The sequence below is a fragment of the Chrysemys picta genome, chromosome 10 (assembly GCF_011386835.1).
Source record: "Chrysemys picta bellii isolate R12L10 chromosome 10, ASM1138683v2, whole genome shotgun sequence".
In the NCBI taxonomy this organism is placed as follows: Eukaryota; Metazoa; Chordata; order Testudines; family Emydidae; genus Chrysemys; species Chrysemys picta.
In genome coordinates, this window is record NC_088800.1 from 35,679,701 (window position 1) to 35,751,789 (window position 72,089).

Below are 72,089 nucleotides of genomic sequence, written 5' to 3' on the forward strand. Positions count from 1 at the left end.
GAATCCTCTGTCAGGACTCCAGTTCTGCTCCAGTCCCCGTGATAGACTGAGACTGATTTTTCACTTTTTTTTCTCTTGCTGTCCTCTCCCTGCTTTGTCCTTTCACACCCCCTCCAGTCCTACTGCTCCTCCATAACGCTCCCGGCAGGGCGTGTCCCACTCCTAGTGCTGGAGAATCAGCCCCTAGTCGGAGTGCTCAGCTCACCAGCAGCCTGGCAGGCAGGCTCCTTCCTTTCCCCATCTCCTCTGGCTGGGCCAGTGCCCCGGGAAAGCTCAAGACCCTCCATCCTGGGGCGCTGGCCAGGAGGAGCCAAGCCCTGCATGTGCCAAAGCCCACAGAGCACTGGCATGGGGAAGCCTCTTCGCCCCTCAGCTAAGCTCTGGAGTGGGGTGGGGAAAGCGATTTCCAGCTTGTTCGTGCCCTGACCCTGCAGGCTCCACAGCAGCCCCCCGGGCAGAGGCACAGCACCCTCTTCGCCCCGTCCCGCCCTGGGTCCTGTTCTCAGGGAGCGTGGGGCTGCTCTATCCTCTAGGCACCCTCCTCTGCTGAGCCACCTCTCTGGCTGGGTTTGCTGAAGCCCCTGCAGTGAGATTCCCTGGGCTCTGGTGCACAATGCATCCTTAGGGCTTAACTCCTTCCTGCCCACGCTGTAACTGGGGGACAAGAGGCAGCTGCGTTATGTCCGTGGCCAGCAGCAGCCTGGAGGTGTTAACTGCCTTTCGACATGGTGCGGACAGGATGGGACAAGCTGCTTAGAGCCATAGGGGAGGGTGGGGCGGGGGCAGGAAGAGATGAGCTCTGCAAAGACACAGGCCAGGTCATCCCTTCCTCCATCCACTGCGGCTGGAAGCAGCTCCCGTCTCTTCCCTCCTTCACAATGCCGAAAGGCTGCTGCTGGCCACATTCTGGTGTGAACCCTGATAGGAATCGGGGGGGGCGGGGGGGAGTCATGTGACCCTGCGTGACCCCTACATGTTGCCTCGGGAATATGCAGTGGCAGGTACCTGGAGCGGTGCGCCGGACGGGGAGGGTCGGGTCAGTCGGTCCCCCCTCCCACCCCGATGTGAGCGATGTGTACGGGAGTGTGTGTGTGTGTGTCACCTCTCCCCATGTGAACCCTAAATTCTTAAAGATAAGAAGGTAAATAAAAATAATACAACTACACAGTATTTCTTTTTAACAGGGGCTCAGTTAACATGATGTTAATTTGAATGTTTGTACTGCATAGTTCTGATTGATTGCCGTTGAACTCGCTTGAATATGAGAAATTTTACCATGTGTCCTGTGTTCAGCATAGGGAAATATGCTCACCCTAGATATGTACTACTCCATAGTGAACACTCTGGAATGATGCTGAGAGGGGGAAATATCAATAGGGCTGATGTACTGGTGATTTTACCTGAAGCATAAGAACATAAGAACATAAGAAAGGCCGTACCGGGTCAGACCAAAGGTCCATCTAGCCCAGTATCCTGTCTACTGACAGTGGTCAATGCCAGGTGCCCCAGAGGGAGTGAACCTAACAGGCAATGATCAAGTGATCTCTCTCCTGCCATCCATCTCCATCCTCTGACAGACAGAGGCTAGGGACACCATTCCTTACCTGTTCTGGCTAATAGCCATTAATGGACTTAACCACCATGAATTTATCCAGTTCTCTTTCAAACGCTGTTATAGTCCTAGCCTTCACAACCTTCTCAGGTAAGGAGTTCCACAAGTTGACTGTGTGCTGCGTGAAGAACTTCCTTTTATTTGTTTTAAACCTGCTGCCTATTAATTTCATTTGATGACCCCTAGTTCTTGTATTATGGGAATAAGTAAATAACTTTTCCTTATCCACTTTCTCCACATCACTCATGATTTTATATATCTCTATCATATCCTCCCTTAGTCTCCTCTTTTCCAAGCTGAAGAGTCCTAGTCTCTTTAATCTCTCCTCATATGGGACCCGTTCCAAACCCTTAATCATTTTAGTTGCCCTTTTCTGAACCTTTTCTAGTGCCAGTATATCTTTTTTGAGATGAGGAGACCACATCTGTACGCAGTATTCGAGATGAGGGCGTACCATTGATTTATATAAGAGCAATAATATATTCTCAGTCTTATTCTCTATCCCCTTTTTAATGATTCCTAACATCCTGTTTGCTTTTTTAACCGCCTCTGCACACTGCATGGACATTTTCAGAGAACTATCCATGATGACTCCAAGATCTTTTTCTTGACTTGTTGTAGCTAAATTAGCCCCCATCATATTGTATGTATAGTTGGGGTTATTTTTTCCAATGTGCATTACTTTACATTTATCCACATTAAATTTCATTTGCCATTTTGTTGTCCAATCACTTAGTTTTGTGAGATCTTTTTGAAGTTCTTCACAGGCTGCTTTGGACTTAACTATCTTTATCAGTTTAGTATCATCTGCAAACTTTGCCACCTCACTGTTTACCCCTTTCTCCAGATCATTTATGAATAAGTTGAATAGGATCGGTCCGAGGACTGACCCTTGGGGAACACCACTAGTTACCCCTCTCCATTCTGAGAATTTACCATTTATTCCTACCCTTTGTTCCCTCTCTTTTAACCAGTTTTCAGTCCATGAAAGGACCTTCCCTTTTATCCCATGGCAGCTTAATTTACATAAGAGCCTTTGGTGAGGGACCTTGTCAAAGGCTTTCTGGAAATCTAAGTACACTATGTCCACTGGATCCCCCTTGTCCACATGTTTGTTGACCCCTTCAAAGAATTCTAATAGATTAGTAAGACACGATTTCCCTTTACAGAAACCATGTTAACTATTGCTCAACGGTTTATGTTTTTCTATGTGTCGGACAATTTTATTCTTAACTATTGTTTCGACTAATTTGTCCGGTACAGACGTTAGACTTACCGGTAGCAGCCAGCAGTAGAGCTGGAATTTACTACATTTGCTTCAGACTTTTTTTTTCTTTTTTGTTTTGCAAAATCGCTTTATTCCCCCTCCCATCAGGACTAAACTGTATGAGACCTGTGCCTTGTGATAGTGTGACTAGTGGTGAAAGCAGGGCATGGTGAGTCAGGATCTCTTCCTGCTTCTGTCACTGGCGTGCTGTCAGCAAGTCACTTCACCTCTCTTTGTCTCAGTTTCCCCATCTATCAAGAGTGCTGTGAAGCTTAATAAAATATTTGCCTTGTGCTTAGAGATCCTCTGAAAGGTGTCATAGGAATGCGGTTTATTATTTATTAATATTAATAGTGTATGTTTGTTATAAACAAACTTTAAAACCAGTGAGCTCTACAAGCAGATCAGTTCAATACAGTGGGAATAAATTTACTGTGAGAGGCTCAGCACTATAGAACTCGTATCTAACAGCTTTCTTTATACTGAGGATATGGATGGCTTTTATGGATTCTCTCACCAGTCTGCAAATGAGGAACATAATGAAACTCCCTGTTTACTCATTACAAAGGCCTGAGTCTGTATGCAAAGTGGTCTTCCGTGTGTGGCTCTTTGCAGTGCTCTATGCATAAAGGGCACCACAGATTTCTGTGGGCTCACCCAGAAGTATAAAAGAGTGCAGCCAAGGAAGGACTGGGGTCCCTGCTTCATGCCCAGATTACATCCTGCTCAGATTTGTATGTAGGATTGATCTTGAAGCTGTATTAGTGACATCTTAGTCCCCTCCGTAGCTGTTAATGCCAATAGCAGTACAGCTGCTGTCAGAGAAAGGGGATCACCAGAGCCCTGCAAGGTGGCTACAAAGTGTGAACAGAGGGAGGTTCCCTTTACTTTATATCCACAAGATCCAGGCAGTTAGCAGGGGAGATCTCCTCCATAAGCCACAGCCCCCTAACTCCACCTGCCAGAGAAGATTGTACAGAAATTGTGGGAAGTTCTATCCCCCACATCTTATCACCAGTGTGGGAATCTGGTCCACAGAACTTCCAGGGAATAAGCATTTTCTCTTCTAGGCCATTCACAAGCACTATAACTATATTAATAAAAATACTATGTGCTTCTATACCCTCTTTCCTCCAAGGAACTCTAAGCACTTCACAAATATGCATTCACTAAGTCTCTGATCCACCCAGTAGGGTAATTATAATTATCCTTATTTTACATATGGGAACTGAGGCCTAGACTAGTTAAGAGTCATTGACAGGGCATAGAATAGAAACCAGGAATCCTGGCACCCAGCAACCTGCTTTAGTTGTTTGATCACACTTATTTATTGGGGTAATAAGATGCCTTTCTAAGTGCTGTGGCAAACTGAGAAAATTCTGATTTTTATGAAAGTCTGTGCATCATGGTTTCTCCTCTCACCTTGCATTGTTCTCCACTGTGGGGAAGGGGTTAACTTATTTCTTGAAGCAAGACAAGCAATGAAACGACTGAGGGGAAGTCACTCAACATTAATGAACTATCAGGAACTAATATCACTAGGAGTAATTACTGCATATCTTTAGACAGGTAAACAAATAGTCAGAAGTAGCACCCCCTGGGAGGAATTGCATATCCTTGTTTGGACCAGGTACAAGAGGCCTGGCAGACAGAGAACTGAGAATGGTATAAAGTGCACAGCATGTTATAGAGGAGAGGTGCAGATACCTTGGAATTGTGACAAGTGCATTTACAGAATTTAAGACCATCATTAGGCGGTAAAACACCAATTAAAAATGGAACCAGTGTCAGTTAAAGGACTCTTCCAGAAACCTAATACAAGGACTCATTAAAATCTCCAACCCCAAAATAGATATTAGCTAAGCACACCTCAACTTCATCTGATAGACCAGTAATGAAAAAACTAAGTGAGTGATTAGTAATATACTCAGACCTTATGCTAAAATAAAGTCTACCCATAAACAGTTAACTAGTTTCAATATCTATTCATTCAGTAATGAGACTTGACAGGGTGTGAATTAGAGTGTCATAATTCATGCCAAGTGTGGTGTTGGGCCTGAGGCTGAGGGTGTGATGTTGAAAGCACTAGGCATGAATCATTGCACCATCATTCATTCCTTGGAGTGTCTTACTGCAATTAAAAACCAGGAGTGTCTTTAAAAAAGACCTGAAAGTACAAAACAGTCTTTTGAAAACAATAACTAACTTATTAAGTGGAAGAATACGGGTGCAGAAGGTAATTCTCTCCTGAAGGAAACTGAAATGCAAGACTGAAAACATTTGGGGGATAATATGAGGGAATAAATATTGATTAATTGCAGTAGCCTCGAGAGGCCCCAATCAAGAATCAGACTCTATTATACTAGGCCTTTTACATGCACATATTAAAAAGTCAGTATTAATTGTCTTTCAATTATTGTTGAAGTTAAGCTTCCCTCTTCCTAGGAATGTCCAGTTTTTGACTATTACAGGGTCTTTTCCTCCCTTTGTTCATGTGCATAGCTCCCATTAAGTGCCACCACAGGGAAGGGAACAGCATAAAAACACACACACATTCATATCATTGGAGCTACTATTATGCTTTGAGATCTATTCATGAAAAGCACAGTATAAAAGGTAGATTTGTAAAGCACCAATGGCATGCTTTTTGCTGTACCAGACACTGAAGGATATGGTTCCTGCCTGTAGAGTTTAAAATCTAACAGCTCAGTCTGCCACCCTTATTCAAGTTGTACAGTCCTTTAGTGCACAAGTAATCCCATTGATCTTCAGTGGGATTGCTTCCAGAGTAAGGTACTACTACTCACTGTAAATAAGGCTAGCAAAATCTGGCCCTAAATAATCAGACAACACATTTCAGACACAAAATGCAGTGGGAGGCTAATACATTGCAGGAAAATGATGTCTCCTCAAGTAGTAGTTTTTTGTTTTGATTGATGTTTTTAATGCCTTGGCTTCAGTATATTAGCCCTGGTGGACTTCAAGGAAAAAGTGAACTTTATGGAGGTATTTGAATAAAGAGAAGGGGGGCCTGGTGCACTGGGACAAGGTGGAAGTTTGAGGCATAAGAGCAAACAGGGAAGAGGGCTCAAAGAGGAAGGTGGGAGAAGGGGATAAAGGAAGTGTCGAGGGGAGAATCTTTGGTACAGCAAAGGGGGTAGCAATAAGAAATATGAGCAATCACATAGGCAGGGGAAGAATTATGCCAGGATAGAAGGTAACACATCTGTATGGCGAATGGCCTAAACCTTTTACAACCTTTCAGTCTTCTGTAGAAGGCAGTGTTACTGCGGTGGCGGTGAAGAGAGAATGTTCTCAGGCCAGGTGCCTGGAGCATTTGAGAAAGTGTTTTGTTCCATGAGTGTCCATCCTCCTTCAAGAAAAGGAACTTTGTTACCATTGGAGAGAATATACTATTTTGTCCTCAGTCAAGAGCTCCAGAGAGATGTCACTTAGAATCTCATGATTAGTCACATATGCTGCTCCTCATCATGTGCCCCTGAATGAAACCCACTTCAGTAGCAGCTTTCTTGCATTGTTATTTGAAGACTGTTTCCCTCCCTTGGCTTAAGGGCATCTCTGACAGCATTGTGAATAATACATTGGGTCTGTTCATCTTCATCAGATAGTGGGAAGGCATTTTAGGGAAGCTTTGTAAACTTGCAGTTCCTTTTATCTTAGTCCTTCTAAATCATTCTTGGATTAGGGTTACCATACGTCCTCTTTTTCCCGGACATGTCCGGCTTTTCAGCAATCAAACCCCCGTCCGGGGGGAATTGCTGAAAAGCCACACATGTCCGGGAAAATGGCCGGCACTTCCTCTCCCCTTGTGGCTCTGCTCCACTCCTCCTCTCTCAGATTTACAGAGCCAAGCTGCCCGAGCAAGCGCTACTGGCTTCAGGCAGCACCCCCCCCGCCTCCGGACCCCGAGCCCCCAGCCAGGCACTTCTCCTACCCGGCTCCAGCTGAGCTGCTCCCACGGTGCAGGGTCCGGAGGCAGGGGGGGGGGGGCTGCCTGAAGCCGGTAACGCTGGCTCCTGCAGCTCTGCTCTGTAAGTCTGAGGGGGCGGAGCCGAGCAGCTCGGCTGGAGCTGGGGAAGGGACGTGTCCAGCCAGCTCTGGGTCCTGAGGTAGGGGAGGGCTGCCAGAAGCCAGCAGCTCGGCTCTTACAGTCTGAGCTGGCAGGAGCAGCTCAGCTGGAGCCCAGGTAGGAGAAGTGCCTGAAGCCGGTAGCACTAGGGCAGCTTGGCTCTTAAACAGAGCCAAAGAGTCAGGGAGCAGCAGCAGTCGCCAGAGCCTGCTCTAAGGTAAGCCAGGGATGCCAGCAAAGCTGGGAGTACCATGCGCCGCTGATTGCACAGGTGGGGGGCAGCGCTGGGGGAGCTGCTCCGGGGAGTCGCCAAAAAGCACTGACTGTGGTGGGGGAGGAGGGGAGGGCAGTGTGAAAAAGGCAGGAGTGTGCAGAGGGATCAGAGCTCTGGCTGCGATGGGCATCGGGCTGCCTTACCTGCAAGTGGATCAGAGCTCCTGGGGCTGGGGTGTGCTGTATGGCACTCAGCTCCCCATTTGTGATGAGACACAGCAGTGTGGTGGATCACTGCGAAATACCTGCCCAATCAGAGCTGCGGGGGCAGGGCTTGCAGGGGCTGGCTCCGACAGCTCCCATTGGAGCTTTTCCCAGCCAATGGGAGCCTCTGAGCTTGGCTTGTGGCGGGCCCAGCACGTGGAGACCCTGGCTGCCTCTGATCCTAGGAGCAAACACAATGCCAAAACGAAAATACAAAGTTCACTACATATAAAGAATTACGTTTTAGAATTAAAGAATTAAATAGCTCAAAATGTCCGGGATTTTACCGGGCAGGGAGGAGAACTGGGTGCTCCAAGGCATCTGGGGAGCTGGGAAACAGAACAGTGTGAGCTGCGTGTCCTGACCGCTCCCAAAAACTGAGCGCCGGGGCAGATCCTCCACTGAGCAGCTTCATTAAAGTCATGGGAGTCTATACTAGTGGAGTGCCTGACTTTAGAATTGGTGCAGCTGTTTCGTGTGGCTGGGAGGGAGGAGGGGGAATGTGGGGTGCTCAGGGGAGGGGGCGGAGACTTTGGGGAAGGGGTTGGAACGGAGTTGGGCGGGGCCGGGGGTGGGGAAAGGGGTGGGACCGGGGGAGGGGAAGGGGCGGAGTTGGGGCGGGGCCGGGGCCCCATGGAGTGTCCTCTTTTTTCAATGTTCAAATATGGTAACCCTATCTTGGATCAGCTGTGGCTATTCATTTTACTGTGTGAGTTTTTGTTAAAGCTGGGTATCTCATCCACCTGTATCTTTGAAGTTGCCGCAATGGAGCCCCTCATACACTGTCCTTTTAGGAAAGGACCTACTGGTCAGGACTGATTCTGACCACTGGTGAAACCCCACTGAAGTCAGTGTAAAACCAGGGAAAGCAAAGGACAGAATCAAGGCCTGAGACTGTTAGGGAATTTGATAGACTTTCCAAGACTCCTTGGGTGAGGTTTTCTCCTGATGTTATCTCCACTGAAGTTAATGCAATTATATCAGGAGAGAATTTTGTCCCTTGGTACTACCTATACCTAAATATCAAAGCACAGAGTCTGATCCTGCTACTGCCTCAGTTGCAGGACTCTTGTTGACTTCAATGGGAGTTCTGTGCACAGAGTTTCTACGGTGGCTTAGTTCCAGGTGTACCTTATACCTGGATTACCTATCCTTCCTTTCCTCTCCCGTTTAATGTGATCTGTATAAAAGCTTGAATTGAAGCTCTATACCTTTCCTGTGAGGACTGTGGCCTGTGACATTATGCCCCATATTCTTCATAGAAATATGATGATGATATGAATATGGCATAACTAATATATGTTTTATGCAAGATGAGTCATGTGAGGTATCATTGGAAATGTTATAATATACTGAATGGGATTATCCAATTTGTATGCATGTATCATTTCTGTATCTGAAATTAGGAATATTGATTATGTAACAATTAGAACTGTGTGTACACTTGGAACACCACCAGACAGTATGCAATCAGCCTGGATGGGCCATTAGGAAGGACAATAGGACTCTGAAGATACTATTCTCCCTCCTTCCTGAGAAAAGTTTCCTGGGATGCTTCTTTGACACTGCAGGCTCATGTGATCGTGTCACCTGGTACAGGATACCATCTTGAAATGCTGATACTTTTCCATGGGAAGGGGGCGGGAGAAACTGGGAAACAAAGGATTCCCACCATATGCAAATCCTATTTAAGGCTGGGGAGTGAGTTAATCTAGGCTCTTCTCCACTGCCTCCTCGCCCAAGAAGGAAGACTGCTGAAAACACCGGAAGAAACAAAGGAACTAAGCTGGGGGAGGCAGGGGCTGAGCCCAGGCGAGAAAGGTCAGCCTGTGAAGGGCATACCTGGAGATTTAAGCTGCAAGCAGTGCAGTTTACCTTCAGGAAACTGCAACCTTCATAAATTAACATTGGCAAATCCAACCTGAAAAAGAGGACTAATTAATAAAAGCAAAATTTAAAAAAATATTCTGAAAAGTTTGGGAAAACTGTACAAGGTAAAGTTCCTCCTAGGAATCATCGCTTGTGCAGTTGGCACTTCCCCAGCAGGTGACAAAATATCTTGCCATCTTGCATATTTTGGGCAGTGTATACAAGAGCGTCAGCAGTTTCACTGGCATAAGAAATAAGGCACAAAGATGCATTTTGTCAAACACTGACACATAGTTGTGGTGACAACGCAGGAAAGGAAACAGAACGCCAGGTCTGTGGTAGCCGAAAAGCCCCTCTACCTCCAGGAACTTTTCCTGGGGCTTTTATTCTTTACACTTCCCTGCTTACAACGCTTCTCATTGGTACAAATCTTGCGCATAGAAAAGCCAGGCAGTATACATGCACATAAGATAACGAACCCATCTCTTGAGCGCGTGAATGCCAGCTGCGAGGGAACAATCAAATCAGCCAAATAAGTTTCCCAAACATAGGCGCTAGAACAAGGTCACTCCTGCCTCATTGCCAAGGGAACAGTTTGCCGTTCTTCAAGGCTTGTGATTAGGGAGGAACACATTCCTACACATAGTATTATACTGCTTTTACACATTTTACCTCTTCAAACAAGCACATCTATTCTGTTGAATGCAAAGCAAACTCCCAAACTCCATTTCTGTTGAAGCCCAGTTTGTTCTCATCTTGTGGCTTTCTGGATCCACTGTGAAGTTTCCATTGGTAGAGAACAATATTGGCCACATTCTGCATTGACTTCCACCCAGTGATGTGTAGAAAAGACATGTAGTGCTCTCCTTGTCATCTTGCCCAGGAGAGCCAGGTGCAGAATACGCTGTAAATTGCACAGACAGCTTTAAAATATTTGCACAGAGATGGGAATCTTTGTGCCCATATTTAAAATCAAAGACCAAACATGCAATCATCCAAACACAGCTCAGAGCTAATATAGGGTGATTTTTTTGCCAGGTTTCATCTAGGTAACAAATAATCCTCTCACATATTCACCCCAAGGTGAGATCAAAGATACATGCAGATGAGAAGAAAAATCTAGCACTGAATTGAATTCTGCCCTCAGTTACCCTGGGATTGCACCTCAGTAGCAAAGGGAAATGTTTGGTCCATAGAGTCCCTATTGTGCCTATTTTTTTCAAGTGCCGTTGAAGCTATGTTGGTCCAGGATATTAGAGAGACCTAGTGGGTGAGGTAATATCTTTACCTCATCCACTTTGTCTCTGGTTTTTCAAAGTATTTGGTCACAGACAGCAATACAATAACATAACTATAGAGCTTTATAGTATCCTTCATACAAACTGCATTCCAATATGATTTACATAGTGAATAATACAGAACACTGGACAGTATATAGCATAAATTATGTGGGGGGAATTTCAAGTGCTAAATGTGGGCACTTTATACTATAACATCAAACTGTCTGCTCAACAGTGGCTAAAACAGAAACTATTAATTCAACACTAAGTATAATTCTTGTTGTGCAGTGACCTCTACAGCTAGAGGGATGATAGAAGCTACTTTTAACCTATCTGGTCGATGAGTGGTATCAGCAAATGCAACTCATATGTCAAAAGCAATCTGTGTAACTACTGCAGAAAGACCCCAGGGCTTTCAAACAAAGTAAAACTTGTAACAACCTGTCCCCATTTTCTTTCCAAATGAAAATTGTGATAGTTTATATGTGCTGCTGACATCAATCTTATATAAGTACCACAAACCGTTAAATCTAGGTATAAACCTGGAAGGAAGAAAGTTGTTAACAAGTTACTTTATAAGTTAATAAGGCAAACTTCTGCATTTGCCTATATGTGCTTTTTAAAATTCTGTAAGCAGCAGTACTTCCACAGGTTTATCAGTGGGTTTGTTTTGTTGGGTTTTTTTTGGTTTTTTTTTTTTTTTGCATACTATTTCGCTTCCTTTTTTGTGATTACTTTGTTTCCTGTACAGAACTTCTGATGGGAAAACAAGCTGACAATTGTTAATGCTGGCAGTAGTTTCTTTCATCAGACTGAAAACTAAATCTGTTTTTTATAACATCCAGGTGGGATGGCTTTAGTGGTTCTGTTATTTATTAGTATTATGGTAGTGTCTACCGACTCCAACCTAGATCAGGGCCCCATTGTGCTACGTGCTGTACACACACCATAAAATACAGTCCTGGCCGTAAAAAGCTTATCTTGTAAATATACAAAATGGACAAAGAAAATATTATCCCCATTGTACAGAAGTGGAATTGAGCGACAGATAGCTTAAATGACTTGCCCAGGGTCACACAGAAGGTCTATGGTAGACATAGGTTTTGAACCCAGATCTCCAGTCTAGTGCCTTAACCACAAGAATATCCTTCATCTCAAACATCAAGTTTGAAATGCTGGGATTCCCTGGAACTACAGGCTTGTATTTCCCTGACCCCATGGCAAATGGACACCATTTACAAGTAAAAGTAGGTTTTTAGGAGATTTTATTACTGAGAGGCTTAAATGACTCAGAGCAAGGTGTGATGCAGCTCACAAGTGCAGGGATTTTTGTGGCTTCAGAAGTTAGCTCCTGAGCAAGACACTTAGTCCACAGCTACAGTTGGAGATGGGGTAATTCCCAGATCAAGCAGACATACTTGTAGTAGCTGCTGTTGCACTAGTATGCTAAAAATAGCAGTGTAGCTGTGGTAGCACAGGCAGCAGTGAGCAGCAGCATGAACTAGCCTCCCTGAGTGTGTCTATACTGCAATTAGACACCTGCAGTTGGCCCGGGCCAGCTGACTTGGGCTCTCGGGGCTCGGACTGTGGGCTTATTTAATTGCAGTGTAGATGTTTGGGCTCAGGCTGCAGCCTGAGCTCTGGGACAACCCTCCCCCTAATCTCACAGGGCCTGGAGCCTGAACAGCTATTCTGCAGTTAAACATCCTCTTAGCTTGAGCTCCGCAAGCTTGAGTCAGGTGACACAGGCCAGCTGCGTGTGTCTAATTGAAGTGTAGACATACTCCCTGAGTACACACCTGCACAGACCTCATGGGTACATTCTTGGGATGGCTAACCTGTGCGTCTACTCACCACTGCCTGCACTGCTGTGGCTACACTACTATTTTTAGTGTGCTAACTCAGTGAGAGCTAGCACAAGAATGTCTACTCAAGCTGGAAATCACCGCCCCAGCTCCAAGTGTAGACGTAGCCTTACAAGCTTTAGGTGGACCAGTTTAACAAGTGCTAAAGGCACACTATGCTGCCTTGTTTACACTTAAAATCACTCAAGTGTTGATAGTTCTCCAATGCCTTCCCACAAGTCCCTCCCTGTGTGCCCAGGACAGACAAGTTTTTCCACAGTTCACAGAGCAGATCAGCTTTCTGCAGCACAAAGATCTATGGGATATACCCCCAAGAAATCCTAGCAGCACACAAACGGGAGTGCAGCACCAGTGAGGACACAGTAACTCAGGTAAGGCTTTGCAGTGTGGCTGCTCACACCCACACTAGGCTAACCCAGGTGCTGATCACCCATGTTAATTCTGCAGCAAAGACGTACCCTAAGCGGGTAGCAGGTGTTAGCTGACATCTTCCAAATCCCAGTCTAGACGAGCCTAGAGGAGTAGGCTCCCAAGTGTGCCTTAGAAAAAATCCCCACTATTTCATATTTCTTTTTTAATAGTAAAATTAAATCTTGATCTTCTGTTAGTTATTATAGACCCTAGCAAATATAAATCAATTTCCCCTACGGCTGAGAGAGGCAAATACAATGAAACAATCAAACTACATACTCAACAGGTAAAGAGGAGTCATCCCATCTTATAATGTAATGTAAATTATGTATATTATATGATCTATTGACCAAACAGGACATGATATGTTTTTTTAGGAAATGTTCCAGAATCTACCCTAGAGGCCTTTCCAAATGCAGACTTCAAATCTGCTGATACATGCAGCGAGTCTTGTTTTTGTCTTTACAAGACCAGGAACACTTGATGTGGCAGCCTTAACGTGCCATTAACATTAGCTGTTTTCCACTTACTGTATAACATGTTTTAAAAACACATTGTGGGAGATTTTAAGACTCATAGCAAACCAGTTGAAATCAAGGGCCCCACCTGACATGTGCCAAGCACATTCAACTTTTTGGTGAGGGTAATGTGAGAGGAGGCACTCTGCATCTCCATGATCGGGACCTTAAATTTTTCATTCCCCTCCTAATCACCAGGAAATATGTTTTTCATTAACCAAATAGAGCAAGTAAGCAAGAGGAGGGTCTGGTAAAGAAAATACTTGATGTAGTCAAGAGCTCAATTATCCATCAGTGGATTGAATTAGTAGAGCAGAGACCATCAGTCTTGGGCTAACTCAACCTCCAGCACAGAGCTCTGAAACATGCACTGACAGACTGAATTAAATAGAGTGCTAGCCAGATGTCATTTCCTCCAATAGGTAATTCAATTTAGTCTTACAGAAATTAGTCTCCTAAAGACTGATATTTACATTTCTCAATTGAAATGACTCAGAAACTATATATCAGAAATCACATGCATGCACGACTGATCAGCTCCTGGGGATGAACTCTCCCTTTGATGCAGAGAGACAGATCTCTTCATAGTTAATTAAGAGGCAAATATACACCTTTATGTGTTCTCCTTTGCAAAATATCAGCATGTAAGATAGCTATGACGATTGTATCAATGTGGTGTTATATAAACAAATGATTTATTTTGGAGTATAACAGTCTTGCATATGAAGAAAAATGTGCATGCGAATTCAGACCACTGAAAATGTTCTCGTTATACTTCTCTTATTTATAGGATCAAGATAACTAGATAAAACAAAGACCTCTTGGTAATAAATATATAGTCCCATCAAAATTAATTTTGTAAGGGAATGTCCATATACTCAGAAGTTACTAAGGAAGAAGGCATTTTCCAGCAATCTGTTGAGATCCTTAAATATAGGTCACGTAAAGAGAGAGAAGCAATATTGACAAGAAAAAAAAAAGAAAAAATCACTAAAGGAATCCTTTAACGGTGCCTTACTGATAAATATGGTTGCAACAAAACCATACTCTCACAAGTAGTTTAATGAATATCGATGGATTCACTCATATAAATAAATATGGAAGGGTATGCAGAATTTGGCCCTGCAGAAAATTTGCATTTGTAGCTGCAGTTGAAGTCAGTGGGGGTTTGCTTTTGCCTGAGTAAGGACTTTAGGATTTGTTCCCATGATTCCAAGATTATCCTTTGTGATAAGCTACAGAGTGCCTCAGTTTGCCTCTATGTACTGGCGACAATGCATGTGCTTTTATATTGAGATTATCATGGGAAGTCAGAAAAATAATGCTGGGGAGCCAGAACAGGGCAAACCATATTACTAATTGCTTTGCATGCAATTCAGAGCTCCCATCTGACTGCAGTCCACCTGATGTAAACCTGAGCCTGATTTGGTGGCTCATGTCTTTTTTCCATTGAAAACAACATGTATAAACAGAGTGGATTGTCCAGCCAAAACGAGGTGAGTTTACTTTAAATATCTGGGGGGCAGAGGGCTCTAGTTCAGCTACTCTGAGGTCGAGGGTTTGACAAAGACAGTTAATCACTGTCCCACGCTCTGGATGATGAAACTCCAGCCTCCTGCCAAAAGAATTGTTGTGGTTCTCTTGTCCCACAATAATCATATCGGGCCACGAAACACTAGAATTAATTTAGAGACTCTTACAAGGTCTCTTCTGAGGTTTGACCCAACGTGTTGAAGCTGAAGAGCATCACTTTGCCTTACAATGTCACATTCAAAAATGTGGGAACATGTTAAAGCCTGCTCCTGACACAATTTGCAGAGTGAATATAGCTCTTGCTCATCTCTATTGATTCTTATTCCGGCAGTGCACCCTGTCCGTGATTTCACGCTAGTGGATGTTATTCTCTGAGATGCTTTGATATTGATCAGAGGATCTTTTATCTTTTGACCATTTATTTTAGCTAACGTTTTTCTAGATAAAATGTCAATATCCTTGACCATTGTCATTCTTACCCGAGTTTCTGATCTTCCAACTTTGACCATGTCATCTGCTACCTCACTCCCATGTATACCAATGTGTGATGGAATCCATTGAAAAGTCACTTTATTGCCTTGCTTGCCGATCCTCCAAGCTTTCTTACGAATGCATTGTTGATGGCATTCTGGTTTCTTAGAAAAGAACCAAGGATCACCACCTGTAAGTTAACACACATCACAACATCTTCTTCTGTTTCTGCTCTGTTTATTTCTTGCAGTTCAGTGAGAATAGCTTTCATTTCTGTGATATTTCTTATACTCGCTCCATTAGGCCACTGTGTAAAGACACCACAACCACCATTTTTGAAAGATTTGTCAGATGAACCATAAGTAAGGTACATGTCTCTGCCTAGTGATACTGTTAGATGGTCTGTTCTGTAATTTTCCTTATGTAGCCAACTCCATGTTCCTTTGAGCAAGGTTACAAAAGGTAGCAATATTTAGTAAAGTAAATAGATTCATGTGTAGGAACTGATTGGCATACAAGCTTCTTCACGCACTTCTTACTTCATCAAATGCTTGCATTGCTGCAGTAGCTTTTACACACCTCTCAAAACAGGATGGTTGTTTCAGCCTTGATTTGATTTTTTCCAGTTCCTGAGCAGCGATGACATTTGGGTAGGGAATGAGGACTGTTTCCATACTGAATTAACTGTTGTTTTCTACAATTCTCAAGAGGTTGAACGTCAGACTCTTGTTCACAAATTGCTATTGGAGTGGATCTTGCAGCTCCAATTATTGTGTGAACTGTGGATGACTGCACAATGTCAATCATGCAAGGTTACTGGGAGCTCTATGTGACCAGACAGGTGAGGCATACTGAAGTATGTTAGGACACTATAAACAACATACCGTCAAAAGAGTGAACTCAATGTACATTTCTCTTTAGTGTGTTCCATTAGGAAAGCTGCTGTCAGTTCATACTAGCAGACACAGAGAGGTGAATAGATGCCAGATGAGCTGTGGTGAAGGACTGTGTGTTCTGTGGTCTTCAAACAGGCCACACGCACCCATGTTCAAATTACTCAGGAATCATTTGGCTCGTCTCCAAAAGACAGTGCCTCTTTCTCCCGCCCCTTTAAGATATCAGCTCCTTCCCGTGGCTGGTGAATACAGTAGGAAGTTCATTCAGATCAGACCTGACATTTCCATGCACTGAGTAATTTCCCTGGTCAATGCTCTGAGGGGAGGCCTGATTGCACCAAGTTGTAAAATGTATTTTGTGGATATTTTTCACTTCATTGTTGGCAGGGCCCCAAGCAGCCCTGGCTCACTCCACTGACTCTCTCACTTGCATTTCCAATGTTCTTTACAGGAAGGCTCAGTCTATCACAGGCAGCCTTTCAACTGGTCATTAATTTTCACCATCTAGCTGATTGACTGTACTCTAGCACTGCATCACTTCATGACTTAATAGGATAAGCAGAAATGCAAGTAGCTACTCAGATGGTGATTTAAAAAAATTATGTATGAAGGAGGTGAACACATGGTGAGTAAATTAACCTGCTCTGAGTTACATTAAATTGCATCTGACTGGTGCCAATCTTAATGGATCAAGTGTCACTTTGATTGACAGCGCTCCACTGAAATATAATGAAGCTGATGCAAATTAAATAAAGGTGCACTGACAAGGGTGATTTGTGGCTCAGTCATCAGGACAGTGTACAAAAGAGCTTTAAAAAGGGCAAGGAAAAGAGGCAGCGTCTTCTCCAGTTCTTCTTTTCTGTTTGTAGTTCTAATTTGCAGTTGAAGAATTGTTGGACAGTTTGCATTCAAATCTTTTTTTGATTTTACCTCTTATTTATTTATTTACTTTTCACCTTTTCAACCAAAATACAATTCCAGACAAGGCTAGAAAGAAATCATAGTTCACAGGCTGGGGTTAAGCACAGACCAAACCCAGCACTGGAATTTTCAAGGAAAAATCACAAAGGACAATGTGAAAAGGTGCCTGGGAATTGGAGGTGGGCCTGAATCGAGACAACAGATGTGAACGCTCTGAGTTTCTGGATACGCTGGGTCCTGATCTAAACTTTGCAGCTGATTCTAATGGGCCAAACCAAAATCCTGAATCCAAACATGCCTGAAGTGTGGATTGTGATCTGGATCAAGAGCTTGAGATAGAGCCTGCTCTCATTGAAGTCTGTGATAAAATCTTGCTTTGACTTCAGTGATGCAGGATCCAGGCCTAGCTAGGGAAAACAGGAACTGCCAGTCCTGATTAGACAAGCAGTTGCTCTAGTCAAGGAGTCTATCTTTCACTGGCTGGTGCCAGATGATTTCAGAAGAAGATGCAAGAAACCCTGTTAATGTCAATTATAAGTAGAAATGGGCCCAAGCCTCAAAATTTGGAACTGGATTTGAATTTAAATATGGACTTTCCCAAAGTTATGGGTTGTTAAATTTAGGGCCTGAATAGTGAAATTCGTGGGGGGGGGAGAGCGGAGAATCTTGGACTAGGGTTCTATCTTTAATTCTAACTAATATTTATATTTCCTGCTGCTCTCTATCTCCATTGTACCCCTGTCCTCCCTTCATCTGCCCCCCACCTCTTCCCTGCTCCAATTCTCTGAGGAAAAGGACTTGAGTACTTCAGACAAATACCTGGTGGTTGATTTTCACTTGTGTAGCATAAGTACAGGATTAAAGTTCTAAGGTGTGCTGTTTGGAAATACAGAATTAATATCTCCTGAAAGTGCTGAGATGTGTCATTTTCTTGTGCCACACTCCAGTCTTTTACTACCAGTGAGCTTGAGAAAAAGAGCTAAAATACGATTAGTTTGACTTAATAAAGAAGAATGCTCTGTCACTGGAAAATGCAGTTGAAAACGGGTGTCCACAAAATCACCCTGACAGAACAACAGAACTGTTTATGCACTAAAATCCCATTACTTGAATTAGAGCAGAATTGTTCTGATAGACTGCGGGTCAAAATCAGCGGATTATGTTCTTGGCAGTACCCCCCAAACATGTCTGCTTTTCCCACAACAATTTTAGTACAGAGAAGATGGTGTCAAATGATCTCAGTGTATGCACCAAAAGAAACAGAAATCTGGTAACATACAAATACTGCTGTGCTGGTAACATTCACTTTAATATAATCTTAGAGTAAGTTAAAGTTTGAGGGAAGCTCTTTGGGAAGAGAGTACAAAGTGGGTCAAAAATGAACATATTGTGAAATAAGCATCCTTGTGCTGTTTGGGGAAAAGCACATTACTCCCATGTGTGCTGGTATGTTTGTCTTGACTCCCACATATTTCTTAATCTTTCACATAATCAAAGTATGCAAACACTTATGGATTCCTTTTATTGCCATGAATGTATCCCACCAAGAGGTGGGATGCTGTTGAGTAGTAGAACACTTCAGAGATGCTTTCCTAAAGTCCTGGATTGGAATTACCTTTTTACTTGAATTATAAACCCACCTGTAAAATAAAATAAAACCTATTGAGGACTCAGTGCTGCCTATATGAAATGAGTTTGTATTTGGTCTCAGTCCAGTTATTGTGGACAAGTGGACCACATCATAAACTCCACCATCACAATCAGCACTAATGGCATCACCATTGTCGGTAGCCTCAGTATTAAGGCCAAGGTTTAGATAGGCATGGAGACTGAACTACCCTTTCAGCCTAGGGGTTATATCTCTGTACTGAGAGCCTTTAATGGAGCAGTTTGGGGTAAGAGGAGCAGCTTGCACTGTTGTTGCTGCTCTCAACTGGGAATAAACAGAAGACTTCTGTTTCCAGTGCTGTCAATCTGACAGCTTTCTCCTCCTTCTATTCACCTCATAGGAACAATCAAAAGACTGGAAAGCCTTATAATTCATTATAGTCACCCATTCATTTTTCCTTACCATAAAAAAGGAAGGAAATCTGTGGTGCTACTTTCTAAATCTTTGCATTCAAATCTGTGGTACTCTCAGGTTAAAAATGCTGTTCACATGCTTCCCTTTTTGTTTGAGGGTACATCAGCAGCAACCGCTATTGATCCAGCTCTGAAAAACAGCTTCACTGTGCAAAGTTGCTCTATTTATTTCCCTGCATTGATTTTTATGTAAATAATTCCCTTTTCTGATGCTGAGTTACCTGCTCTAATCGGAGCTTGATGGTAGAGATGAAATTTACCCTAGCTGTATGAAGGAAACTGCACCAGGCATCCTAGCATCTTGTCAGGTTGCAAGGTTTTACTTACATAATAGTAATGATGAATTAACTAATAATTCTTGTGTGACCATTCATTTCAGTCAATATGCTGCTCTCTCCCTTTTTATAGCACAGAGTGCCAATTCTGCAGCAGTCTACATGATAAAGTAGGCTGCCAATTCCCCAGTGGTATAAGTTAGTGAAAGTACATTTCTCTCTTCTATCAGTAGGCCCTTTCACCATGTGTAATAAAAACGGTATGAATGGCTCTGCCTCTGCCTCTATAAGTAGTGTACAGTACTTTTAAAATATCTATGTGTATGGTTCCAATGAATGTTAGTGCTGGTGAAAAGTGCTGATGAAAAGTCCTGGAGACTGAAGTGCTTTATGGAACACAAAACAGCAAGGACAGTGGCAGCGCAGGATTTCGCCCACTGACCTGTCAATTTGTCTCAGGTCTAGTCTACATACACTTTTTGTACCAATATAACTGTCAGGATTTTTTTCCTGTTATAGTAATATCAGTTCAACCCTTAAGTAGATGCATTTATACTGGTGTAAAGATACTTTATAACTGTATAGCTTGTTCCCCTTCCCATACTGAATAAGCTTTACTGGTATAAGCATATTTAGCACAGTATAAGTATGTCCACACTGGAGATGCACTTTAACTATTCCCGTACAGTTAGTGATTCAACTTTTGTTTGTAGATGAGGACTTAGTTCTAGAACTGGTCAGGAATGTTCAGGTTAAATGTTTTTCCATTGGAAAATGACGATTCTACAAAACTGAAACTGTTTGCAGGAAAGGATCAGTTTTCATGAAACTCCTGATTCAGAAAGCTTAGGGAAAAAAGGTTTCATGATAGTTGAAATATCTAGTTTTGATACTTTCAAAACAAAAAATTGGTTTCTCAATTTGAAATTACTTTTCATTTTGAAAGTTTAGTTAATTTGTACTAAACAGAGTTTTTAAAAGGTTGAAATGTTTCAAAATTATGTAAATGAAACACTTCAGTTCACCCAATCTGAAAAAAATGTTTCAGATTATTGGTTTGAAAATTTTTGAAATTTTGATTTTTAATCCCGATTTGGGACAGGGAGAAATTATTAAATCTTAAACTCTGGTAAACCAGGCCCTGGCTACCTCTATTCATTTCTGCTTTAGAGGGACTCCTTGCTCTCTTTGGGTATGTCTACGCTGCAATTAAAAGCCCACAGCTGGCCCATTGCAGCTGACTCGGTTCACAGGGCTTGGGTAGGGTTACCATACGTCCGGATTTCCCCGGACATGTCCGGCTTTTTGGTCCCCAAATCCCCGTCCGGGGGGAATTGCCAAAAAGCCGGACATGTCCGGGGAAATAGGGAGGCTAGGATCTCCGAATCTGTGTGTGTTGGTCGCCCGCTGTGACATCATCTCGGTGCGACACTCGCTCCTGCCCAGGGCATGCTGGGGGCTGTAGTCCGGCCGGGCCTCACGCTCCAGGGAGAGCCGGGAGAGGGGAGCGGCCGAGAACTACAACTCCCAGCGGCCCCTGCGACGCGACCAACCTGCCCCGTGAGGCAGCAAGCCGTCGGAGGAGGGGGGGCGCGAGCCCCTGTCCTTTGGGTCGGGGGTGTCTCTGGGCACCGCTTGGCAGCCATCGCAGGGCTGGGGGGCGCCCTCCGGGGGCTGTGGACGCCAGCGCATTGCGGGGAGCCGGCACTGTCCGGATTTGGATCCCCCTGGGGCTGGAGCTGCGCCCCCGGCCCCGGGCACCAGTCACGTAGGGTTACCGATACGTCCGTTTTTTCCGCAATCAAACCCCCGTCCGGGGGGAATTGCCAAAAAGCCGAACATGTCCGGGAAAAATACCGGACGGGCACTTCCTCTCCCTCTGCTCAGCTCCTCCCCTGACTCAGACTTCGGCTCTGTTTAAGAGCCAAGCGCCCGAGCCAGCGCTACTGGCTTCGGGCAGCACCCGTGTCTCCGGACCCCGAGCCGCAGGCCGGGCACTTCCCTTCCCGGGCTCCAGCTGCTCTGCTCCGGCGGCGCAGGGTCTGGAGGCAAGGGGGCTGCCCCAAGCCGGTAGCGCTGGCTCGGGCAGCTTGGCTCTTAAACAGAGCCAAAGAGTCAGGGGAGGAGCAGAGCAGCTGGAGCCCAGGAGGGAAAGTGCCCGGCCGGGGACGCAGGGTCCGGAGGCAAGGGGGCTGCCCGAAGCCCGTAGCGCTGGCTCGGGCAGCTTGGCTCTTAAACAGAGACAAAGAGTCAGGGGAGGAGCAGAGCAGCTGGAGCCCAGGAGGGAAAGTGCCCGGCCGGGGACGCAGGGTCCGGAGGCATAGGGGCTGCCCAAAGCCCGAGCGCTACCGGCTTCACGGGTTTGCCGGGCAGCCTCCAGACCCTGCGCCCCCGGCTGGGCTCTTCCCCTCCCGGGCTCCAGCTTTGCTGGGGAAGCGCTGGCCGGGGGCGCAGGGTCTGGCGGCTGCCCGGCAAACCGTGAAGCTGGTAGTGCTTGGGCAGCCTTTTTCGTGTGGCTGGGAGGGAGGAGGGGGAGTTAGGGCGGGGACTTTGGGGGAATGGGCGGAGTAGGGGTGGACTTGGGGCGGGGCCAGGGCCCGTGGAGTGTCCTCTTTTTTTTATTTTTTTAAATATGGTAACCCTAGGAGAAAGGAACCATGGAACAGCAACGTAACGTCACAGTCCCATTCCCCACCTGTCCTGTGGGGTCTTCTGGCCTTTAGAGCTACTGGTCAGGGCCTCCCCCAGTCTGCAGGGGGCCACCGGGTCTGCTGGCCTCCTCGCAGCCTCTGCTGAGGCTACAGGAGAGAGGCCTCTTCAGTTTGCAGAAAGAAAGAAATCTCTGAGGTGAGCACACAGCAGATGTCTGTTTTCCCAGGGCCAGATGCTGCCACCTTGTCACTGGAAGGGCCCGTGTGACCTCTGACCACAGATGAGGGAGGACGCCCAGCTTGGCTAGACAGATTCCTTCGTGCCATGGCTGGGGACAGAAGCCTGCAGCCAAAGCTCACACTGCAGGAAACAACCCGCAGAGGCCTTTCATCTCCCCAGGGTCAGACGTCACCACTAGGAGAATGTGAGCGCCGGAGCACTGGGGGAGCTGGCCTGAGATGGCATCCCAGGGCACAACCACCTGTGTCAAGTCCATTCTGATTCCACGCTCAGCAAAGATGCAGGGAGCTGTGCGGTCAGGAGAGGCGCTGGTCAGAATTTGCCAGTGGAACCGTTTTTCCATCAGAAATTGCCAGCTTGTCAAAATCCAAACGTTTCGTGGGAACACGTCGATTTGGACAAACCTTCAGACAGAAAGCAGGCAGGTTTAGCACGGAAAGCTGCTTAGCTCCCTGCCAGCTCGCCCGCCTGCCCACCTGCTTGACAGGCTGATGGGGGGCCTGGGCTTCCAGGCTGCTGAGAGAAGCCCTGGCTCCCAAGATCCCAGGGTCCCCGAAACCCTCTCCTCGCGGGGGTAATGTTCTGGTTACTGCACAGCTCTAGGAGGAGGGGAGGTATCCGATGCCCCACAAGCCACCAATCCTCCCTGCCAAGGTCCCAGTAACTACGACAGCCTGTGAGAACATCCTAACCTTTAGGGCACTTTCCCTGCCAGGTGAAAGGGTGCGAGCTGGACACCTCCCTGCCACCAGAGTCCAGCACTGCCGAGAAAGCCAAGTGTGGACTAAACTAAGCCCCTGGTTAACCCTTTCCCAGAGGAATCCAGAAGCCACTGATAATTGCAGGCTACATGGTGACCTCTCTCTCAGGTCACTCCCCCATCCTGGAATAGGGGTCGGTGAGTCCTGGACGAACGCCGTTCAGCTGGGAACATGCTCCCCCTTCTCGTGCCGAGGACTGCGTGAGATGGGTGTAGTGGGCACTCCCGATAAAGGGGACAGTGTGACAGCTGCCTTTCAAATAGGCCCCAGGCATGGGGGGGCCACAGCACCCAATTCCTCTGTCCCCCCAACTTTCTTCACTGCTTTAACGTACAATCACAACCTGCTCCGCTGACACCTCTGACTCCTGAAAGTCCTAACGCTCCAGGGGAGCAGGCCATGCCCTGCCCTGCCCTGGCTGCCCTGGGTGTTACCTCGGAGGGAATCGTTCCAGATTCCAATGGGTGGCAGGTCCAGGGAAGAGCCTTATCTGGGGGGAGGCTGTACCAGACCCGCCCGACCCAGGCAGGCTCCCAGGTACTCTCTGACCGGGGCTGATAAGGCTCCTTAGCAGTTTCTTTCCAAACAAATTCCAGTTCAAGACACCTCAGAGCTCCACAGCAGGGCAACATCCCCAGAGCGCAGCAGGGCGGGGGTTATGGGGAGCAGTCGGTAGCAGCCCCTCGTACGGCAGGAGCGAGAAGTGCCAGCCTCTCTGCACAGAGCAGCAGCGTTCAGCCTGGGCCAGACGTGCTGGGGTGATGGGTAAGAGCGGGCTCGGAGAGCCAGAGGGTCTGTGGGGCAGCGCTGGGCCCTTCTGCTCCGCACTAGGGCCGGGTGGGCGTGTTCAGCTGGGATTGGAACCCACCAGCACTTGTGGGTGCGAATGTGGGGCTGGAACGCAACGTGGGGCACTCCCACCTCGCCCGGGGGCGACTAGGGGGAAGGGCAGAGAGACACCTGGGCTGAGACCCCAGCTCCAGGGAGACAGTCACTCCTGCCCAGCTGGGTTAAATTGCCCAGCTGTGTGACAGCCCCCCCATCCCCGAGGGGTTCCCCCCCCAACCCGGGTATGTCACAGCAGGATAATGTGCGTATTGAACGGCAGGGGTTGCCAGAGACTGGCTGGGAGAGGCCTTTGGGGATGGAGGAAGCAGCACTAAGGTACATGCCAACCTCCCTACAGAGGAGGGGCCGTGCCCCGCAGGTGTGGGGCAAGGAACTGGGACACTGCGCGGTGGGTCATTGTCTGGCCCAGGCCCTTCCTAGCCGGAGGCCGAGGCCGAGGCATTTCCTTCAGGTCACCTTCCGCTGCAGCTTGGCCACGGGCCCCCATAGCCACTAGCCCAGCCAGGGATCCCAAGTGGGGATTGTCACGGCTGGCTCCTCCCTGCCGCCAGCAGCTCTTCACTGCCAGGGAATTCCTGAAATCCTGTGTGCCCTCCCCCACCCACCTCCTGGGGCTGTGAGTGCCCCCCCGGACAGCCCCCCCCCCCGAGCTCTGAGTGCCCCTGGCCAGTCCCTCCCCTCAGCCCCCCCCCCCACTTCATGGGGCTCTGAGTGCCCTCAGCCTGTCCCCCTCCCAGACCCCGGGGCTGAGTGACCTTGGCCAACCCCCGTCCCTTCAGGAGGAACTCCCAGTACCCACCCAGCCGCCACACCTCAGGGTTCCCCTCCCTGCGGCTCTGTGGCCATACCCCCACCAGGGCCGGCTTTAGGCCAATTCAACCAATTCCCCTGAATCGGGCCCCGGGCCCAAGCCCCAGTACGGTGTACCGGCAAGAGCCGGTGCGCTGTACCAGGGTGGCCCGGCTTCCCCAGGGGGCAATTTAAAGGACCTAGGGCTCCCAGCAGGGGCCGGAGCCCCAGGCTCTTTAAATTGCTACCAGACCCCCACTGCTGGAGCCCTGGGGTAGGGCTGCGGGGCTCTGGGGGCTATTTAAAAAGTCCGGGGCTCCCGCTGCCTCTACCGCCCTGGCCCTTTAAATAGCCACTGGAGCCCCGCTGCTTCCCCAGGGCTCCCGCGGCTATTTAAAGGGCCGGGTCGGTAGAAGCAGGGGAGCCCTGGGCCCTTTAAATAGCCCCCAGAGCCCTGGGATAGCGGGGGACTCAGGGGCTATTTAAAGCTGCCTCTGCTGCACCCCGTCCCCGCACCAGCCCTGCACCCCCTGCCCTGCCCACAGCCAGCCCCGTCTCCAGCCAGCCCTGCACCCCCTGCCCACAGCCAGCCTCTGCCGCACCCCCTGCCCTGTCTCCAGGCAACCCCTGCCGCAACCCCCCTGCGGCCCTGCCCAAAGCCAGCCAGCCCCACACACCCCTGTTTCCAGCCAGCCCCGCACCCCTTGCCCTGCCTGCAGCCAGACCCTACCTCCAGTGAGCCCCTGCCCTGCCTCCAGCCAGCCCCATGTCCACTGGTGCCCTGCAGTTCCCAGGGCAGTGACCCTGCACACCTGCTTCAATGAGGAGGGCAGGGAGCAGCTGGGACCCACACATGTGCACACCACTAGCGTGACCAGACAGCAAGTGTGAAAAATCGGGACAGGTGGTGGGGGATAATAGGATCCTATAAGAAAAAGACCCAAAAATCGGGACTGTCCCTATAAAATCAGGACATCTGGTCACCCTAGCACACCCCCAGGGAGTGGCGGGGACCCACACATGTGAAACGGAGCTCATTAATAACTGATCAACAGCATATATGATGCAATGTACTTAATGTATAATTTTATTATTTATACAGTTATGGAAAGTAAATAATACATGGAAGAAATGAAAGGCTTTTTTTTACATTATTTTTTTTGTCATCCCTGCCGGGGCCCCGCCAAAAATGTTTGAATTGGGCCCCGCCCTTCCTAAAGCCGGCCCTGCTGGAGAGAACAGGAGGATTCAGTCAGCAGGGGCTGCCGATCCGTCCCATTCACCAGGGCTGCCATCCTGCGGCTTCAGCATTAGTGGCTGGGGTGACTTGGGGAAGGTCTCAACCTCCCCACATCCCACTTCACTGCTGCCAGAATCCCTCCTTCCCCCCCCCCGCTACAGTCCCCTCCCTACCCAACCTGGGTGGGGCTGGAGAAGAGGGGTCTGAGAACTTGAGCTGTGGATTGGAGGTGGAACAGCTGTCAGGGGCACTGAGGGGGAGGTGGCAGGAGCTCCCCGTACAAGGAGGGGGGTTGCCAGTGGAGGTCACTAGGAAGGACAAGACTCCATCCTGGGGATCAGGAGGGGGAATCCATCCCTCAGAGGTGGGCAGGGGCTGGGTGGAAATGCTGCTGGTTCCAGGGGCCGTTAATCCCCCCTGATTCCTCCGAGGCGTCTGAGTCTCAGACAGGTTCTCGTTCCCTTGCAGCAGGAGGACGTCACGGCCAATGTGATGCGCCAGCTCCGTATCATGCGGCACTTGTGCCAGGTGCCCGAGGCACTGCAGGGCCTGTGCCTCTGCGGCCACCAGCAACTCCCGCTCCCTGCTGCAGGTACTGCTCTTGCTCTCTGTAAATGGGGAGCTAGTGGAAGGGGAAATGGAGCCCCCCGGCACTCACAGAAAGCTGATTATAGAATGAGCCCGAACTGAGAGGCACCATATCCGCCCCCGTAAAGAGCCAGACTTCAGTGGTGATACAGCCCAGCTGGGGTAGCAACAGGATTAAGAACGAGGTAGGAAGTTCAGAGCAGCAAGGAAAGCCTGGAGGGGAACTTGAGAAGAGAGGTTGGAAAAGTGCAGCAAAGAGAAAGGTGCAGACCTAGCTGTTGGGTCCAGGGCCCTGAGCTGCTATCAATGTCAGGGTGGGACTGGGTTCCCCTACCGGCCCCAGAGGAGGCGGCGTACACGCACCTGGAGAGGGTTCCCAAGCCCAGCAAGGGGGCTACAGGCAGAGCAAATGCCCCAGCGATGGCAGAAGGACTTCTGTCTGTGGAAAGACCTCTTTGGACTTTTAGTGTGAGGCAAGCTGGGCTCCAGAAGGGTGGACTAAAGGTGGTGACCTGGCCGGAGTTACCAGGCAGAGAAACTGCCGTGGTGCTGGAGCGACCATGGATGGCGGACGCTAGCCCAGCGAGAGGGCTGTGATGCCATGCCTGGCTGCCGGGGGGCACCTAACGATGAGTAGATTCATTTATGATTGGCATCGTTGGCAGGATTGAGTTCCCCCTGTGATCCGTGAGGGAAGTCTCTCCAGCGGAGCACACTCCCTCTCAAAGCAGGGGGACCGGACATGATTGGTTGTAATTGCCAGCTGTGGGAGGGAGTGTGCAGCAGTGGTTAGTTAAGGGGCCTGGAAATAAGGACTGCTGGGTCTATTGGAGAGTGTCACTAGGAGCAGTGCATAAGATGAGGTGTCCTATCATGTTTACTCAGATCAGATTGGGACATAATAGAATGGCTGAAATAGTTTATTTTATTTGTATTGTATTATTTTGCAATTGTTAAGATCAGCATCTACTTAGCTCAGACTGAAGCATCTTATCTAATTTTTGAGATCTAAGTGTCTCCTCTTTGAGTGCGACGAGACAATTTAACACATTGTGACAAAGAATTTTCATTGCCACTTGTTATGATTTCAAGAAACAAACTGGTTTAGTTTGAATAGGATTTTCGGTCAGAAACGGTTTCAATGAAATTTCCCCACCATCTCGATTCCTGGGCTCTATCTCTGCCTTTCGGGGGGGGGAGGGGGTTGCTGTCTGTTAGAACTGGAGTCTGATTTGGATAGGGATCGAGACCTCTTCAATGTTTTTAATGAAGTAAATACTAATGGGAATTGTGTGATCATGGGAGATTTTAACTTCCCAGATATAGACTGGAGGACAAGTGCTAGTAATATAATAGGGCTCAGATTTTCCTAGATGTGATAGCTGATGGATTCCTTCACCAAGTAGTTGCTGAACCAACAAGAGGGGATGCCATTTTAGATTTGGTTTTGGTGAGTAGTGAGGATCTCTTAGAAGAAATGGTTGTAGGGGACAGCCTTCATTTGAGCGATTGTGAGCTAATTCAGTTTAAACTAAATGGAAGGGTAAACAAAAATAGATCTGTGACTAGGGTTTTTTTTTTCAAAAGGGCTAACTTTAAAAAATTAAGGAAATTAGTTAGGGAAGTGGATTGGACTGAAGGACTTGTGGAACAGATGGATCAGACTGAACAAGTTCCAAACCTCTCGGAGGCTCTTACCTTCTAAACAGGGACGTCAGTTTTCTAGTAAAATAAGGAAAAAGAAAGGAGAAAACTCAAAAGAGGTTCCTCCTGGCGCTCACGTACGTGACCCCTAATACTCTCTCAGTCCTCAAAGAGAGACCTCGAGAAGGAGACTTGCTGAAGGAAAGCTACAGGGGACTCAGAGGTTTCCCTGGTCCTGAGCCCCTGTCCTGCCTGGCTGATGTCAGCATCTCTCTGTGAGGTCACCACCTTTGACCAATAGGCGGAGGTCCTGCAAAAGGCCTTTGTGATGTCACTGTCACACCCACCCATCCCCTGCAGTGCTAATGTCCTGCCACAGGCCAGACCCTTTGGAGGTTTGAGCTACTCTCTGTGGATCACCCCACTCAATGAGTGTTCATTCTAGGAAGCAAGCCGGCTAGACAGTAAAACAGCAGAGGCTGCTCCCAATGCTACACTCGGTTTCTCAGAAATGAGTAGAATTTATGGGCAGAAGAGACAGTTAGAGCACCTAATCTGATCCCCTACATATCACAGGCCTTTCTGCACCATATGGGGCAGGCAGAGCTCTGCCTGGGCGCAGGGGGAATGGGATGGGGGTAGATCAAGGAAAGAGGGGAGGGGAATGGGTGTGAGGGAAAGAGCTCCTGTCCCAGATGAAGGAATTTGGGGGCAGAGGAAAGGACCCTGCTCCACAGAGAGGGGAGAGGGTTTCTGTGAGTGCCAGGGGGCTCCATTTCCCCTTCCACTAGCTCCCCATTTACAGAGAGCCAGAGCAGTACCTGCAGCAGAGAGCGGGAGTTGCTGGTGTCCTGGGAGGCACAGGCCCTGCAGCTCCTCGGGCACCTGGCGCAAGTGCCGCATGATACGGAGCTGGCGCATCACATTGGCCGTGACGTCCTCCTGCTGCAAGGGAATGAGAACCTGTCTGAGACTCAGACGCCTCCGAGGAATCAGGGGGGATTAACGGCCCCTGGAACCAGCAGCATTTCCACCCAGCCTCTGCCCACCTCTGAGGGATGGATTTCCCCTCCTGACCCCCAGGATGGAGTCTTGTTGTCCTTCCTAGTGACCTCCAGTGGCAACCCCCTTCCTTGTACGGGGAGCTCCTGCCACTTCCCCCTCAGTGCCCCTGACAGCTGTTCCACCTCCAATCCACAGCTCAAGTTCTCAGACCCCTCTCCTCCAGCCCCATGCAGGTTGGGTAGGGAGGGGACTGTAGCGGGGGGGGGGGGGGGCAGGAGGGATTCTGGCAGCAGTGAAGTGGGATGTGGGGAGGTTGAGACCTTTCCCCAAGTCACCCCAGCCAGTAATGCTGAAGCCGCAGGATGGCAGCCCTGGTGAATGGGACGGATCGGCAGCCCCTGCTGACTAGGGTTACCATACGTCCGTTTTTTCCCGGACATGTCCTGCTTTTCGGCAATCAAACCCCCGTCCGGGGGGAATTGCCGAAAAGCCAAACATGTCCGGGAAAATGCTGGCCGGGTACTTCCTCTCCCGCGGCTGCTCTGCTCCGCTCCTCCCCTCTCAGACTTTAAGAGCCGAGCTGCCCGAGCCAGCGCTACTAGCTTCGGGCAGCACCCCCCCTTCCTCCAGACCCCGAGCCGCCGGCCAGGCACTTCCCTTCCCGGGCTCCAGCTGAGCTGCTCCGCTCCTCCCCTCTCAGACTTTAAGAGCCGAGCTGCACGAGCCAGCGCTACCGGGTGGGCGCTTCCCCTCCCGTGCTCCAGCTGCGCTGGGGAAGTGCCGGCCGGGGGCGCAGGGTCTGGGGGCTGCACGGCAAACCGTGAAGCCGGTAGCGCTGTGGCAGCCCTCTCCCCATGGCTGGGAGTGGGAGGGAGGAGGGGGCGGAGTTAGGGCGGGGAAGGAGCGGAGTTGGGACGGGGCTAGGGGTGGGAAATGGGCGGGGCCAGGGCCCGTGGAGGGTCCTCTTTTTTTATTTATTAGACATGGTAACCCTACTGCTGACTGAATCCTCCTGTTCTCTCCAGAACGGGTCCAGCCTTGCCAGCAGCAGGGCAAGCGTCCCCTGCCCATGTGCCTCAGCCCTGCCTGGTCAGACGCCATCACCCGTCAGTCCTTGGCCTCCCAGGCTGCCAGTGATGGGAGCAACTCTGGGTGGTGGCTCGGGTGACACAGACACCAGACCACTAGGAATTGGGTGCGGCCCTGTGGGACAGGAGAGTCTCGCAGAGGGCACTTGGGGGACTCTCCTGCCCTTCCCAAGAGCGATAGCACCCTGTCCTAAGAACATAAGTCTGGGATGAGGCAAAGCTTGTCATTAATTAGCCTGGCTAAAGAGCTGGCTGGAGCTGCTCCGGGGACAAGCTGGCTCGCTCCTGCTCATGGAGGTGAATTCATCTCCCTTCCCAGGAGCACCTGCTCTCCCTTTCATTCCCCACCAGGCTTCTTGTGCCAGGCCAGCGAATGGCCACAGGATGGGAATGAGGCCTGGGCCGCGCCCCAATCTCCTGAGTCTAATGCAGCTGCTCACCTTGTCCCCCATCAGCTGCTGGGTTTCCCCCAGGAGGGAGTAGGTGACAGGGAGAGAGACACACACACACACATTTGTCCTTCTGGTTGCAGGGCTTGTGTCCTTCCAATCCCATTGGTGGCTGCACAGTGGGCAGAGTCCTCGCTGCGTGCCCGGCCCAACAGAATTGCAGGGCGTGGTGTGGAACACAGAAAGAGATAGAGAGACTCATCCTCCAGCCGGGGTCAATCTGAGAGAAATTGGCTGGGGTCCCAGTCTCACTCTTCTAGCGGGTGCCATTTCCCAGCTGGGTTCCTTACTCCTCTGGTGCAGCAGCAGCTGGTAGAGCCGGTAAACCCCCTCCCTGGCCTGCCAGCTGATGTCCTTGGCTGGGTCACTGACGGACAGAGCTAGCTGTGCCATGTGGTGACCCATCCTGGGGAATTCCGCTGAGTTCTAATGGACGGGAGAGGGAGAGGGGACTCCATCAGCATTTTCCTGTCAGCTCCCAGTCCCCCCCGGGCCAGGACTCTCCTTCCCCTCAGCCCCTCTGCAGGGCCCTCCATGAGGACTTGCTTCCCCAGCTGCTCCAGGATGACAGGGAGGCATGAACCTGGAGCACAGTCCCCTTAAAAGCCCAGAGTCACCACTTAACTAGGACAAGAAGAACTTGACTCAAGCCAGGCTCACTCTCTGCTCTGACTCTGCCTCCCCAAGAGGAACACTCCTAACCCACAGCCCCTGCAGCAGCAGATCCTACAGCCCGTCGGAGCCAGATCACCTACGCCTGGAGTCAGGAAGCTGGGGTCAGAGGTCACTTACGTCAAACTCAGGGAGGGTGATGGTGAATCTGAGCAGGGCAGTGCTGCTCTTAACGGCCCTGGCTCTCTCTCGCGGCACCGTGGACACGATCTAGTAGTTAATGTGCTGTGGGGAAAGGAGGCATTGCACTGACTGCCCTGACCAAGGATGCCCACTTGGGGCCCGGCTAGGAGGACAGACTGGAAAATGGATCTAAGAGTGAAGGTAAAATTGTCCCCACCTCTCTCATCGGGCTCACCTCCAAGATGTACTGGAGCCTGTCGGTGTCTGGGGACTCTGCCAGCAGGTTCCCCAGCATGGCATCCAGGAGGTCTGGCAAGACCCTAGGCAGATCCTGAAAGCAAGGGAGAGCCATGGGTCAGAGTTAGGGAAAGTGGGGCTACACCTGCCACAGGATGGGAAGTGGGGTCTCTGGGAAACACTGGTGAGACCCCCAAACACATATCCTGGCCTCTCTCATTCACATCCCACTGCAGGCAATTAGCAAGGACTCATGGCAGGATGACAGCTGGCTCTTCAATCCATGACTTTAGCATGATCTACCTGCACTTGGGTGGTGTCCTTCTCCATGCCCAGGGTGAAGACGGCGTGCAGGGCAGCTCGGAGGAGGTGGGTCTCCAGCTCTGGCTCCACGGCAGGTGTCATAGTGCTGGCAAGAGAGAGGAGCCGGTATTAGACTGTGCAGTGCGGGGATGGGACTGGCACCAACACGCAGGTGAAACTGCAGGGAAATAGGCACAGGCTGGCGAGAATGGAAACTGAGGCACCGAGCCAGGGAATGACAAGGCCAAGGTTTCTCAGACAGACAGTGGCAGGGCAGGAATAGCCCCTGTTCCCTGGACCCTGCTGCCCCTCCTGTATCTGATCCTGGGAGTGAGCCTCTCCCCAAAGCCGTTGCAATGTTACTGGAGTGAAAAGAACAGCCCAGCCAGGAGAGAGTGACCCTTCCCCGCACCTCTGCCAGAGGAGCCACCCTTGGGCGGTGACCTGGGAGTGGGAGGGGCAGTGACTCCCAGCCCTGCGCCTGAGTTTCCTATTGACCTGTGGGACTTTGGGTAAGTTGCTCCCCGCTCTAGGCTCTGTCCCCAGCAGTCAAATGGGGATTTCATACTTTCCCACTATTGGAAAGTGCTGGGAGAATCCCCCAGCAAAAGCTGCTCTGACAGTGCTAAGCAGCATCTGACCATTAGAGGTCGGAGCGCACTGCCCAGGAGAAGGAGTGTTTGGTTCTGGGCTGTTGGAGTACGGGCTTGCAACCATCTGTGCACACATATTATACTAATTGCATCTAGACCACATCTCCCTAGTTTGTTTGTGAGAATGTCCTTATTAACACCAAGATGGATCACATCTACTGTTTACTTCACTAGGCCCGTAACCCTGCCAAAGAAGGAGCTAGGATTGGTTTGGAATGATTTGTTCTTGACAAGTCCATGCTCACTAGTCCTAAGAACCAAATTGTCCTGTAGGTGCTGACAAACTGATTGTTTAATAAGGGGTTCCAGTATCTTTCCAGGTATGTTAATGGATGGGAAGACGTTCTTTTTCAGGGATCTCTGACGAGAACTGGGGCACAGCACTTAGTTTGTTGAGGCCATAAAATGGAGACAGGCACCTCTTCTCTTCTCCCAGCACCCCAGATACCTAAAAGGGTGGGACTCACATCCCTCAATGGGCTTAAAAAAGACAATGGTTACAATGTGGCCCCAACCATTTCTGGTTTCTGCAGACTAGATGTTTTAGCAAAGTTTAGAATTCCTTGGTGCTCAACACCGTGAAACTCCCCTTTCTCCTTCACAAAGGGCTTTAACGCCCCTTATCTCACCCAGGCTCTCGACTGCCCAAAGTTGGAGAATTGTCCCTGTTCCCACTGCAGAGCACCCCCCACGACACACACACAGAGTCCTCCTGGTGGTGGGAGGGGAACAGAGGAAAGGACAGAAGACTTAAGAGATGAAGAGAAAGGAGGAAGGGATGGAGGAAAAGGTAAAACAAAAAGAACAAACCCTAATGTCCCCAGTGATTCTAAGAGACAAAATCCCAGGTGAGGAATAAAATTCGACCACCTTAAGCTAGTGTTTTCCATGCCTAGAATTCAGCTGGCGCCAGATGCATCAGACTGAACAGGTTCCAAACCTCTCGGAGGCTCTTACCTTCTAAACAGGGACGTCTGTTTTCTAGTAAAATCAGGAAAAAGAAAAGAGAAAACTCAAAAGAGGTTCCTCCTGGCGCTCATGTACATGAACCTAAATACTCTCTCAGTCCTCAAAGAGAGACCTCGAGAAGGAGACTTGCTGAAGCAAAGCTACAGGGGACTCTGAGGTTTCCCTGGCCCTGCGCCCCTGTCCTGCCTGGCTGATGTCAGCATCTCTCTGTGAGATCACCACCTCCCCAGCACCTTTGACCAATAGGCTGAGGTCCTGCAAAAGGCCTTTGTGATGTCACTGCCACACCCACTCCTCCCCTGCAGTGTTAATGTCCTGCCACAGGGCAGACACTTTGGAGGTTTGAGCTACACAAAGAGGAGATACTTAGATCTCAAAAATTAGATAAGATGTTTCAGTCTGAGCTAAGTAGGTGCTGCTTTTAACAATTGCAACATAATAAAATACAAATAAAATAGACTATTTCAGCCATTCTATTATGTCCTAATCTGATCTGAGTAAACAGGATAGGACACCTCATCTTATGCACTGCTCCTAGTGACACTCTCCAATAGATCCCCATTCTCCACCTGCCGGGAGGTAAATAGGGCGGATTGTTATCCCTACTTGAAAGAGGGAGAAGCTGAGAAAGGAGAATTGACTTGTCTTAGGTCACACAGCCAGTCCGTGGCAGAGTTGGGAATAGGACCCAAGAGCCCTGATTTTCAAACTAACCATCGGATCTTGAATTTCAGACATTGAATGACCTGAATAAAGTGCTCTCAAGTGAGTTCCAGACCAGCAAGAGTTCATAGTAATTATTCAGCAAGTATTTTAGGAGAACTGGAATGTTAGAGAAAATAATGAACTGCAGAGACGCAGCAAAATTTGTCGAACATATGACTGGTTATGACTATTTACTTGGTCTTAAAAGAAAACAACAGGGACCTGAGTCTCCTCCCTGTCAATAACCCCCTGCTCAGCCAATCAGGGTAGAGACCGAGGGGCGGGAGGATGAGGGTTCTCACCAGAGAGCCCAAAGGATGGCCCAGGTCACCGCTGGGGATCACTGTCTGAGCACTATTTCAGCCCCACATTTTTCGGTGGACCTCCCACAATGGGAGTTGTAGAGCAACCCCCATGACACACACACACCCCTCCTGGTGGTGGGAGGGGAACAGGGAAAGGACAAAAGAAGTAAGAGATGAAAAGAAAGGAGGGAGGGATAGAGGAAAAGGTAAAAGAAAAAGGACAAACCTTAATGTCCCCAGAGATTCTAAGGGACAAAATCCCAGGTGGGGAATAAAATTTGGCCACCTTAAGCTAGTGTTTTCCATGCCTAAAATTCAGCTGGAGCCAGATGCAGCAGACTGAACAGGTTCCAAACCTCTCGGAGGCTCTTACCTTCTAAACAGGGACGTCAGATTTCTAATGAAATCAGGAAAAAGAAAGGAGAAAACTCAAAAGAGGTTCCTCCTGGTGCTCACATACACGAACCCAAATACTCTCTCAGACCTCAAAGAGAGATCTCGAGAGGAGACTTGCTGAAGCAAAGCCACAGGGGTCTCTGAGGTTTCCTTGGCCCTGCGCCCCTGTCCTGCCTGGCTGATGTCAGCATCCCTCTGTGAGGTCACCACCTCCCCTGCACCTTTGGCCAATAGGCCGAGGTCCTGCAAAAGGCCTTTGTGATGTCACTGCCACACCCACCCCTCCCCTGCAGTGTTAATGTCCTGCCACAGGGCAGACACTTTGGAGGTTTGAGCTACTCTCTGGGGATCACCCCGCTCAATGAGTGTTCATTTTAGGAAGCAAGCCGGCTAGACAGTAAAACATCACAAGCTGCTCCCAATGCTACACTCGGTTTCTCAGAAATGAGTATACTTTATGGCCAGAAGAGACAGTTAGAGCATCTAATCTGACCCCCTGCATATCACAGGCCTCCTGTCTATCACAATAGCTACTTTTGGGGCAAACACATTCCGGAAAGGCATCTAGTCTTTATTAATGACATCAAGAGATGGAGAATCCACCACTTTCCTTGGTAGCTTCTTCCTGTGTTCAATCATCCTCGCTGTTGAATATTTGTGCCTTATTTGTCATAGGAATTTGTCTCTTTTCACCTTCCAGCCATTGGGTCTTGTTCTGCCTTTCTCTGCTAGACTAGAGAGCCCTTTAATCCCCAGTATTTTCTCTCCATTAAGGCACATCAACACTTCAATGAAGTCCCCTTCAATCTTCTTTTGATAAGCTAAACAGGTTGAGCTCTTTCAATAGCTCACTAGAAGGCATTTTTCTCCAGCCCTCAGAACATTTGGTGGCTCTTTGCTGCCCCAGCTCCAATTTCTAGGACCATCTTTTTCAAAGGAGGACACCAACACTGGAGGCAGTATTCCAATAGCAGTCTCACTGCTGCTGTGTCACCTCCCTATCCTACTCACGGCTCTGCTCCTTCGTCTAATGATGGCTTTAGCCCTGTTCACCACAGCATCACACTGGGAGCTCATGTTGAGTGGCTTCTCCACTCTGGCCCCTAAATCCTTTTCAGAGTCACTGCTTTCCTGGATACACGTCCCCATTCTGGAGGTGTGGCCGGCGTGCCTTGTTGCCACGCATAGGACCTTGCATTGGGCTCTGCTCAAACTTGTTTTCTTTGAATGGGTCCAGCTGGCCGAATGAGCCAGATCGCTCTGTATCACTGCCCTCTCCCCATCAGGAATTACCACTCTGCCTGTATTTTGTCACCCCCCAATCTTATCCGCAGTGATTGTATGTTTTCTCCCAATTCATTGATAACAATTATTTTAAAAAATTAGTCCTTGAGAGCTTCTTCAGACCCTTAGTACCCAGGACCTGCTCCCCACATCACAGTGAGAAATGCTGTCCAGCCCTGCTGGTACATAGGGGATAAGCACAGAACAAACGTACCTTTAGGAGCTGTGTTGTCCATAGGCTCTGAACAACATGTGGGGGTCAGCAGATTACAAACGCACGACAGACCTGTAGTGTAGACAGGTCCCAACTGTGTCTCGGTTTCCCACCCTGTAAAATGGGGAGAACAAACAAAACCTTGATTAGCTCCATTTGATAGCTGGGGAAACCGAGGCACCCAGCGGTGCAGAGACTCGCTCATGGTCCCAAAGCCAGGAATAGAAAACAGTAGATCTGATAGCCAGGCCTGGGACCTAACCCTGGTTTTCCTGGCCTTGCTGCTCTAAGTTTAGTCACAGCCTCCATGTCTTTTCCCCCGTGTCCCTTAACCCCACGTCACTGCAGAAGAGAGATTTTCTGGTAGCCAGCTGGCTCTCCTGCATGTGGATGTCGTTCCAAAAGACATGCTCTGGCTCAGTCCCATGCTATGGTTGGCTGAAGGAACCACTTGGTCACATTCTAGGCCCTGAGTTATACAGGAGGGGCGACTAGATGCACATAATGGTCCTTTCTGACCTGAACCTCTATCAATCGCTACATTTTCTGCTGCTAGGAAGAGAACTCTGGACCTATTTTCTCTCATTCACTTTCAGTCGGAATAATTTCAATCCAGGCCAAAGGATTTCCTCTTCCATTGTGTCTTCAGCACCTTTGCGAGCAACCAGTTACTGTTACCCACAGGTTTCCAGTTTCAACCTGTCCCAGGGTGAGATGGCCAGGAAAGGGGTTGGAGCTCAACTGCACCTGGCCCAGGTGATGCAGCTCCCTAGGGTGAAGGGAATAAGTGTGGGGGTCACGTGACAAGACGCAGCCTGTGATTAGGACCCAGGCCTGCTGAGAGATAGAAGGGCAGCCTGTGCTCAGCCAGGAGAGAGACCCCAAGGGAAGCAGGCATGGGAGGGGCTTGGAGAGTCCTTTAAAGGTCAGGGACAAGCTGGGAAGGGGCCAGGTTGAGCACTAAGGACCAGGCCCTAGGAGGGAAAGACAGGGCAGTTTAGGAGATGGGGCAGATAGTCCAGTTGGTTTCGGCTCCCAGGACCAGACACCCAGAGGTGAAGGTGATTGTCGGGGCTTCTGTCCTTCTTCCCCAGTGTAGATTTGATAGTGGAGAAGACTGATGCCGTAAGGGGGAAGTGAGTTACCCCAAGGTCACCCAGTGAGTTTATATCACGAATGCATACTCGGAAGGATCCAATAGAAACATGGATTTTCCAGTCTCTTCTTTCTAGGAGTCCCCAGGGCTAAGGTAAAACCCCTGCTGCCCCTCCCCATTCTGCTCACCTCCAAGATGTGCTGGAGTTTGTCTGTGCTGGGGGGTGCTGTCAGCAGGATCGAGAGCTCGTCATCCATGTTCTCGGCGCAGGCCTTGCTCAGAGCCTGCCAGCGGAGGGAGACCAGGGGTCAGGAGCCTGCATTAGCACCCGTGTGCCATTGATCAGGAGCTGGCTGAGGTAAGTGCCGCCTGGCTGGAGCTCGCACCCAGAAACCCTGCCCCAGGTTGGAACCCCCTCCCACACCCAAATTCCCTCCCAGACCTCACACCCGGCACCCCAACCCCCTGCCCCAGGTCGGAATCCCCTCCTGTACCCTAATCCCTCCCAGACCCCACACCCCCACCCGTAGGGTTACCATACGTCCGGATTTTCCCGGACATGTCCGGCTTTTGGGGGCTCAAATCCCCGTCCGGGGGGAAATCCCCAAAAGCCGGGCATGTCCGGGAAAATCGGGAGGTCAGCCGGCCCGCGGGGAGCCGGTCAGCCGGGCCGGCGGGGAGCCGGGCCGGCGGGGAGCCGGGTCGGCCGGGCCCGCAGGGAGCCGGGCCGGCGGGGAGCCGGGTCGGCCGGGCCCGCGGGGAGCCGGGTCGGCCGGGCCCGCGGGGAGCCGGGCCCGCGGGGAGCCGGGCCCGCGGGGAGCCGGGTCGGCCGGGCCCGCGGGGAGCTGGGTCGGCCGGGCCCGCGGGGAGCCGGGCCCGCGGGGAGCCGGGTCGGCCGGGCCCGCGGGGAGCCGGGCCGGCGGGGAGCCGGGTCCGCCAGGCCCGCGGGGAGCCGGGTCAGCCGGGCCCGCGGGGAGCCGATCAGCTGGGCCGGCGGGGAGCCGGGCCCGCGGGGGGCCGGGAGCCGGGGGGGTGCGCCGGGCCGCCGGGGGCCGGCAGTGCTGGGCGGGCCGGGGGTGGTCGGCCGGGGCCAGCACCCCAGGGCCCGAGCTGACCCAGGCTGGAAACGCCGGGGGGCCAGCCTGGGCCGCGCCTCCTCCCCCCACACCCCCCTTACCTGCTTCAGGCTTCCCGCGAATCAAATATTCGCGGGAAGCAGGGGAGGGGGCGGAGACTTTGGGGAGGGGGCGGGGTTGGGCGGGGCTGGGGGCGGGGCTGGGGCGGGGCCGTGGAGTGTCCTCCATTTGGAGGCACAAAATATGGTAACCCTAGGCTTGGGCTAAAAGGTTGCATTGTGGTCGGGCAGGCATGGGCTGGAGCCTGGGCTCTAGAACCCTGCGAGGTGGGAGGGTCCCAGAGGTTGGGCTGCAGCCAGAGACCTAATGTCTGCACTGCAATTAAATAGCCCTTAGCCTGACCCCCACGAGCCTGAGTCAGCTGGCATGGTCAGCACTAGGTGTCTAATTGCAGTATAGATAGGGTGACCATATTTCCCTGTCCTGAATGTGGGATACGTGGTAAAATTACTCTTATACAAGCGAGTTCAATGGCAATCAATCAGAACTGTGCAGTACAATAATTCAATTTAACATCAAGTTAACTGAGCCCCTGTTAAAAAGAAATACTGTGTAATTGGATTTTTTTATTTACCTTCTTCTCTTTAAGGCTTTAGGGTTCACATGGGGAGAGGTGACACACACACACACACATACTCCCATACACCTCTCACACAGGGCGGTGACCAACCGACACTCCCTGCCTGGCGCTCTCTGCCCTCCGTGCCTGGCTGAGCCCCCAGGATGAACGCACCTCTCCTGGTACCTGCCGCCATGTCTTCCCGAGGCAACATGTAGGGGAGCACGCAGGTTCACATGCCCCCCACCCCAGATTCCTGCCAGGGTTCACACCAGAATGTGGCCAGCAGCAGCCTTTCGGCACTGTGCGGGAGGAAAGAGACGGGAGCTGCTTCCCATAGTAGTGGGTGGGGGGAAGGGATGACCTGGCCTTTGTCTTTGCAGAGTTCATCTCTTCCCACCTGGCCATCTGCTGTAGCTCTAAGCAGCTTGTCCCATCCTGTCCGCACAGTGTCGAAAGGCAGCTAACACCTCCAGGCTGCTACTGGCCACGGACATAACCCAGCCACCTCTTGTCCCCCAGTTACAGCGTGGGCAGGAAGGAGTTAAGCCCTAAGGATGCATTGTGCACCAGAGCCCAGGAAACCTGACTGCAGGGGCTTCAGCAAACCCAGCCAGAGAGGTGGCTCAGCAGGGGAGGGTGCCTAGAGGATGGAGCAGCCCCGCGCTCCCTGTGGGCAGGACCCAGGGCAGGGAGGGGCGGGTGAGTAGGGTTCTGTGCCCCTGACCGGGGGGCTGCTGTGAAGCCTGCATGGTCAGGGTACGAACAGGCTGGAAATCGCTTTCCCCCCCACTCCAGAGCTTAGCTGAAGGGTAGAGAGGCTTTCCCGTGCCAGTGCTCTGTGGGCTTTGGCACATGCAGGGCTTGGCTCCTCCTGGCCAGCGCCCCAGGATGGAGGGTCTTGAGCTTTCCCGGGGCACTGGCCCAGCCAGAGGAGATGGGGGAAGGAAGGAGCCTGCCTGCTAGGCTGCTGGTGAGCTGAGCACTCCGACCAGGGGCTGGTTCTCCAGCACTGGGAGTGGGACACGCCCTGCTGGGGGGCGTTATGGAGGAGCAGTAGGACTGGATGGGGGTGTGAAAGGACAAAGCAGGGAGAGGACAGTGAGGGGGAGCATATAAAGGGCTGATGGGTGGGCAGCAGAGGCGACATGTAACCAACCGGCCACCAACTGGCACTTGCCCACACTCACCAGCCACTGTAGCTCGCAGCGCACAGCCAGTGCCGGCCAGAAATGGGATGGGCGGCGGGCCCTGCTGGCCAAGAGCCGGCACACAGCGGAGGCTACACCGACAGATCAGCAGGGGAGCGGCCAGCCCCATGCATGGCAGCTTTGCCCCTCCACCAGCCTTGCACACCTGTCGGCCATCGGCCCCCACCCTCACTCACCGCTGGTGGGCGGGCAGCTGGCAAGCAGGGATCCAGCCAGTAGCAGGACCCACCAGTACTAATGAGGGGAGACAGAAAATACGGGACAATTTGCCTGTTTATAAGAAAAAGTCCGGACACCTGCAGGAGGGCTTAAATAAGGGGCTGTCCCTTTAAAAATGGCAGTCTTGTCACGCTAAGTATAGACATACCCTTTGTTATCAGTTCAGCTGAAATGGACATAGCCTGTTTGAGTTATCCTTGTTTGCATGCTACTGTTGCCATCAGCAATGCTGTTAGTCCAGCTTCAGAAGATGGAATCATTTAATTAGATTATCAGACCTCTGTTGGTAAACTGTCTGCCTCTGAAGCAGCAGAGCACACATCATTGCATGTGATATAAACAAACAGTATTTGTCTTGTATCAGGGGGTAGCTGTGTTAGTCTGTATCTACAAAAACAACAAGGAGTCTGGTGGCACCTTAAAGACTAACAGATTTATTTGGGCATAAGCTTTCGTGGGTAAAAACCTCACTTCTTCAGATTGATAGAGTGAAAGTTACAGATGCAGGGATTATATACTGACACATGGAGAGCTGGAAATCTGTTAGTCTTTAAGGTGCCACCAGACTCCTTGTAGTATTTGTCTTGTACCTTTTCAATACAATCAATAGATTTTAAAAAATGAAACTGAGTATTGAGGGTCATGATCTGCTATCAGATTCCCACCACATCTCTCTCTCTGTCTCTCTCTCTCTCGTGTTTGTAAGTTAAAAGGCACTGGATTGGAAGCACATTTGCTGACCTCCAAGTGAGCTGGAATTATGTCATCCTTTAAAATGCACAGCTCTCCTGATATGCCTGTTGTTTTCATTTCCGAATCTCCAGAAACTGGCCTGTTTTAACCAGAAATTGATGGATTTAGGAAAAAAGCGAAAGACGCTCATGTGGCACCATCTTTCCCTAGCAGAACTGGCCCCAACTCTTGCCATGTGTATCACAATTACAGTCTGTGAAATGTTCTCGATGAATCCTGTGCCCACTCAAAACTCCCTTGGCTTTGGGTTACTGTCACAAGGTGACTGGACCCTTTAAGTTGGAGTGAAGTGCAGTGCACCTATATGCTGCCGAATTGGATTTATGGAAAAGCACCTGGGCCTTATGAAGGCAGAGACAGCTGCGGTTGGGCCTTGGCAGGTGCCTGCAGATACTGCAGGGAGAAAAAAGGCGCCTGCGGGCCCTGAGTCAGCAGGGGCAAGACACCTGTGGAGAAGGCCATACTCTAAGCAGAAGATGCTTGGGAGAGCAGGTAGACAGATCCACAGGAGGGAAGGGCTATGCCCAGCTTAAAATTGGAGCAGGAGAGTGTTTGAACTCCGAAGGGAAGACAGACACTCAGAGAGGAGAGGTTGTGCCCAATTTGGGACTGGGATGAAAGAAATGAATTTTAAATAAAGGACAGGTTTCAGGGTAGCAGCCGTGTTAGTCTGTATCCTCAAAAAGAACAGGAGTACTTGTGGCACCTTAGAGACTAACAAATTTATTAGAGCATAAGCTTTCGTGGCTACAACCCACTTCTTCGGATGCATATGCATTTATTATGCTCTAATAAATTTGTTAGTCTCTAAGGTGCCACAAGTACTCCTGTTCTTTTTAAATAAAGGACAGACACTCAGGGTGGAGAGGCTGAACCCAGCTGAAACTGGGATGAAGACTTTGTGTAGACTCGATAAATGGGACCCCAGAAGTGGAATGTTTTGAATATCTGATTGAAGGAGCAACTGAGGCTGTCCTCAGCATAACATAACAAAGATGAAAGTTAAAATTCAACAGTGGAAACAAACTTTGCTTTGAGTTGTGCTCTGTGTAGCTCTGTTGGTTTCTGTAAGGTTGCACAGGGAATAAGGCTATGCAGCACTAAGCTCTATGTTTGCAGAAATGCTCACCAAGGTTCATAAATGTCTTTAGCAAATCAGATCCAAATTCTGAGTGAACTGAATGTGATGGAGTTTTTTTGCACTGAAATCGCCAAAAGTTCATGGTTTTGTATAATTTCAATGCAAACCAGGTGAAATGTGATGGTTTGTTAGATTTCTCCATACACAGAGAGAAAACAGAAGCTTTAGTCTGGTTAAGAAAGCAGCCAAAGAAGTAACAACAGTGGAGTGTCCATGAGATCACACAGTGCATCAGCCTGCACTGAACTGTGTACAAAATGCGTATTGGCATCAGCATTTAGAGTACTTTAGAGACTTAAAAATGCGGTACAGGGAAATAGAGCCATATCAGTTATATAGTTTTATACAGCATAGTTTCAGCTAAATTTTATTTGAGATGTCGTGTTTATATGTTGGTTCTCAAAGTCACGCTTGAGGGAGACGAGAATTTATCTGGGTCAAAACCAAAGAAAATGTTCAACCACTCTCTGCAAAGAGAAAACAATAAACTCCACATAGCTCTAGCTATAGCTCACTTTTGAAGCAACAACTTTGGAGAGCCCACATTTGCTTAAAATTAGGCACCCAAATCAACAAGTAAGGATCAAAAACATGTATTTGGGAAACAGTGTGAAATGTGTGTGACTGATTTAGGCAAATTGGACCACCTGTAAGTATGGACCAAATTCAGAAGTCACATAAATTACATGTCTGTAAGTCAGCATTGGTGTTAAATTACACCCTGAGCACCTGATTCTCATTTACATGGAGGCCTTTTACACTGTTCTGCCAGTGAAAAGGGACCGGTTTAATGCCCACTTTAAAGCCCCATTATACTGCCAAAGCAGAGTAAAAGGAGTCTGGTGGAAATTAGAATTAGGCCCTGGAAGAGCAGAAATGGGGACATATCAGGGGAAAAAAACAACAGGAAGGCATAAATTAAAATAGGGGGACATTCACTACCAGATTACAGCTCTCTTAAAATGGGTCACATTTTGGTCCTGAACTATTTCAGTGTCCAAAAACAGACAGCTTCTCTAGTCCAGTTGAAGGAATTTAGTTGATGTATACTGATCCTATGTTATTTTTTCTGTACTATAAGAAATTTTCAATAGATTAAAAACATATTTTTCTATTAAATAGATATTTATTTGCCTTCTAGTTTCCTATGGTGTGCAGAAAGGCTAGGATTTGGGATACAGTAATATGAACATGTATTGTATATTGCAAAGCTGTTGCATTATGACCAGACGTACAGTGCTTCCAATTTTGTATGCATTAATTCAGGTAATACTATAACCCAATGGTATTTTATGACCCCTCCCACCCCCCGCTGGTATTATAACCTCCTGTGCATGCGCAGTGAGAGGGATTTTAAAAGGTTCTTTATCTACAGCTTGCAAAATATCTCTGGAGACTAATAGGAAAATTGCTTTCCTTGCAAATGGAAGTAGCCTAAACCAAGATGAAGTTTAATTGCTTTTAGAGCTGTCAGCTAGAGTGATTTCACAGTGTATGATTGATGGTAGTGAATAGTACTTTATGTTGCTCCCTGGCTGTATGCCTAGTTTTTCATAGTTGGCGTAGGAAATTTCATTCTGTAAGTGGAAGTAGCATATTACTGAATAAACAATTTGTATGTTTATTTTATTTTGGTAGATTTTTACAGGGTATATGTTGTCCCTTTGTTGTGCATATGAGTTTACCAAGATTAATCGGACACCTGCCGTTATTGTAAAAAGCACAATGATGGCAAAGCATCCACAAATGGGTAAAAGAATGACCCAGTAAAACCAAGTCTGATTTATGACCATGACACAAGTTAACTGCTTTCCCCTTGTGTGATCTTGAGAAATAGCTCATATGTTTCTGCCCTGGACCAAGCTATCAGAGCCATTGTTTCCATAGGAAAAATAATACCTGGATCCATAGCTCTAATTCAATAACCTAAAGTCTGTGGGCCCAATTCTGCTCTCAGTTACATCAACGTGGCTCTGTTGAAATTGCATCACACATGCATAATTTATACCAGTTGGGCTGATATTGAACTCTAGGCTTGTGTGTGAGAAGGTAATGGAAGAAGTGAACTCAGGGTAAGGTTTTAAATTATAAAGTAAATTATAGGACCTAGGAAACTTTTCCCCAATACAATCTGGAAAGAAAAAATTGGAGCCTGGAAAGAATTTGAATATCCCAGTTATCCCAAGTGTGATTAGAAATACTTCCTGCTAGCTTACTTACAGAAATAAACAATCCCACTGGACCAGATTCTGCTCTCATTTATGCCAGTTTAAATCCAGAGTAACTTCACTGAAGTGAGTGGAGTTACTCCAGTTTTATACCCGTATAACTGAGATCAAAATATGTGCCAATAAATTTACTTTACAGCCAACTTCATCTGTTTGCTGGTGAAAAGTTTAAAAGCCCGGTATACTGTAATGGCTTGGAGACTACAGTGTTCTAATATTTTCCTCACAACTGCTTTGTTTATAGTAGCATTTCTAGTTCTCATTGTGATCCCTTTTGGATGCTGCTGCTTCTGCTTAACTGCTACTTTCTTGAGCTAACTTTTTTTATCTCAGTTACACATGTGTAAATCCAGACTGTTAAAATTAATAGAACCACTCTGAATTTACACCAATGTCAGTGGGATCAGAATTTAGCCCATAGTTTTCTAACTTCAACCGGTCACTAGAGAACTTGGTATACAGCGTTGTTGTAGCTGTGTCAGTCCCAGGATATTAGAGGGACAAGGTGGGTGAGGTAAAATCTTTTATTGGACAAACTTCTATTGGTGAGAGAGACAGGAGACCTGAAGAAGAGCTCTGTGAAGCTCAAAAGCTTGTCCCTCTAACAGAGTTTGATTCAATAAAAGATATTACCTCACCCACCTTGTCTCTCTAATTGGAGAACTTTGACTGTTTCACTACTGCAGAAGAGGGGTAAGAGTTCCATTGTGTTTTTTAGCTTTTTAAACTGGGATTTTCAAAGGAGCCTAAAGATATTTAAGCACTCATATGCCATATGAGTTTCACTGGGAACTGGGTACCTAACTTCCTTAGGTGCCTTTTGGAAATCCTAGCTTTAGTTGCTTATACTTGCCATTGTCTTTACCTTGGTTGTCCTTGAATGTTGGTTTGTCTGTAGGTTTCTTTACGGTCATTAATGTAATAATGTTGTTGTTTTAATGTCTATTGTTTTCAAAGTGATAATGCGTCGGCAACATCAGCATCTGATCACCATAACGACTCCTCAGCTCAATTTGGCAATGACTTCCTTCAGGATGGATTTTTTTATTGCAACAATAATTTATTTTGTGCATTTGAGACATAAATCTTTATTCAGAATGTATGTTAGCAGAATAAATGGCTTTACATATATCGGGGACCCTGTCATTTGTTTAACTTAAGAATCTTATTAAATTAAACAAAGCCCAAATTCTGCTTTCAGTTACACTGGTGTAAATCTGGAGTGACGTCAATGAATCCACTACACTTTCACCCCAGAGTTACCAAGAACAGAATTTGGCCTCATGTCTCTTTGTTTTGGGGTAGCCTGTCAGTTGGTCTTACTCATTTTTAAATTTTAAGAAGGTGGGTTTTATTATACTATTTTAATTTTATTTGTTGCGATTAATATTTATTGATTTCCTAAAGAAAAAAGATGATGAAAAGCCCAAAATGTAGATGACTTACAGCTTGTATATGTTTCCAAATACCATATACTTTGTGGGCTCTTCAATAGAATTACGCTATTATGCAATTTTACAACTTGTCAAAGCTGCAAGACCAGACAATACAAAACCAGACAATACCACATAGACATAACCTGTTAGGGTGGGGGTAACAGTAATAAAATAGGAGAAGATGTATGTGAATAGAAAGATGAGGGAAAGAGGTGACCAAGGGAGGGGCAAAAGAGGAGGAGTTACAAGGAATGAAAGTCTGGCATTTTTTGAGCCATCTCAACATTTTCATCCAAATGGTATCTAGAGACAGGGCCAATATTTCTTCAGATTCATATACTTGTTCTCTACAGCAGTGGCTCTCAGCCTTTCCAGCCTACTGTACCCCTTTTGGGAGTCTGATTTGTCTTGCATACCCCCAAGTTACACCTCACTTAAAAACTACTTGCTTACAAAATCAGACATAAAAATACAAAAGTGGCACAGCACATTAGTACTGAAAAATTGCTTACTTTCTCATTATTGCCATATAATTATAAAATAAATCAATTGAAATATAAATATTGTACTTATATTTCAGTGTATAGTATATAGAGCAGTATAAACAAGTCGTTCTCTGTATAAAATTTTAGTTTGTACTGACTTTGCTAGTGCTTTTTATGTAGCCTGTTGTAAAACTAGGCAAAAAGCTGGATGAGTTGATGTACCCCTTGGAAGACCTCTGCATACCCCTGGGGGTATATGTACGTCTGGTTGAGGACAAGTGCTACAGCAATAAACTCTTCTTTCTTTGGCTGCTACCTCAAACAGGTCTGAATATTACTGCTCTATTCTGGGAATAAGCCTATTCTTCCATTTTTGTAAAATCGTGTGTGTAAGTAGGGTCTGAATGAACTCTCCCCTGGCAGCTAGCTGGGAGGGGGAGAGACTTCAGGAACAAACTGTTTTACATGGACACACCTACTCTGCTTAGATATCCAGCAGATAGAGCGGTGTTGCTCAAAGTGACCAACTTTGGCTAGTGTTGGCTGGGGTAGTGAAATGCTGTTATCAATGTTGTTGTCTTTATTGTATGAATAAAGGGGAGCAGAACTGTGCTTAACCTGTCCCAAATGAGGGGGTTACCCTCAGCTGAAAGGACCTCGTTAAGCCATGGGCTCGAATGCCAGACTCCTGTGAAAGTAAGAGGGGTAGGAACAGGTGTCCCAGCCAGGAGGTGTGGACTCTCCCTAAGGGTCCCTCCTCTCTGTTCAAAGCTAAAGCTAAATAGGCTTCAATGTTATGTTAAGAACTCAATGAGAGCTGAAATCACTTATGGTGAGGCAGTGTTTCTGCCCAGCCTGCTGAGAGCTAAAAATCATTAAGGGCACGTCTTCACTGGCAACGTTAAAGCGCTGCCATGGCAGCACTTTAACGTGGCTTGTGTAGTTGCAGCAGAGAACTGGGGGAGAGCTCTCCCAGCGCTGAAAAAAACCACCTCCACGAGGGCGTAGCTACCAGCGCTGGGAGCGCAGCTCCTGGTGCTGATGCACTGTCTATACTGGCACATTACAGCGCTGAAACTTGCAGCACTCATCGGGGTGTTTTTTCACACCCCTGAGTGAGAAAGTTGCAGCGCTGTAAAGTGCCAGTGTAGATGAGCCCTAAGACTGATCAACAGAGGTCACAGCAGAGGGGCAGGTGGCAGCAGGAGGTAATGGATGGGCAGCCGACAAAAGTGGCAAGCAGTCAGCTGGTGGGAGGCGGCCAGGCGGTGAGGAGCAGTTGGCTGGCGGGAGGCAGCCAGTCAGAGCAAGTGCTCAGATGGCGGAGCAAGCCAGGTGTCTTCTTCCCTGGGTGGGTGGTGAACTCACACAGATGCGCTTCTGACCCCTGGGTCCTCACTGACCAAGGACAACCACTGTGAATGGGATATGGTGGCGGAGCAGAGGGGGGCACAGTAAAGGAACTTTTGGTTGTAGAACTCAAGAAGATGAGGCAGAAGACTCTGCCGCACGCACTCTGGGGTGGGTGTCCTGCTCACAATTTTAGGTTTATGAATCCTGCTTGCGACATTTCCCCTAAATAATGTCAGGTGACTTCCCTCCTTTCATTAAAAGTTTCTTTTCTACACTCAGACTCTGTGCTTGCGAGTGGGGAAGTATTGCCTCTCAGAGGCACCCAGGGGTAGTAAGTAATTTTCCCAGGTTACTGGGTGGGGGCTTGAGATGGTTCGGTATAATATTGCTGAAAAGAAACACCTAGGTATTGAACCCAGCCTGGTTGCTGCTGGCTCCACCTGGCAGGAGGGTTATATGTGCTTGGTAGTCATTGCAGCTCTCAAGAACCAAAGTCTCTGTGGCAGAGTTAAACCCAGTTTAACAGGTAAATGACATAGGATATAACTTTTAGCAGAGGTTTGGCTGCTGACACTGAGCCCTACTTGAATTCTTGGGTCCACCTCTTTCCACAGCTGTCTGACTATTGGACAGTCCCATAGCATATGCATCAGGGTTACTTTTCCTTTGTTACAGTGCCAGAAAACATCAAGATAAGGCCTTTCTTTTGTGCCACCTCTGTGGCAACCAGTATGTTTTGAATAAAATCTTTTGTTGTGTCAAGCATAGCCTGAGATCCACAGCCACTTTAACATTATGTAATATGCTCTGCCATTGGGATTCTTTTAAGAGCTGTAGTAAATCCCCTTCCCACACTTTCACAAAGAACACCAGACTAATGGAGTTCCTCTGCATTAACAAAGTATGCATAGTAGACACGGATTTGGGGAGTTTGTGAAGCATTTCTAAGGTTCCCAGTAGTTCTAGGGCATCCAAACCAAATTGATATGTTAGCAAGTGTTTTAATTGTAAGTACTGCCACTCCATTGCTTTAGCATTAGAAATGGGACAAAAATGCTCAACATTGACTAATTAGGAAATCCATGAGGATCCTGCTCCACCAGTTTTTCCAAATTATAGGTTTTTTGTTTGTTTGTTCCCACTTCACAAGCCTGGGTTGCCCCAAATAGGTGCTTTTGCATTATGGTGTGCCGAGCACCTTTCACCAGCGTAGATTCATTTTTGTTAAATAAGTATGGGGAAAAATCTGAGACAAATAAGCAAGGTCACCCAGTCCTTGGTACAGATGTAGTAGCTCTGGCTAGGGTTATTTGAACACCCTAATGATAATGCCATGACTTTCTCACAGTCCTTGGTAAAGCGCTAGTAGCGCTATCTAAAAGGGGGTGATTTGAACAGTGTGTAAGACACCATTCTGCATATAGAGTATGGTTAATATTGCATGAGCAACTGGCCAACATATTTCAGGCTATTGTGTCTCTGTTTCCTGGGTAGTTGGGTCATCTCTCTATCCCAAATGCAGAAAAGAAGCACAGTCGTTTTCCATGGGATAAATCCTGTGACCCATAGGTGGGAGGTCTCAGGCAGCAGAACTGGCACAATGCTACTATTTGGGGGGACCCAGTCACAGATGGTATGTCTACACTGCAATGAAAGCCCATAATTAGTGGGATTTGAGTCAGCTGACCTGTATTAGGGAACCCTGGGCTTGAGCATCTACATTGTATTTTAACCTTATGTTAAGACTTTTCTAACCCATGCTTGAACCTAGGACTCAAGCATCCATGCTGCAGCATGCAGACCCAAGTCAAAGTAAACATATCCCAGAGTCCTTAGCACTCCCTTACCTCCACCCCCACCAAAAGTGGCTGCTGTAGCCTGTGGACCATGGTGCACAGTGGGAAAACTTTACTGCCCACCCTGCATGTTACCAGGAAGCAGCTCACTTTACAAAAGTCTTGATCAGTTCACTCTCCACTGCAAACCCAGGAGGCTCTCTGATAGTGTGCTTGCAGATTGGTCATCAGAAGAGAATGGCTTAACATTGACCTGAGCTGCTGCCATTTGCAAAGGGGGGGGGGGTTGGCTTCCATTTTCAATAGAGTGGATTGCAGATTCTTGGGATAAAGAGGACTAAGGAAGTTGTTCCATAGAATTGTGGGATACTTCTGGTTGACTCCTGGGACTCAAGTCAAGAGGGCTGTGTCTACAATGCAAAGCAATAGGGCTTGGACTCTGGGTCCCAGTTTAACTTAAGTTTGGACCCTCCAGCCCTTCAGGGTCCTGGGACCCTGGGTTAGCACAATTACAATGTAGATGCAAGGAGAGGTTAGGCTTGAGCCCGGGCTGATATTGTAATGTAGAGATACCCAGAGAGACCAAACAAGGAGACTCTGTTTATTATGCATACCATGGAGCACAACAGATCTCTCATACCTCCATGCGGGGAGACTTGAGCCCAGGGGGAATTGGCTCTGCTGGGCCTCCATATCCTGGTGAGAGGATTCAATTTTCCCCATCTCACAAAGCCCATTTCTGAAGGGTCTTCCCACAGAATGTGGGAAGGGTCTTCCCACAGCAGCTTGTTTGTTAGCTTTCCTCTGGTTCAGTGGCAGCCCAGGTTTCTGGTTCCTCTCTGGCTTTCTTTATAACAAGGTATTTCAAGCTGTCTTGAAATTCCCAAAGCTTCTATGGGCAATAATGTCTGACAGTCATTTCCTTTCTATTACCTTTCTTGGTGACACAGCATCTCTTCTCGTCATCATGACATTCCACAAACACAATTTGTTTCTCCCTTAGCAATGAGCAGGTTTCAGAAGGTTCTGGAAAGTTGGGATTTGTTTCTCCCCAAATGTCCGGATCCTTTTGATTTTCACACTAGGTAATGCTTCTCCCTGATTTGTGGAGGTCGGGTGGGTTTTACAGTCTTAGCAAACATATTTGTAGTTACAGAGCAAGCATTTAAACAATACCTTATAACATGGGATAAGGATATTATAAGCAGGATTAATAGGTGCAGTATCCTACAAGCATTCCATAGAAGTTTACCACAAGAGGTGTTATCTCCTCTCCAACAAAAGAGAATCTACAGTTGGTTTAAATTCAACAAATTCTGCATCTCATCAGGGGATTAGACTAGATCAGGGGTGCTCAAACTTCATTGCACCGCAACCCCTTCTTACAACAAAAATTAATACATAACCCCAGGAGGGGGGACTGAAGCCTGAGCTCACCCGAGCCCTGCTATCCTACACAGGGGGGCCAAAGTCCAAGCCCAAGCCCCACCGCCCTGGGTGGTGGGGACCAAAGCTGAAGAACTTCAGCCCTGGGCAGGGGGATCAGTAATCTGAGCCCCACTGCCTAGAGTTGAAGCCCGAGCCCTGGGCACAACGACTAACAAGAAAATAATGTCTTTTATTCATGATTTACCACTCTCCAGGGTTTCAATGCCACTCAGACTTAGTCTACTTCCCCTATAAATCATTTAGAATGTTACAGTTCAATGCAGTTACATACCCCTCATTGTACATATATCTCACATAAAAATTCCTCACGTAAGCTCTTTTTTGGTCATGCCCAATGTTCCTTCCCCAGCATAACAATCTCTTCTGGGCAACAGCTCAGCTCTTTTTGTTTTAAAAATTCATTTAGTGTTCATAAAAGGTGTCAGATTGACAGGTCTGGAAGCTAAAGCCCCATGTTTATCTACAGAACAGGACAGGTACAGCATGTCCAGTGGGCGTTTGTTGTGTGATACTAACCTGCCAATGTATATATATCTTATTTTTGAGGGGCAATCTCTGGTTTAGTTCACATCTTCATTTGCTCCTTAGCCTTGCTGCTGACACTAATGGTACAGAGTCAGGAGGCACTGGCTCTCTTTTCACCTCTCCCATTGACCAGCCATGTGATTTTGTGCCAGGCTCTTCACCCCATTTCACCTAGGGCTTATTGTCACTAAGGGAGAGATCAATGCTGCTGCAATCGATGCAGTGGGTGTTGATTTAGCGAGTCTAATGAAGACCCACTAAATCGATGGCAGAGCGCTCTCTGGTCAACTCCAGTACTCCAGCTCCCCGAGAAGAGTAAGGTAAGTCAACCAGAGAGCGTCTCCTGTCAAAGCAGCACAGTATAGAAACCGCGGTAAGTCCCTAGTGTGAAAGGACATAATTATATCTACCTCCCTCTGTAAAGTGCTTGGAGAGCTATGGATAAACATGCAGTAGAAGACCTCAGTATTATTACAGGTTATCAGGAGGGCAGCTATAGACTGGACTGAGCCCACCAGCAGAGAGCCAACAAAACTGCTATTACATGGTGTCATAAGTTTTACCTCTAAAACACCTCCATGGGGTTTAAATGCCCTCTTGAAGGCCCCTTTATACTATGCTGGCAGTGCAAAAGAGCCTTAGTGTAATTGAGAATTGGGAGTTATGTATTTGTGGATGACGGAAGAGATGTTTTAATAGTTCAACAGATGCAAACATATATGAGTGTTTCAAAACGTGACAGTATTTAGAGATCGCAACAAGGGGGAACTGATCTTCCTGGATTACTGGTCCTTTCCTGACGTCACTGATCCTGAAAGCCAGTAATACTATTGGCTGGCACTTACCTCCTGGAAGCACTGCCAGCAATGGCAGTGCAGAACATGTCTGACACTCAGGGGCTCAAACATACCAAATATTTAAGCTGAGATCTTGGTGTCAGTTTTGCAGCGTGCACCCATTTTTAGTTTTTGAGTATTTTGGGGAATTCTCAGGATTCTGGTCCATTTTTCCTTGAATACTAAAAAGATTTTCTTTGCTTTTCTGAACATCCATTTTCTATATCTTTCATTATGCATCCCTCAAGTAGTGGTATGAAGCTGAAAGCCAAGTAACTTCATCCACCCAAGAGGAGTAATAATCCTCTAGAATTCACTGCAGGTGTTTTCATCTTGCTACTATAAAATGAACAATATCCGGGAGAGTCAATCCTGGAAATAGGTTAATTAGGCATGTGCTCCATCCGCATTAGGTAAGTAGTGCTTTTATGGTGGTCACCCATTAGGATATTAAAGTGATTTTTTTCAACCGGGATTGTCTTGCCTTCCAGTGTAATCATCTGATCAACCTATATGGCTCCCATCATGGTAGTATCAGTGTGTTTATATAAAATTGTTTGTCCTTCACCAAAAACCACTGTCTGAAACATTGATACCTCAGTATCAATTTGCTAGAAACCAAAATTGTAAGGAAGATGTAATGCCGTGACTAGAAATATCCCAAACCATAGAGCTATATATATTTGTAATTAGGCTTTTACCAGACATACAATTCCGCACCTCACAGCTAAGACAAAACCATGATAGCCCCAAGCCCCAGAAGCACCATACAATATATATTTATCCCAGCCCCACCTCTCCTTGGAATTTTAAGTTACTCTACTTCAAACGGAGAGCTAAATATTTAGCAGCCTGCCAGCCAGTTCGTCTCATTTACATTTCAGGGTTGTATTTCCTGCCCTCTTTGGCCAGCAGGGACTGCCATCTCCTGCCCAAACTCCACAGTGGTTTAACTGCACCAGTTCCTACCACAATAGGTGGAGTTGGCTAGGAGGAAATATCAGTGAAAGAGAAGAACAAGGGAATGAATACTTCCATGTTGCCCAATACTCCATTTGACAGCATCACACCCCAAGCAGAAGAAAGGCAGAAAAGAGTTAGAACAGCAAAAAATCCACATCCCCTCATACAGTGAATGAATGAAACTGTGTACAGAGCTACAGAAATAATGACTAAATAAAAGGAAATGAGATCTCAGAAGAAATCGCCCATTAATTTTTAATGAGGCAGGGAGGCAGAAGAAGGCATGAGGATTCAAGAGAAGATAGGAAAGAGGTTAAAGGCTGTCACGTTGCTTTAAATTCAGATTCCTCATCACGAAATAATAGTGTTACAAAAAATTAAGTCTTTGTATGTCCCCTGCTAAAAGATCATTATTACCTGTAGCATAACTGTTGTTCTTCAAGATGTGGGTGCAGATATGTATTCCCCTCAGGTGTGTGTATGCCCAGCCCACCAAAGTCAGAGAATTTTGCCTGGCAGAAGATGTAGTAGTGGCGCTCATGACCTTTCCTCATAGTCCCTCCCATGGCTATAAAAGGGTAGTGCTGCCCTACCTGCTTCCCCAGTTTCTTCTCACCGCCCCAAGTCAGAGCTCTCGGTGTGGCTTTTACTTCACACTTGCTTCACAATACTGTGATTTTCTTCTATACATAGTTAGTTAGTAGTATCCTTAGGTTTAGTTAGTGATGGTAATTAGTTAGATAGCTGTTTCCTGGTGGGATGCCCTTTCTAAGGTTTAAGCCTTGTCCCTAATAGCAACCCCCAAACCTGATGTTTATTGTGCATTGGGGAGGGGCACATTAAGGAAAGGTGCTCCACTTCCAAGTCTTTTCAAAAGAGGACACAATTGGCCAGAGACTTGAGGTTGAAGCAGCTTCTTCTCGAGCAAGCCATGAGGCCTGCCTTGGTGCCTGGGTAGCCATAGAGCATCAGACCTCCCAAAGAACACCTAACTCAGTAACAATTTGAAGAAGAATACATTTGATTCCCTTCACAGCTATATCTGGTTCCCCCCCCCTCATTTTTTGGTTGAGAATCTGGACAATTTAGTCTCATGGTATTCTTCTTTTTGTTATTAGACAGGATTTTGATGCCCAATTCCCAGTGAATTTCACATGAGGTTTGGGTGCCTAAGTTCCTTAGGCTCCTTTGGAAATCAAAGGCATGATAGATGCTTTTGAGAATGCTACCCAGAATAACTTAGGAGCACAAATCCCCCATTGAAAGTCAATTGAACTTGTGCTCCTAAGTGAGTTAGGTGCGATTTTCAAAAGTGCCCATCTTCATCATCATCACACTATCAAGCTCAAGTGGTACTGGATTTTCTGAGTTCATAATTTTGCTTTTTTACACAAGTAGTCACATCAAAGGTTAAAAAGAAGCTCTACTGTCAAAAACAAAAATCACTCAGAATGAGTATAGCAAAAATACCTAAAAGAGACAGCTTGCTTGGAGCAACAGGAATTAATCCCTTTCTACAGATTACAGGCGAAAAATAGAAGATGTCAAGAAAGCATAGGAAACTACGGAGTCAAATGTGACCTAGACTGACCTGCTTTTTCAGGCAGTAAGGAGCATTGTTGTACTAACTCCAAGACAATTCAAAGTGTGCTTTAATCTCACAACACTGTATGCTAGTAAGAGAAGAATGATAACACTGTTTAGCATTTATATATTTATTCGTGGCTCATTAGAAACATTAGCCGGTTCTGACATCATCCCTTTGAAACAGTGCTAACCTCATTTTACAGATAGGGAAATAGAGAGGTTAGCTGACTTGACCAAGGCCACCCAGTGGCAAAGTTGGGTCTAGAATCTACGTCTCCCATCTGCCAATCATGTGGATAATATAGTAGATCACTTAGTCTCCAATTGAGCTAATTCATGTATGTAACATCTGTCATTTGCTGCTGACTTTTATCTACCACTTATCTGTATAACAGGTGTATTCTGAGCAGATTTTTTTGCATCCTGTACATTCTGATGTCTTCCTCTACTTTGTTATAAACTTCCGCATGGAGAATGTTTGACTGATAGCTAAACGGAGATTCCTTTATCTAAGTTTTTTTATGCTGAAAGCACAGCATAGGTAATAATAAAACCAAAGTACTCAGAGAGCTGGAAGAAGCTCTTATTTATCACTCTTCTATAACGTCATTTAAATACTCTAAAGAATGAGGAAATAATATTTCCTTGAACGATGCACAAATAAATTTATTTTACATGGGAAGGAAACTGGTGTTTTTCATGAGGATAGTTTGGAATTCAGTGAAGCATTTTAGTAGATATGCTAGAATTGCTGACGTTTGCAACAGTTAAATGGTTCAGTACCCAATGCTTCAGGCATAAACTAAGGTTGGGAGAACAATTTTTCTCTGGTTTATTAAGAGGTTAGTACTGAAAGCTTGGGAGGAATTTGATGATGGTTTCCAGGTTCAATCTTTACTGAAAAAACACCACAACACAGATATATTGTAGACTCAATATGTGTTGGCATAGTCATTCTAATTGAACATTAGTGGTAATTTCAACATTTATGCATTTACAAGAGGAGGAAAAGGTCACACATGAGTATGAGTCTCTTAACAGTCACTGAACTTGCTATTTTTGTTCTTTCATAAGCAGGCTGAAAATGAGAACAGACTGTAGCCAGACAAGTGTGTGTATGTTGCAGTGGGGACTGAATTTGCCTCAGCAATATTTGCTGTGCATATTATATATATGATGAAGGGAGAGGATTTCTTAGCGCTGGTCTATACTACAAGGTTAGGTCGAATGTAGCTGCGTTAGGTCGATTTTATAAGCAATGCGGCTACACAACCAACCCTGTTCCATCGACCTAAAGGGCTCTTAAAATCGACTGCTGTACTCCTCCCCGGCGAGGGGAGTAGCGCTAAATCGACCTTCTTGGGTCGAATTTGGGGTAGTGCAGACATATCGCTGTGCAATTTAATGGTATTGGCCTGCGGGAGCTATCCCAGAGTGCTCCAATGTGACCGCTCTGGACAGCACTTTCAACTCCGATGCACTAGCCAGGTACACAGGAAAAGCACCGGGAACTTCTGAATTTCATTTCCTGTTTGGTCAGCATGATGAGCTCAGCAGAACAGTTGACCATGCAGTCCCAGAATCGCAAACGAAGTCCAGCATACAGTGAATGGGAGACACTGGATCTGATTGCTGTATGGGGAGAAGAATCTGTGCAGGCAGAACTCCAATCCAGCAGAAGAAATGCTGATATATATGCTAAAATCGCACAGGGCATGGTGGACAGAGGCTACACCAGGGACACACAGCAGTGCCGCATGAAAATTAAGGAGCTCAGGCAAGCCTACCAAAAGACAAAAGAGTCAAATGGTCGCTCCGGGTCAGAGCCCCAGACATGCCGCTTCTATGATCAGCAGCATGTCATTCTAGGGGGGTTACCCTACCACTACCCCACCACTGTCCGTGGACACCTGCAAGGGGGGAGTCTTTTGTGGATGAGGAAGAGGAGAATACGCAGCAGGCAAGCAGAGAATCCGTTCTCCCTTGCAGCCAGGACCTTTTCCTCACCCTGAAGCCAATGCCCTCCCAAGGCGGGTTCCCGGACCCTGAAGGCGGAGAAGGCACCTCTGGTGAGTGCACATTTGTAACTACACTACAGGGGTTAAAAGCAATTGTGTTTAATGTTTTATTTGCCCTGAAGAATTGTGATGCATTCGCGGGCCAGTACAGCTACTGGAAAAGTCTGTTAATGTGTCTGGGGATAGAGTGGGAATCCTCCAGGGACATCTCCAGGAAGCTCTGCTAGAGGTACTCTGAAAGCCTTTGCAGAAGGTTTCTGGGGAGGGCTGCCTTATTTCGTCCTCCACAGTAGGACACTTTACCACCCCAAGCCAGTAGCAAGTAGTCTGGAATCATTGCAGCACAAAGCATGGCAGTGAATGGTCCTGGGTTTTGGTCGCATTCATGCAACGTTCAGTCTTTATCTTTCTGTGTCAGCCTCCGGAGAGTGATATCATTGATGGTCACTTGGTTGAAATAGGGGAATTTTTGTAAGGGAACAGTAAAAGTACCCTGTTCATGCTGGGCTGTTTGTGCTTGGCTAAAAGGGATCATCCCGGAGAATAGCCACATGGTGGGGGGAGGGGTGTGCTGCACATCCAACCCAAAACCGCAGCCCCCTCCTTTTAAATGGCAAACCCAGCCAGCATTGGTTGCTATGGGAAAGGAGGGCGCTGCAGTTTGAAACCATTCCCACATGTTATGAACGCGGAAGAAGCCAACCCCGCATCTCTTTGGCTTACCATGGCTGCCTGGAAACTGAATTCTGTTGCCCAGCCGTGTGTGATGTGTCACCATACCAGCGGGCGCTCAATATAAAAGGCAAAATGTGACCTTGTACCTAAAACACATGTGTTGTCTGCTGTGAATTGCTTGATTCACTGTGAAAGAATCTCCCTTTTGTTCTCAGAAATGTATCTTCTTAAATTTTACTCTCCCTTTTTATCCCCCCTGCAGGTGCAAATGTTTCTATTCTCCCCGTATCATCTCTGTCCCTGAGGTCATCGCAGATTAGAAGGCAAAAAAAACTCACTCACGATGACATGTTTTCTGAGCTCATGCAGTCCTCCCGCACTAATAGGGCACAGCCGAATGCATGGAGGCAATCGGTGGCAGAGGCCAGGAAAGCATTCAGTGAGCGTGATCAGAAGACGCAGGGGATTATGCTGAGGCTAATTGGCGAGCAAATGGACGTGATCAGGCATCTGGTGGAGATGCAGGAAAGGCAACAAGAGCACAGACCACCGCTGCATCCATTGTATAACCGCCTGCCCTCCTCGCCAAGTTCCATATCCTCCTTACCCAGATGTCCAAGAACGCGGTGGGGGGAGGGGGAGGCTCCGGGCACCCAGGCACTCCATTCAAGAGGATGGCCCAAGCAACAGAAGGCTGTCATTCAAACAGCTTTGATTTGTAGTGTGGCTACAATAAGCAATGTGGCCTTGTCCTTCCCTCCTCCCCCACCCCACCGGGCTACCTTGTCAGTGATCTCACTTTTAAAAAAATAAATAAAGAATGCATGGTTTCAAAACAGTAGGGACTTTATTTCCTTTGCCAGCGGTGGTCAAAGGGGGGACAGGGATTGGCTTACAGGGAAGTAAATTCAACAAAGGGGGTGGTTTTGCATCAAGGACAAACACACACAACTGTCGCACCGTAGCCTGGCCAGTCATGAAACTGGTTTTCAAAGCCTCTCTGATGCGCAGCGCGCCTCGGTGTGCTCTTCTAATTGCCCTGGTGTCTGGCTGTTCAAAATTGGCTGCCAGGCAATTTGCCTCAACCTCCTACCCCACCATAAATGTCTCCCCCTTACTCTCAGAAATATTATGGCGCACACAGCAAGCAGCAATAACAATAGGAATATTGGTTGCGCTGAGGTCTAACTTACTCAGCAAACCGCACCAGCGAGCTTTTAAACGTCCAAAGGCACATTCTACCACCATTCTTCACTTGCTCAGCCTATAGTTGAACTGCTCCTTACTACTGTCCAGGCTGCCTGTGTACGGCTTCATGAGCCATCGGAGCAAGGGTTAGGCTGGGTTCCCAAGGATAACTATTGGCATTTCAACATCCCCAATGGTAATTTTCTGGTCTGGGAAGTAAGTCCCTTCTTGCAGCTGTTCAAACAGCCCGGAGTTCCTAAAGATGTGAGCATCATGCACCTTTCCTGACCATCCCACACTGATGTCGGTGAAACATCCCTTGTGAGCCACCGGTGCTTGCAGCACCATTGAGAAGTACTCCTTGCAGTTTTATGTACTGGTTGGCAATGTGATCCGGTGCCAAAATAGGGATATGTGTTCCGTCTATTGCCCCACCACAGTTAGGGAACCCCATTGCAGCAAAGCCATTCACTATCACCTGCACATTTCCCAGAGTCACTACCCTTGCTAGCAGAAGGTTCCTGATTGCCTTGACTACATGGATCACAACAGTCTCCACAGTAGATTTGCCCACTCTGAATTGATTCCCGACTGACGTGTAGCAGCCAGGCATTGCAGGCTTCCACAGGGCTATTGCCACTCACATCTCAACTGTCAGGGCAGGTCTCATCTTGGGAAAGCAACTCACGTAGTTCCATGAAAGTGGCCTTACGCATGCAAAAGTTTCCCAGCCACTGGGAATCATCCCATGCCTGCAACACTATGCGGTCCCACCAGTCTGTGCTTGTTTGCCAGGCCCAGAATCAGTGCCCCACTGTATCAGCCTGCCCCACGGCCGCCATGATGTCCCAATTGCCACATCGCATGCTTTCAGAAACGTCTGTGTTCATGTCCTTCTCACAATCATCCTTGTGCTGGCGGCTCCTCGCCAGGTTCTGCACATACTGCAGGTTAATGCGCGAGGTGTTTACAATGCTCACAACAGCAATGGTGAGCTGAGCGGGCTCCATGCTTGCCGTGCTATGGCGGCTGCATGGGTAACCCAGGAAAAAAGGTGCAAAACAATTGTTTGCTGTTGTTTTCAAGGAGGGAGGGGGAGAGGGAGAGGGGAGACTGACGACATGTACCCAAACCAGCTTCAACAATGTTTTTGCCCCATCAGATATTGGGAGCTTAACCCAGAATTCCAATGAGCAGCGGGGACTGTGGGATAGCTACCCACAGTGCACCAGTCCATGAATTGATGCTAGCCACGGTATTGAGGACGCACTCCACCAACCTACTGCGCTTAGTGGGGACATACACGATCGACTGTATAAAATCACTTTCTAAAGATTGACTTCTATAAAATTGACCTAATTTCATAAATTAGACTCTTGAAATGGTATTTCAGTATAGCTGTGGAAAACAACAATACATATTTATATGAATCACCAATGTAATGAAAAACCTGTACCAAGACTCAGGTGAATTTATCTTTTTCTTTCCCTCCTTTGTAACCCTTCACATAAATATATATTATAAATATCATGCATTTATTTTCATGAACTTTATGTTTATTACTCACAAAAAATACATTACAAGAATGTATTTGCAAAGTCAATCACACAAAGTTAGGAAATGCCTTGAGTGTGCCTCACCTAATCTCTTGTCCAGCTACCTATAGTTTTTTGTTTAGTGTAATTAGTTAGTAGATATAAGTCGGGATAAAGTAAACTTGTTTCCGCTCCCTCCCCTTCCTTGGAGAGCCTTATTCTCTTGGCAGTGCATGCCTGATTTAAATGCTGCCTCTCTTGTCAAGAGGCTATACCTGTTAGTGACTGCCACTACAAGTGTATCTGTCACATGGGAGAGTCCCACATCTCCTAGAAGTGCAACTTCTACCTGCCCCGCAAATTCAGGGCAAGGAACAACAGGGAGATTAAACTGCTGGTGATGGAGCACTCCCTTCAGCTGTCTTCTGAGTCGGATCAGGTGACCTTCCTCTCTATCACTGTGTTAAGCTTTACAGCCAATACTTCAAAAATTCCACCTGCATTGGGCATACTATATAGCCTAAGCCTGCAGGGCTAAGCAGGAATTTCTCTGCAATTGCTGCTTCCAGGTGCTGGTAGTGCCTGGCACAGGGACTGAGAGCAGGCAGGTGGTCTTTCCTGTGCTCTCAGTGGCCCTGCTTCTGGTGCCCAGACACCATGGAGGAGGAGGAGGAGGAGGAAACAGACTGATTGAAATGCACAGGGTGAAAAAGCTGGACAGGGCAGCATGGGAGAAGCAAGCAGCCTGGGACTGGCAGCTCAGGGTGGGAGATTGGGATGAGGAGTATAAAGAGAGAGAATGTGATGCAGAGCCTGGGTGGGGGGAAGACTGTGGGCATGTCTACACTATGAAATTAGGTTGATTTTATAGAGTCGATCTTTAGAAAGCGATTTTATACAGTCGATCGTGCATGTCCCCACTCAGTGCATTAGGTCGGCGGAGTGAGTCCTCAATACCATGGCTAGCATCAACTCATGGCATGGTGCACTGTGGGTAGCTATCTCACAGACCCCGCTGCCCACTGGAATTCTGGGTTAAGCTCCCAATGCCTGATGGGGCAAAAACATTGTCGAAGGTGGGTTGGGTACATGTCGTCAGTCTCCCCTCCCTCCTTGAAAGCAACGTCAAATAATCGTTTCGTGCCTTTTTTCCTGGGTTATCCTTGCGGACGCCATAGCACAGCAAGCATGGAGCCCGCTCAGCTGCGCACTGCTTTTGTGAGCATTGTAAACACCTCGCGCATTATCCTGCAGAATGTGCAGAGCCTAGCGAGGAGCCGCCAGCACAAGGATGATTGTGAGGAGGACATGAACATGTACGTTCCTGAAAGCACAGGATGTGGCAATTGGGACATCATGACGGCATTGGGGCATGTTGATACAGTGGAACGCCGATTCTGGGACCAGCAAACAAGCACAGACTGGTGGGACCGTATAGTGTTGCAGGTATGGGGGGATGGCTGCGAAATTTTTGCATGCGTAAAGCCACTTTCATGGAACTTCGTGAGTTGCCTTCCCCCTCCCTGAAGCACAGGAATGCCAAGATGAGACCTGCCCTGACAGGCAGTCATGATAAGGCAAAGGGTATGCTAGGTTGGCTTCTTCCACGTTCATAACATGTGGGAATAGTTTCAAACTGCAGCACCCTCCTTTCCCATAGCAACCAATGCCGGTTGGGTTTGCCATTTAAAAGGAGGGGCTGTGGTTTTGGGATGGATGTGCAGCACACCCCTTCTCCCCCACATGGCTGTTCTCCATAATGATCCCTTTTAGCCAAGCACAAAGAGCTCAGCATGACTAGGGTCTAATGTGCTGGGGATCACCAAACAGAGGGGATTACTGTTCCCTTACAAAAATTCCCCTATTTCAACCAGGTGACCAGGAATGATATCTCTCTCCAGAGGCTGACGCAGAAAGATAAAGACCGAATGTTACATGAATGTGACCAAAACCCACGGCCATTCACTGCCATGCTTTGTGCTGCAATGATTCCAGACTACTTGCTACTGGCTTGGCGTGTTTCCATCCCCAGACATGTTAACAGACTTTTACAGTAGCTGTACTGGCCGCGAATGCATCCCAATTCTTCAGGGCAAATCAAACAGTAAACAATTGCTTTTAACCCCTGTAGTTTAGTTACAAATGTGCACTCACCAGAGGTGCCTTCTCCACCTTCAGGGTCCGGGAACAATACGCCCTGGGAGGGTATTGGCTCCAGGGTGAGGAAAAGGTCCTGGCTGCCGGGGAGAACAGATTCTCCGCTTGCCTGTTGCGCATTCTCCTCCTCCTCCATATTGCATGAGGCTCCCACCTTGCAGGTGTCTACAGACAGTGGTGGGGTTGTGGTAGGGTCCCCCCCAGAATGGCATGCAGCTGATCATAGAAGCGGCATGTCTGGGGCTCTGTCACAGAGCGATCGTTTGCCTCCTTTGTCTTTTGGTAGGCTTGCGGAACTGCTGTGTGTCCTTGGTGTAGCCTCTGTCCACCATGCCCAGTGCGATTTTGGCATATATATTAGCATTTCTTCTGCTGGATCCGAGTTCTGCCTGCACAGAATCTTCTCCCCATACAGCAATCAGATCCAGTGTCTCCCGTTCACTCCGTGCTGGAGCTTGTTTGCATTTCTGGGACTGCATGGTCACCTGTTCAGCTGAGCTCGCCATGCTGACCAAACAGGAAATGAAATTCAAAAGTTCCCTGTGCTTTTCAGGTTTCCCTGGCTAGTGCATCGGAGTTGAAAGTGCTGTCCAGAGCGGTCACATTGGAGCACTCTGGGATAGCTCCCAGAGGCCAATACCATCTAATTGCACAGTGCTGCGTCTACAGTACCCCAAATTCGACCCAGGAAGGTCGATTTTAGCGCTACTTCCCTTGTCAGGGATGAGTACAGCAGTTGATTTTAAGAGCCCTTTAGGTTGACAGAACGGGGTTGGTTGTGTAGATGCGTTCCTTATAAAATCAACCTAAGGCGGCTAAATTCGACCTAACCTCGTAGTGTAGACCAGGCCTGTGGCTCAGTCAAGGAATCAGAAGGAGAGACTGGGACAAAGATCTGGAGGGGAAGGGACTGGGATGAAGAGCTAGGGATGCGAGAGAGCCAAGACTGGCACACGGACAGGCTGGAGAGGACACAGGCAGAAAGGTCTGTGACCACTGCAGTGTGTACTCCGTGCAGAACATGAAATTGAACCTAAGATTCCCAAGTCTCAACCTACCTCTTCTGTCAACAAATTTCGTGAAACCCACTCTAGTGGTTAGCAACATAGGGGATGACAACCTACTATTTCTATTAGTTACTCCATTACCTCAAGTGGCAGAGGTCTGTGTTGCAGATTGAAGGGTTCCAACCCTGCTGATGATCTATGTATGTGTCAATATGATGCCACATGATAGAATTTCCAGGATATTTTTTCAGCTTGCTTTTTCCAGGAAATTATACAAAAAAGTGTTTAAAAAAATGTAAGTGTTGCAAAGTCAAGCACTCAAAAGTCAGCAAATACCAGAATTAGTTTCCTTAATTCATGCAGCCTTAATTTCACCTCCTTTTGCATATACATTATTAAACAGTCTTTAATTACATGACCACGTATACTATTTTTCCATTGCCTCACTCAGTTCGCAGTATGGATGGTACCCAGAGAATGAATCAGGATTGTGCATTTAGTGAGACTTTTGTCTATAGGGTCCTGCCTCATTTGTTGAGAAAGCTGGAAGGAGTGTGGTGAAGGAGGCAGGAGACTGCAGGAAGAGAAAGGATGGTCTCATGGTTTTAGGTAGTTAATTGCTGCCCTAGAAAATTGGATTCTATCCCTGCCTGTGCCACAGAATTTCTGAGAGATGTTGGGGAAGTCACTTAAAACTTGCTTTTTTCACAGGTGGCCACTAATTGTGAGTACCTCATTTTCTGGGTACCCAGCTTGAGACCCTTCAGCTGAGCACACACAACTGCAAGTGAAGTCAATGGGAGCTGAGCTTTGCACATAGTAAATGCTATAAAATGCTGAGTATTCTGAGAAATCGGGGCCCAGGCTCTCAAATTGGGCAAACAAAATTAGGGGACAATTTGACTTTAATGTCTCTGTGCCTCCATCTGTACAATGGTGATAATACCACGCTCTCACCTATGTAGCTCTCATATGCTATAATGACAAGCACTGTAGAAAAACTCACAAGGAAATTAATAATTCTCCTTTAAGAAATGTCTTTTCTGATGCTCCACTTCAGATGCACATGCGTCTCTCAGAGCACCTCATTAATGGGTAACGCAATCCTGCTGGGCATTGCTGAGTCTAGAATGTCTAGCAGTTTGTGTTGCGAGTCCCTGACCTCTTTGAGTGGTATTTGAAGAGTGTCAGCTAAACTTTTTATAAGATTCTGGCACTGCTGGAAATAGTCAGCCACAGAAGGTGATGGACCGCCACATAACTGCCACATCTGGAGACAAGGAGACACATAGGAGTTTAAGGGGTGGCCTCTTTATCCACCTTACCCTCCTGCTTCTCAAACCTCTCCTCTTCTTGAGGGGCACCAGCAGAAAAGGGTGGAGAGTCCAGCGCTACCCTAGGATGGTGGTAATCTGGAGATCAGGGTCTTGGTATTGAGAGATGCTTGGTACTCATAAGTGGTGTGGACTCCAGTTCGTCCATCATAGACAAATCTGAATTCTTGCGGTTCTGAGTAGGGAATTGGTATTGATGTGGTAGCCAAAGTAGTAGTACCGTTGATTGGGAGCATACCCATGCAGGTGTCAATGATGTCTGATGTCATGGTTTGCTTGGTACTGAGGGTGCTGAGTGGGTGCTGTGCCAGACGATACCAGTCTGGAGTACTCATCCTTGCCCTGCTTCTCCTTTGTAGATGGTACTAAGGTCCTATCAGAGCCGGGTTTCTCTTTAGAGCTCCGGTACCAGAGGAGGAGTTTTTTGCCTCTATGGTACACAGCCAAAAATTTAAGACTTTCGAGTGTGGATCTAGCCCGGGACTGGGGCCTTTTAGGAGCTGGCTCCTTATGATGAGAGTCTGAGCTCCTCTTCTTTGAAGCTTTCCTTGAGATCTCCATAGCCTTCCCTTTCTTAGGGAAAACCTGAACTGAAGTTGAAGGAGTGATACTCAGACTCAGTGGTTCAGGAGCCAAATTAGCTACCAATATTACCCAAAAGAGCCACAGTACTGTGAACTCATTGTTTCATTTACTATATATTTTTTCTTGGTTCTTCTGACCAAATATTATTATTTTATCAACTACGATTGGTTAATAACATAGTAAAAGCATCCTGATTGGTTAATAACTTAGATTGGTTAATAATTAAATCACAGTGTTTTAATATCATGTGCTGAAAGAACCACAGAAGACACATTAAAAAGCCATTTGTGGCTCTCAAGACTCAGGGCTGGTCTACACTACCGCAGTAAATTGATCTCACTTACTCAATTTCAGTTATGTGACTAACATAACTGAAGTCAACATAGTCAGATCCACTTACCACGGTGGCTACACTACGCTGTGTTGATGGGAGAGTGTCTCCCGTTGACTTCCCTAATGCTTCTCAGGGAGGTGGAGTCAGGGCCGGCTCTAGGCACCAGCAAAACAAGCTGGTGCTTGGGGCGGCACATTTTTAGGGGCGGCATTCTGGCGCGGGCCATGCCGCCCCTAAAAATGTGCCCCGGCCGCCCTAACTCACCTCCGCTGCTGCCGCTCGCGCGCCGCTGCTCGCCCTCCCTCCCAGGCTCTCAAACCCAGGAGGGAGGGGGAGATCCCGAGCAGCCGCAGCATGCGAAACAGCTGATTCGCTCGCAGCTGCCGCTTGGGATCTCCCCCTCCCTCCCGGGTTTGAGAGCCTGGGAGGGAGGGCGAGCAGCGGCGTACGAATCAGCTGTTTCGCGCGCCGCGGCCGCTCGGGATCTCCCTCTCCCTCCCGGGTTTGAGAGCCTGGGAGGGAGGGGAGACCCCGAGTGCCCGCGGCGCACGCGCTGCTTCTCCCTCTCCCTTCCTCCCTCCTAGGCTTGAGAGCCTGGGGGGAGGAAGCAGGGCTGGGGATTTGGGGAAGGGGTGGAGTTGAGGCGGGGCCGGGGGGGGTAAGAAAAAAACAGGGCGGGGGGCGGCCAAAACTGTTTTCACTTGGGGCGGCAAAAATCCTAGAGCCGGCCCTGGGTGGAGTACCCAAATTAATGGGCGAATACATTACCATTGATTAAGCATGTCTTCACCAGACCTGCTAAATTGACACTCGCTACATCGATTGTAGCAGGGCCGATCTACTGGTAAGTGTAGACATGCCCTACTTCTCTAACAAGTCTCTGAACATGTGCAAACTGAGATTTTCAAAGGCGCATAACTTGGCTACATTTGGACCTTTTTTCACAGAGATGGCAAAAGGCACATCCCTGGCCCTGGACTGATATCTCTACCAAATTTCAATTCCCTACTCCAAAGTATGGTGGCCCTACAGCTTCTCAACAAAATGGTTTATTTTTAATATATAAAGAATAGTTTCCCCTAATCTCATTCTCAGAAGTGGCTGAAGCATTTTTCCTGAAACTTAAAAAAAAAAATAGCCTGAGGCAGACATCTGTAATGGAAAATTTCAGCCTGAATGGTTGAAATTTGGCAAACTTATAAGCAGCTGAAAACAGTGTCTTATGATGGAACGTCTTAGGCAGCCTTAATTATAGATGGTGCAACCCAGCTGCACCTATAATTAATGTTCATCTGAAAAAAAAACTATGAATATACTGAAAGACATAATATGAAAGCTGATTCTAACATTTTGTAAGCCTAGTTAACATATAGTAAAACAATTCACCTCTTCTGCCATGAAAGGCCCTAGTTATCATCATCAAAATACAATGCAATCTATTGTACTAGATCCTCCAGCAGGACTAGTTCCCTTTATTCAGATGGATTCCAAAGCACTTTACAGTCCTGCATAGGCAGATCACTCTGTCCCTTTACCAGCCTTTGATACGCATCCACTTCTGGATTATAATGCAGCACTGTTTAACAACAATACTGCACTACATTTAAGTACAGTACATAAAGCTGAATACCACATCCAAATGAAATTTCAGTGGTTTTTGATATGCAATCTCTAATTACTCAAATTGGGAATTTGATCAGGACCCAAGGGCTAGAAGGTTAGCAGTACCACCGAATCTTTAATGATCACTAGTGGTCAGGAACTTGATTTTATCTCTCATCTGAAAGACAGAATTTCCAATAGCTCAGTGTCCCATACTGCATACTGGGGCACTGGCTTGTTATTTACCCAAAGGGAAGAATGTCACCTACTGACTAGCATGACATCTTACAGGATCCAAGGCTTTGTTTTGATATCTCCTATCCAGGTACTGACCAGGCCTGATCTTGTGTAGCTGGAGACCCCCTCTGAGGTCACAGTTTGCAGTGGTATAGTTGAAGGAAAGGAGAGTTTTTAATACCATTTGTAAACAGTTACTGTCACATAACCACACATGTTCAGGGCTTAAGAACTAAAGACGTTTCTCAGCAATCTACAAGCCTGGGATTGTCCATAGGCCCAGCTACTGTTATTTCTTTGCATCTGCAGCCATGGTTTTGGAAGCCACAGCTGTGCAGGGTTGGTCACCGCATTGGTGGCAGTTCCTGGAGACATTCTGCCTTCAGAGGACAAAGGCAGACTCCTACTGGTGTTACAGAGGCTCATGCAAGAGCACAACTGCAAGGGATGCTCCGAGCACAACTTCCTTCTTCAGATGGAGGTCCAAGAGGCAGTGCGCCATGGCATGGCTTGACCTGACCAACGCCTTTGGGTCCATACCTCACCATCACATCTTTGCCACCCTGGGAGAGTTTGGGATGCCAGAAACCTTCATCCAGATCCTCCAGGACCTCTACAAGGACTGCACCATCACCATCCGTGCCACGGACGGAGAGATGGACGCCCTCCCCATCTGCTGCGGCGTGAAACAAGGATGCCCCCTTAGCCCCATCAACTTCAACCTGGCCATGGAACCACTCATCCGAGCCATCTCCAGCGGCCCGACCAGCTTCGACCTGCATGGCAAGAAAATCAGCATTCTGGCCTACGCGGACGATCTGGTCCTACCGCAGACGACCCAGAGAGCCTCCAAGGTATGCTAGACACCACCAGCCAAGCTACTGACTGGATGGGGCTCCGCTTCAATGCGAAGAAGTATGTATTCCTTATGCCACCCAATCTTAAACCAAATTTTGCACCCTTGATAATCTGTACGTTATTCCCTGATAACCAGAAACTTCTATGCTCAAACTCTGTTCACTTTTTTTTTTAACATCATCTTAATAAAATTTTTAAACCTGCACTGTCTCCTCCCAGTCCTGGCCCTGCAGTGGAGGAGAAACAGGGCAAAGGCCATGCCCTTACCCCACTCAAGGAGCATAAGGTTACGTATCTACCTACCTATATTGCTTCTACCACCATAGAATCTGAGCACCTCAGACACATTAATGAAGTTATCCAGTTACACTCCTATGAGGTATAGAAGTGTTCTTATCCCCATTGTACAGATGCAGAGCTGAAACACAGGGAGGCTAAGTGACTTGCTAGGGAGAATATTTAACAGAGCAGAGAATTAAATCCAGATTATAGAAGCAATATTGTAGAATATTATAGTCACACAAAATGTATGGTCTCCAGGACATGAAAAGAATAAAGCAGAGCTCCATAGTCGATAATGACTGAGGAAAAGTAGACTAAGGGTTTGTCTACACAGGGACATCCAGGAAAGTTAATCTGAATTAACTAACAATGTGGATTTGAAGTAAATTAGTTAAACTGCATTAAATCCCTGTGTGAAACCCTCATTCAGAATTAAAATGGCCTTAATTTGGTTTATCCTAACTCACTTTCAAAGACTGTTCAGTGTCCATGTCCAACAAAAAAAAGTTGAGAAAAATGTCTAGTATATTTTGTGTACCTAGCTGCTTACTTTCCTTTAACTGTTCCTTTGAAACACAAATAAATGGCTATGGACAGAAGGAAGAATATTTGAGGAAGCCAGGGTTCAAAGATGATCTCTCTCTCTCTGTGCGCTATGGTACTGTACTTACCATTGTGATGATACTAAATAGCTACAAGGATGTTAAAACCAAGTGGCTCATAAGGGCATCAGAAAAGTAGACTACATGGTAGCAAAGTTCACTGGGTACAGGAAGGATGTTGTCAAAGGAATAGTCACAGAAGCACTGAGAAATGAGAAGGGCAATGGGGAGAAGTTATCCAGTGCTCTCCAAACTCTGAAGCCCTTGTTCACTCCTTATTGAGTTCCGTCACCTCAGTAAGGACTCAGACCAGAGTTTGACTGAGTAAGAACTGCTTTAGAGTTTGGCCCTCTGATGATAAAAAAAATAGCAGTGTCTGAAAACATGAGACTGCATGAGATGGAAGTGATGGTGGAAAAGCAAAGGGTAATCTCCTGTGCAGAAGTATAGAAAATGGATGAAAGAAGCATGAAAAACAGTCCATGATCTCCTGTCAAAGAAATTTAATTTGTAACTTTAAGGATTTGAGGAGATGACAGCCAGAGAGATAGGAAGTGAACGTGCAAACTTTAGGATATTTACTAGCCAGCCTTCACCATGACCAAGGCCCAGGTTTAATATGACTGGAATCCTGAAGTACTAATAGTCCTCACAAGGGTTTTAAACTTAGAAAAAAATAAGGATTGAACCAAGACAGAAATCTCGTCTCTTTAGCCTGCTGCAGAGGGAAAAGAAGCAGCAGGAAAATCCCACTGGAGATCTTTGTAGCTATAGAAGACTCAAGAAAAAAAGGCTGTTTTTTCCAGCCAAGCTGTTTCCACATATCTGTTACCACTGGCAGCTGCTTTTCTTGGTCATGGAAAGCCAAAGCTGAAATAACACAGGAAGTGTGAGAGAGAAAAGTATGAACTTTTGAGGAAGGACTTGGAAGTATAGTGCTAGAAGATAAGTGTGTGAAGAGCCTGTGGATGGAAGTTGGGCGCAGGGAATTCCTGTTGAAAGTCTGTAGCAGAACCACATTGGTCGTGTGGGCTCAGGAGAGACAAGATGAGTCATATAGAAAACCACCAAATGAATTTCAGACTCCACCCAACTGGCAATATATGCAAACAAAGGGGAGTACATAGGCCCATGGACTTCTGAGGAACATCTTATTCTTCTTATGGTTTTATGTACATGTGTGTATGAGCTTGGTAGGTATTCTAGAGACGAATAAAACAGCAGCCTTTTGTTTTGTTTTGTTTTGTTTTGTTTTGTTTTGTTTTGTTTTGTTTTGTTTTGTTTTGTGAGAATAGAACCAAAGAGTAAGGACACAATGAAGGATAGAGAATGAGAGAGAAGGTCATGAGATGATGTTGGGCTTCAGCAAGTTACTAGGCTCCACATATGAATCACTAGTTGGAATTCTATGGCTGTGTTATTCAGGAAATCACACTAGACAAAGGTCCCTTCTGGTCTTATGGTCCATTAACCTAATTATTAAGACTATTAAAGAGTAAATGCTAATATTTTAAATTGTGTTACATACTGATGTAACATTTCAGGGTAATGTCAAGATCCTTCTCCCCCTCTTCTAGAAAGCCCTAAGCTTTGTGAATGAGGCTTAAATATCGAAGGCTTGATGCTCCCCCCTCCACTGCTGGAGGAGAGCAAAAGCAAGGAGAACTGAGTAGGGGACTATGGAAGTGGGGAGGAGCAGCTCTCTGGCATGTTGTCCCTTTCCTTCCCCTCACCCCTCAGAACATAAAAGCCTCTTCACAGACATACCAAGCAGTTAGGATCTCAGTTCAGAAGGGAATGTGTTGTAGCAGAAGGGAGCCAGGGAAAAGATGCTCTACATGGCATGATCACTTCCTAGCCTGGTAGATTCCTTTGTGGAAGTGAGTGCTGCTCTAAACAGCATTAACTTTTAATAGGCAGTGGGCTTAAAACAACCAAAGGGAAGTACTTCTTCACACAACACACAGTCAACCTCTGTAACTCATTGTCAGGGGATGTTGTAAAGGCCAAAAGAATGGCTGGGTTTAAAAAAGAATTAGATAAATTCATGGAGGATAGGTCCATCAATGGCTATTAATCAAGACGGTCAGGGATGCAACCCCATGTCCTCTGTAAACTTCTGACTGCCAGAAGCTGGGATGGGATGACAGGGGATGGATCACTCAATAA

At 47.5% G+C, this 72,089-nt stretch overlaps 1 long non-coding RNA gene across 2 annotated transcripts; it reads right to left on the reverse strand.

Moving 5' to 3' along the window:
• Nucleotides 1–30,269: 30,269 nt before the first annotated feature.
• LOC135973959 (uncharacterized) lies at nucleotides 30,270–38,490 on the reverse strand. 2 transcript variants are annotated; one of them, XR_010591086.1, is made up of 3 exons: nucleotides 38,018–38,490; nucleotides 36,734–36,847; nucleotides 30,270–32,313 (listed from the first exon to the last, which is right to left on the reverse strand). It is a non-coding gene; the product is annotated as an uncharacterized LOC135973959 (long non-coding RNA). The 2 variants fall into 2 exon arrangements; XR_010591087.1 differs by having other exon boundaries at nucleotides 30,270–31,298; nucleotides 31,665–32,313; nucleotides 36,734–38,490.
• Between the last annotated feature and the right edge of the window lie 33,599 nt (nucleotides 38,491–72,089).